The sequence below is a fragment of the Magnolia sinica genome, chromosome 18, assembly GCF_029962835.1.
Source record: "Magnolia sinica isolate HGM2019 chromosome 18, MsV1, whole genome shotgun sequence".
Taxonomy (NCBI): domain Eukaryota; kingdom Viridiplantae; phylum Streptophyta; class Magnoliopsida; order Magnoliales; family Magnoliaceae; genus Magnolia; species Magnolia sinica.
The window spans coordinates 66,544,168-66,616,256 of record NC_080590.1 but is presented as its reverse complement, the minus strand read 5'-3'; the positions used below and the strand labels follow the sequence as shown (position 1 = coordinate 66,616,256).

At 40.7% G+C, this 72,089-nt stretch overlaps 1 protein-coding gene across 1 annotated transcript; it reads left to right on the top strand.

Annotated features, from left to right (window-relative positions):
• Positions 1 to 25,844: 25,844 nt before the first annotated feature.
• LOC131232261 (uncharacterized) lies at positions 25,845 to 69,768 on the top strand. Its single transcript, XM_058228496.1, has 4 exons — positions 25,845 to 25,997; positions 53,284 to 53,509; positions 53,615 to 53,667; positions 69,431 to 69,768. Exons 1-4 carry the CDS (start codon positions 25,923 to 25,925, stop codon positions 69,608 to 69,610), a joined length of 534 nt encoding a protein of 177 aa, XP_058084479.1. The 5' UTR covers positions 25,845 to 25,922; the 3' UTR covers positions 69,611 to 69,768.
• The last annotated feature ends 2,321 nt before the right edge of the window (positions 69,769 to 72,089 follow it).

Below are 72,089 nucleotides of genomic sequence, written 5' to 3'. Positions count from 1 at the left end.
AAGTTCTTTTAATGTTGGTAAATTAAAATTTCAGCTTTATATCCTTCAATTTAGAATATGTAATAATGATTTAATTCCACCATTGAAACCTTTCCGTGCCCACTTGAGATTATTTCCCATTTCTGTCCAGGTCATGAGACTTACCTTGGGGAGTCCGGATGGCAACTTGTGTACTTGGTGGCCCTACACGTGGGACCCACCTTGATGAAAACCATACCAGCGTGGCACCTCGTGAAGGGTTGATGGTGTCCTACCAACCCAACGACAAAAATTATATTTTATATATATATATATATAATAATAATAATATTAATATTAATATATATATTTGCCCCCGTACCTACTTCTTTTCCCTTACTTGCCATTGTCAATGCAGCCTATCCGCCGTATTGGATAGGCTGTGAGACTGGACTCACCACTTCTCCTCCATTTATCCAACCATGGATGCATGCGTTGTATCAGTTCATGATTGGGGGGTGGGGTCCACCTTGAATTATGTATCCTATAGGGAGCCCACAGTGGTATATGTGTTTTATCTAGTTGGGCATACGTGGACCTCATTAAGTTGTTTTCTCCTTTAGGTCCCACGATGCCACCAAGTTCGTTGGGTCCCACTATGATGTATGTCGTTCCATTTGATGTATGTGATCCCCAAGCCATCCACCTGTTATGCTGCGTGGGCTACCACCGTGATGATGTTTTTATCCACATAATCAAGGATTCGTTGGCTATGAAAGAGTGATTTTGAGGTATATCCACACCATCAACCATCTCCTTTTGTGCAATCTATATCTCAGTGTTTGTATGGTTCATTTGGTGATTTGTTTAATGTTATAAGGAATTTTAAAAAAAAAAATGAAGATTCTGTATCGTGGAACATAGATGGTGGGGTACACTACCCTAAATCCCTTGGCAGAAGCTTGGCTTGTATTGTTTTCCACTAAATTCGGTAGTGACCTTTGATCATTGGGTGAAAATATGTTATGGTGGGCCCTACCTTGAATGTGTTGCATTCACACCGTCCATCGGGTTATTTGGGAACCACCTGATATTTGGTTTCAAATTCAGCCCTGCGGCGTGGCCCACACTTGGAAACCCCATGTTGAGAGTTGGGCTTGCCTTTAGGCCGTCTAGATTATATTCCATTTGTAGGTATGTACTATACCACACCATCATCCATTTGTGGTGTGAGCCCACCATGATTTTTATCTACCATTTGGGACGCGGATCCCACCATGATTCATGTGTTTTACCCACGCCGTGTGGGGTCACGTGTGGACCCACTTTTAATATATTATTTCATCCATCCATCAATCATCTGTAGCTACTGTAGTGACGTCAGTAAGTTTTGTGGGCCATCAATCCACGTCATCCATCTGCTTCCTTGTGTGGGGCCCTTTGATATATGTGTTGCATGAACCACTCCATATGTGCGTTACATCCATGCCGTCCATTTGTTGGGTGGGGCCCACTTTGAAGACATGTTATAAATTCACATCGTCCACCACATGATTGACGTGGCCCCACATGATGAATGTAGTGTATATCCACCATTGGATGGTGGGGCTCACCCCTTTGCATATGCGCTGTTTTCCCATTTTGTTGGCCCTGGGCTCACTGTTTTATTGAGGCCCACGATGTGGCCCACTTGTCGTATTTAAGGCCCAGGAGTGGCCCATATGATGTATTCGAGGCCTATGTGCAAGGCGGTTCGATTATTGGGGCCCATTTGATGAGGCCGATGTAACGTATTTGGAGCTCTTTGGTTGAGGGCCCGGTGCGATGTATGTGGCCCATTAATTGTGTATGAATCCCTTGAACTCCTTGGGGCGATGTTGGTTAAATGGCCACATTGGATGGGCATGATGGTTGGGAGTCAATTGTGATTCCCTAACCGATAGGCCCATTCCATCGTCCATGGGTTAACCAAGCGTTGGGCCCCATTGACATTGGCTTATCCTCATCGGGTGCCATCATGGAACCCCTTATGGAGCCGATTTGCGATTGATTATGATTCCCATTGTACGTTGGTGATTCCAATTTCGATTGGACGTGGACCCAATTACCGATTGATTATCATGTCCCGATCCGTTAAGGCCAATGATCGAGGTTTCCATTGTATTATGTATTTTAATTTGAACCTATATGGTGTATATGGACTCGTAAGTTGGGGCCCATATGTTGCATTTAGGCCGGGCGATGGAGCCCTTATGATGTATGTTGGCCCGGAGAAACCCATTGTGATGTATTCGCATTGGCCCATTTGTGATGGCCCATTTGATGTATTCGAGACCCATATGTAGGGCCCACATGTCGATGTCGGTTGTTGATACCAATTTGGTATGGTGACTGCATCACAATAATGATCACATCATTTCTGCATGTTTGTTTGGATGTGGTTGATCATTGCCCATTGTCATTTAAGCCTTGTTGTTTGGCTCCCTGATATGGAGGTTATTTCACCCATGGCGCGTATTTGGCGGATTGATGATGGGATTGTATGGACTCATGCTCCCGCATTATGATCTTGTTGCCCTACGACATCTGTAGCCTCCAAGGCTATGTTGGATGGCCAAATGGGCAAATGTTGGTCACATACGGGACCATAATTCCTGGGAAAACCCTTAAACCTCAGTGGCCGGGGGCCCCAACTTCGACCAATGGATACATGGCGCCGAGTGCCGAATTTGGACGCGTTCCCACTTGTCGTGGTCGGTTGGGAGGGTGTGGCCTTATCGGCCCGAGGGAGTAGGATAACTAGGTTGAGTTTGCCAGCTTGAATGGGTCCGTTATGACATGCGGATAGTATTGTGACTATTGGCCGGGGGATATGAGGTTTCTTACCGGGCTCACCTTGGGTGTTTTTGGGGGAGGCAGTGCCCATTTGGATGTATAAACCGGTGATGATCTCGAGAGATAACCCTTGATTGTGGAACTTATGAGTAGGAGTTGCACACCCATTCATTCATTCATCATTCACTCCACTCGGGGGGGTGGTGCGCAACTATTTGTTATGAGTACCTATGGCCAGGATTTCGTTGGGGCGCGCACTAATTAACTGAGATCCGAGTTTACCCACATTAGGGTCGACCATCCAAATTGGATGGGCTATTTGGATAGAAGTCCATTGTGATGGCCCCATAACGTGATAACTCCTTACCATACCGATTCAACCCGGCCATAGTCACCATTTGCCCTTTGATATGCCAATTACATCTGACATATGGTATGGTTGATGGGCTTATCCATTTTACTATCAGATGATTTGCATTGATCCCTTGCATCGGATATTTGGCTCTCTACGACTCTTCATTGTATATGATTTTAGTTGTATTTTAAATTGATGATTTATGCCTACTTGTATTCCGCTTACTTTGTTATCGTGTGATTTATGATTTTTCGGACATTATTTATTACGATTCTTTCCCTTGTTAATAATGTCAAGGTCTTAGGTAAGGGACCTTATACAACCCTTCATTATTGAATTGTTGATTTATTCAAGTACTTTCCGGTATTGTAGGATGATGGCATTGTATTGAATATTGGCACTTATCTTGTGCACCACACTTGCACACCTCAAGCTTCATAAGCTTATTGCAGTAGATCTGCAGGAGATGGTTAGTTGCCATTGTTAGCTTGGATGGCAACGGTCTTAGGAGTTGATTTTCGATTTATGTATTTTCCTTTCATTGTACTCAAATGATTATAGTAGTGGATATGTGAATGATGATGTTATCTTTATGATTTGGTATACTTGTGGTTATGCTTATTAAAGGATAAATGTACATTGGAAAAAAAAATCCTCCTTGTGGTCCCAGATCGGATCGCGTATGAGGCTAGGATCGAGATAGGGTACTAGGAGTTCGACCAGTTCGGCGATTGGGATTCCTTGAATTCGAATTTGGGTTTGGGCGTGACAGTTGGTATCACTAACTTGGATCAGAAGATAAGTCACATATCTGATATCTTTAATCTTAATTGTTGAGACTTTGAATGGTTAAACCCAGAGTTCGAATACTTAGTATTTTCGACATAGTCCTCCAATTGAGATTGTGGAAGTGCTTAGTATTCGAGTTCGATCATTTTTATATTATTCATTTTTTTCATTTTTTTTAATCAGATCCAAGATTAGTGGGGTCATATACATTTGAGGCATTACGAGAGGGAGGTTGATTTAGGGTTTTATTGTTTAATTTATAATAAGTCGATCTCTTATTCCCGTTTTCCCTTAGATAAATTTGAGGACGAAATTTTTATTAAGGGAAGTTTGAATATACCCTTACGTATTTTCGGACTTATGCTCCTCATTAAATTGGACTCGTATCTGATCGGTAGTTCGCTGACCACGATATTATTCCCATTTTTTTATCGGTCCAGAGCCTATACCTTAGCGGCACCGGCGCGCGCGTTGATGCGCGTCTGGTTTTAGGCGATCCTAGGCCGGGAGTTGTTGGGCACGAGAATAAATTAGGAAAACGCAACACACGTTGACCGTTTCCGGGAAGATTCGGTTGAGAGATGGAATCTCTACCCATAACCCTTTTTCCACCAAGAACCAAGACCTTACATTCCCATTCTTTTAGCCACAGGCAATGGCTACCTACCCATTCACAGAAAAGTCAATAGCCCCATCTTCACCCATAACTCCATGGTTCACAAATTTCTCTCCCGCTCTCTCTCTCTCATCGTCCTCCTCTCTCTCTTTCACTTCCCCATTTTCAAGGCAAGCACCCAACATTGAGACTCATGTGAGAGTTTGTTGGCCCACTTCTTACCTCTTCATATCCTCCTCCCCATCCCTCCTCTTCTCCCGTCAAAGTCGGCGGGCTTACTTGCCTTATCAAGAAGAAGCGAAAGGGGTTCATGAGATCTCCATTTGATATAAAATCCATTTGTGTGGACTTTCATTATTTGATTATAAATGAGGGACCTATAGTGGCAGGCCCTTACTACTTGTCTCTTCTTGAATGGGGTGCCCACTTGATCTCACCATATAAACCGTATTGGGTAGACGAGCTAGCTGTAGATGTGTAAGTAGACCACCATATGGCGAGGTCGTCAGTGGAGTCCGTCCGGTTGGCGGAGGCCCACGGGTGAGTGAAAAAACATAAAGCGTGATTTAATTCAAAAGCTTTAATTCAAAGGAGGGTCACACTCATATGGACCCTATCTTGATGTATACATCTGATCTACCATCCACCCTTTTTCCCATTTCATTTTAGGCATTGAGCAAAAAATAAAGCCAATCCGAATGTCTGGTGGGCCATATTGTAGAAAGCAGTGGTTTTGGTTGATTTAGATTGTTAAGGCCCGTGATGTTTTATATGCCCAAAAATATTTCATATTAAACTCGTTACATCGGTTACGAACTGGGGAGACTAGTAGCCGGTGTGGATTTTACTAACGCGGGCCCTACCTATCAAAATCCTTAAAAAAAAAAAAAAAAAATGAAAAGCTTAAGACGTTGTTACTGTCACGCTGCAGCAAGCAGCGTCAGAGGACGACGTGCTTGTGCTTGGGATGAATGGGCAGGATCAGTGGGCCCCACCTTAGGCCCCACCATGATGTGTGTTGAACATCAATACCGTGTATTTGATAGGTTCCTTTTAATCAATTGGTAAATTCAAAATTCAGCCGCATAAGGAACTCAGTTGGCCCACACTACTGGAAACAGTGGAGACATTAATGTCCACCATTGAAACCTTTCCAGGCCCATCTTGATGTTTATTTTCCATCTCATCTGTTCACAGGGTCATGTAGACTTACACGTGGGGAAATACAATGGCAACTTGATGCTATCTTGGTGGGCCCTACACGTGGGACCCACCTTGATGAAATACATATCCACGCCGTCTGGCGCGTACAGTGAAGGGTGATGGGTGTCCTAACCAACCAACGACAAAAATATATATATATATATATATAATAATAATAATAATATTAATATTAATATATATATGGTGGTGGCCCCACACGTGGGACCTACCTGTACCGTTTGCAGCAGCCCCTGGCTGCATCGTACAGCAGCTATACCGCTGTTGTACTGGCGTCAGTAGGGTCTGTGGGACCCGTATGATGCATGGACTCATCCACGTCGTCCGTCCATTTGGATGGCCACACCATGATGCATGCGTTGTATCCACCGTTCATCAGATTGGGACGGTGGGGCCCACCTTGAATGTATGCATTTCAGCACCGTCCAGCAGGTGCTGGACGGTGGGGCTGATATGTGTTTTATCTAGCTGTCCAATCACGTGGACCTCCATGAAGTGTGTGTTTCATCCTAGCTGTCCACTGATGCCACCAAGTTCCGTGGGTCCCACTGCATGAGATGCAGCTCTGTGGGTCCCATTTGATGTATGTGATCCCCAAGCCATCCACCTGTTATGCTGCGTGGGCTACCACCGTGATGTATGTTTTGTACTCCACGCCGTCCATTTAGACGGGCTGTGGGGACCCCATCATGATGTATGAGGTATATCCACACCATCCAGCCATCTCCAGTAGCTCCACCATGATGGACGTGTTCCATCCAAACCGTCCATTCATTTGGTGAGCTCGCTTTAAGGCTTAAAAAAAAATAATAATAAATAAAATGAGGCAGATCCTGGTATCAGGTGGACCACACTACAGTAAACAGTAGGGGCTGAATGACTACCCTTGAAACTCCCTTGGGCGCACAGAAGCTTCGGGTCAATATGATATTTGTTTTCCACTAAATTCAGGTATTTGTGACCTTATGATCAGATTGGGTGGAAAATAATGTTATGGTGGGCCCTACCTTGATAATGTGTTGCATTCACACCGTCCATCAGGTTAGGTGGTGTGGGACACCACCATGATATTTGTGTTTCATTCATGCTGCCCTGCAGCGTGGCCCCGCACACATGTGGAACCCCCCATGTTGTATGAGCCGTGTGGGGCCTGCCTTGATGGGCCGTCTAGATTATGGATTCCACTGTGATGTATGTACTATACTCACACCATCTGTCCATTTGTGGTGTGAGCCCACCATGATGTTTTATCTACTCCGTCCGTCCAGTAAGGGGACGCGGATCCCGCCATGATTCATGTGTTTTACCCACGCCGTGTGGGGTGGTCACGTGTGGACCCACCTTTTAATATATGTATTTCATCCATGCCATCCTGATGCGTGGGTCCCACCTGTAGTGACGTCCGTAAGTTCCGTGGGCCATCTGATGTGTGTATTCCACCTAGCTGTCCATCTGGATGTTTTGCTGGGTGGGGCCCTCCTTGATATATGTGTTGCATGAACCACTCCATGATGTATGCGTTACATCCATGCCTACTGTCCATTTGTTGGGTGGGGCCCACTTTGAAGACATGTTATAAATTCACATCGTCCACCACATGATTGACGTGGCCCCACATGATGAATGTAGTGTATATCCACACTGGATGGTGGGGCTCACCCCGATATATGTATTTCATATCCGCGCTGTCTACCCATTTTGTTGGCGTGGGGCTCACCTGTTGTGTATATGAGGCCCATTCGATGTGGCCCACTTGTCGTATTTAAGGCCCAGGAGTTGTGGCCCATATGATGTATCTGAGGCCTATGGTTACAACCCATTGGATGTATTTGGGGCCCATTTGATGAGGCCTGATGTAGCGTATTTGGAGCTCATGGTTGAGGCCCAGTGCGATGTATGTATGGCCCATTAAGTTGTGTATGAATCCTTTGTATGGGCCACTCCTTGGGAGCAATGTTGGTTAAATGGCCACATTGATGGGCAATGATGGTTGGACGTCCACATTGTGACCTTCCCTTAGACCCGGATAGGCCCATTCTCATCGTTCTCTAGTGGGTTAACCCAAACGTTGGGCCCCATTGACATTGCTTGATCCATCATCGGCCGTCCATCTATGGACCCTGCCTTATGACGAGGCCGATTTTCCGATTCTGATTATCGATTGACCCCGACTGTCGTGGTCGATTGCCAATTCCGATTGACGTGACCGAATTACCGATTCTGATTATTATCGAGGCCGATTCCGATTGTCAAGGCCGAGTTTGAGTGTCGATTTTAATTGTCGAGACCTATATGGTGTATATACAACTTGTAGTTGAGGCCCATTATGTTGCATTTGAGGGCGGGGCGATGGAGCCCATTATGATGTATGTTAGGCTCAGGAGAAAGGCCCATTGTGATGTATTCATGGCCCATGATGCATGGCCCATTTGATGTATTCGAGACCCATATGTAGGGCCCACATGTCGATGTCGGTTGTTGATACCAATTATGAGTATGTGACAGCATAGCATCACAATACATGCCCATATACATCATCTGCATGTTTGTTATGAGATGTGGTTGATCATTGCATATGTCATTAAGCTTGTTGTTATGAGACTCCCTGATATGCAGAGGTTATCTCACATGAGCGCGCGGTATGCGCGAGATGTTTGGATTGTATGACTCATGCATCTCGCATTATGATTACTGTATGCCCTAGCGACATCAGGGTCGTAGCCTCCACAGGCATATCGTGGATGGCCAAATGGGACACCGGAAATGTTTTGTTCTAGCATACGGGCACCATAGATGTCCCTGGGTGAAAATCCCTAAACCTCCGTGGCCAGGAGACGCCCCAACGTCGAGACCGAGTGGATACATGAGCGCCCGAGTGCCGAATACCAGGAGGCCGCGTCTCCCACTGTGTCGTGGTCGGTTGGGAGGGGGTGTGGCCTTATCCGCCCAAGGGTAGGGGGCAATACTAGGCTGAGTTTGACCAGCTCGTGAATGGGTCCGCTATCGACATGCCGGATAGGTATTGACAGACTATTGGCCAGGCGGATAGTGAGGTTTCTTACGCTCACTTGGACTGTGCTGCTGGGAGAGAGACAGTGCCATTTGGAGTGTACTAAACCCCGGTGATGATCCCAGAGATAAACCGTACTGATATGTGGACTTAGTGAGTAGGAGTTGCACACCCATTCATTCATTCATCATTCACTATCCACTCGGGCTGGTGGTGCGCAACTATTTATTACGTGTACCTTCGCAATGGCCAGGATTTCGGTTGGGGCGCGCGACTAACCTGAGATCAGGAGTTTACCACATTGGGTCTGACCATCCAAATTAGGTATGGGACTAGTTTGGATAGAAGTCCATTGTGATGGACCCCATAGCCTGTGATACTACGTACTACCATACCGACTTCACACTCCAGCATAGTCATTCCATTTGCACTGCATATTGCATTACATCCGCAGCATATGGTATGGTTGATGCTATCCATTTTACTTATCAAGAATGTATATTGCATTGCATCCTCTGCATCTGATATTTGGCTCTCTACGACTCTTCATTTGCATACTGATTTGTAGTGTGTATTTTAATATTGTATGACTTATGGACTTGTCCGTATTTTCGCTTACTCTGTTATCATATGATTTATGATCTTTTCAGTATTTCTGTTTACTCTGATAATTCCTGCTCTTGTCAGTATTTCTGCTTACTCTGATAATTCATGATCTTGTTCGTATATCTGTTTATTCTGATATTGTTCGATTTATGGATCACCAGTATTTTCGGTCTTATATGATGATGGCATTGTATTGAATACTTGGCACTTATCTTGTGCACACACTCACCACCCTCTAAGCTTTCTATAAAGCTTATGCACGATAGATGCGTGCGGGAGATGTTAGGTTGCGGCATTGTTGAGCTTGGAGTGTGCAGGTCTTCCGGAGCTTGATTTTCGATTTATGTATTTTTCCTTTCGACATTGTATTCAGATGATTATATTAGTGGATATGTGATGATGATGTTGCCTTTATGATTCGGGTATACTTGTGGTTATGCTTATTACAAGATAAATGTACAAAAAAAATAAATCCTCCTTGTAGGATCCCAGAATCGGAATCTGGCGTATGGACGCTAGGAGCCGAGAATGGGGTACTACGGAGGCTGTCAGCACTGGATTCGGCGATCGAACTCGATAATGTAACAAACTCCCATTGAGAGGGCATTTGATAATTTATTAAATTCTTTTACTCAAATGAAATAATAAATACAGTCGATTTTATTCTCGTGAATGGTTACCTTCATTAATGTAATTGGATGTGATCTAAATGAAAATATATATATATATATATATGGTGCGATTTTTAAAGCATCTAATTTATACATTATTAATACCTGGAATCTCGAGCATGAGTATGTACTCGGGCTATGAAAATTCATGATGTTATACAAACTATCTAAAGATGAATTAGGTAAAAGTGTTGACTCTTATCTTTACTATAGAATGATTGGTAGTCTATTGTATTTAACAGCCAGAAGACCTGATATTTCTTTAGTATAGGCATACGTGCTAGATATCAGTGTAACCCTAAATAATTTTATTTATCTGTTGTCAAAAGAATTATCAGATATCTTGCAAGTATTGCTAACTTAGGTTTATGGTATCCACATGATACGTCACTACAAATAGCTAGATACACTGATGTTGATTGGGTAGGTAATGTTAATGATAGAAAATCCACAAGTGATGGATGCTTTTATATTGGAAACTGTCTTGTTTCTTGGATGAGCAAGAAGCAAAATTTAGTATCATTATCCACCACAGAAGCTGAATATATTGCTGCAGGGAATGCATGCACACAACTTATGTGGATGAAAACATGTTAGCAAACTATAGTATTAATCAAGATACCATGAATCAATATTGTGATAATACCGGTACAATAAACATATCTAAAAATCTTATTCAATATTCTTGCACAAAGCACATCGATATACAATATCATTATATTTGAGAATTAGTTGAAAACAAGACTATCATGCTATAATACATTCAAACTGAGAAGCAGCTTGCAGATATTCTAACAAACTTCTAGACAGTGTCAGATTTTCTAATTTAAAACACGACATTGAATTATGTTACATTAATTGATTATGTTGTCTTTAAATAATCTTTCTTTATTGTATTTTTGTTAAAAATTTTATTAAAATTTGCATAAAAGATAAAATGGGAAAATTGTAAAAAAAAATAGATTTTTGGTCAGCCCATAGTTGACCGACTAGTTTGGCCAGCCGAGCACATGCTCGGGCTAGCCGAATTGCACGTTGATTGGATCAAAAGGGAGAAAAACTCCAAAATTTCTTCATTTCCACTTTTTCTTCTACGGCCCGCCGATGCTTCCATCGGCTAACCCATCACTATAACTTTCTTGTAAGTGGTTTGTTTGTATTTTTCTTTTAGATTTAAGTTCTTAGTTGCATTTTATTTGTGTATCTTACATTTTTCTTGAATCTAGATTCCTCTTTTTGGTGGGTTCGTTATAAAAAATTGATTCTCTCAAATCCATCCCCCATTTTGCTATTTCTTGCATACTTTTTCCATGGAACTTAAACATAAATGCACCATTCGTAAACCTCATTCTGGTTCATCATCCCGCTCCGCTCCTAGGGTTATGTGGTCCATACGTGCATCGGAGGATGATCCGGAGAATGTTCGGGAATTCCACTATCGAAGGATTATTATTGAGCGATCGGTTAACCTTGATCACATCACTCAATATGGTCTCTTTGAACTCTTCTCTATGGTAGGATAGGAAACAAATTTGAAATGGGGAGGGGCGACTTCCTGTCCATTGCACAAGGGATGTATGCATCCATTAATGAAGTTGCTTCAAAAAACTTATCATTTATTATTCAATTTATGGAAGAAACTATCACAGTAACACCCTCTATCATATCGTTTATTATGGACATTGAGATGGTGGATTATGGGGTACCAATTGCTACTCTTTTCTGAAGATATGAACAATTCAGAAAGAATCTCTATTACTCGAGTGTTATGTGAATTTAACGCTGAATGAAGGTCCGATAACTCTCTCCCCACTTATAATTTACTTCCAAAATACTGTGTTCTTCACCTCATCTTTACGTCTAATGTCTATCCCAGGGCACGGAATAAGACAGACCTTACTCCCTTCATGATGCAAGTTATACATGTTGTTGTATCCAATATACATATTTGTCTTCCATCTTTGATTTCTTTCCTGATTATTCAATATCACCTCCATCCACATCATGGCTCCATTCCTTTTGCATTTCCCATGACTTCTCTTGCTTTGCACTTTAATGTTCAAATTCCCGCGATCGAAGCACCGAAAATCGAACTCCCATTTGGAAATGCGAATCTGAATATGATGCGGTTAAATCTGCGACCTGAGCAACAAAGCGATTAGGAAGAAGCACATGAAGGCAATATTAACATGATGATTTTTTACTAATTTGAAAGAATTGGGAGATACAAATGATTCTGATTTCCAACCTTCTCAATTTTCTGATAGGTTAGATAGTTTAGAGAAGAAGGTGGACGCTTTACAAGTATTCCAGGACTTACTTCTTCAAACTCAAAAACAACACATGAAGTACGTTTAAAAATACTTTCATTACTTTAACAAGAGTTTGAAGATTAATGATCCCGAGGTGCCTGCACCCTCCTCTTCTTAATCAGAAGAACTATACATTTATGGTTTGTAATACCTTTAAAATACTCCTTGGATTTGTTGCACTCTTACTAGGTTTCACATTCAATCTATTCGGATAATTTTCTTTATACCCTTGGATAATTTTATATCATTAATATTTATGATGTTATCCTTGATATTTATGTCTTTTATTATGCATAGTTTTTATTTCTTTCTTCCTTTGTCAACTTCTAACAAAAAGGGGGGGAGATCAAATATCTGGAGATAGGATATATTGATATATATTTTTATGCATGATATGAGATATGGAGAAGTTCTTTTTTATTTATGCATGATATGAGATACAGAGAAATGAACTTATGAATTTTTTTCTGATGCATGATATGATATAGGATTATATTGGATTGGATATATATTTCTCTTTGACTAAGTGCTCAAAGAGAGCTACTGATGCTTGCTCTAAGGGGGAGCATCAAGTAAGATCTTCAAAATATGGAACTACAGGTGGTATACAGATGTTCTTTTGAACCGAAGCACATATTAGTATGATAAAGTCTATGAGATATTGTAATGTTGTATGATGAGTTGTGTGTAATAATGTTTTGTCACGAAAATGACAAAGGGGGAGATTGTAAGTGCTTATACTTAAAGCACAGTCAGGATTGTCAAATTTCGTAGTTCCAAATGGATCACAAGTACTCATGAAGATGTTCTTCAATGACTCATGAAGACTTCGTAAAGACTGGATCAACATCTCAAGGAAGACTCAATATTTGAAGTTTTAAATATACATGGTTCAAAGTTTGAAGCATTCTGTATGTGTCAACCATTAAATGATATAACCTTAGAATGACCCTAAGCTATGTGTATTTCACATGGTGAGATGATATATATAATTCTAAGTAAAATACACAGAAGTTAAACTAGCCTGACTTCTAATTCGGCCAGCCTAACTACCTTCGGCCAACCCAACAAATTTCGGGCAAGTATACAAAAAGATATGGTTTTTCCGTGTCAAGTTCGACCAGCCGAACCTGTCTATTCAGCTAGTCCGAATGTGTTTAGTCAAGTTTTCAGCAATGCATTTCTTCGGAATTCAGGAAAATTTAGCCAGTCGAACCGAACTAGAGGTTCGGCCAGACGAATTTTAGCTTAGGCCAGCCAAATTTTTGAAAGATCTTATCCCACGAAATCTGAATATCGTTGGAATGCAATCGTTGGAATTTGGTCAGTCAAACCGAAAATCAGGCCAGTTAAATTTCTAAGACCTTTGGCTATAAACAGAGACCTTCTCTCATTCATTTCAATAACGAAAAATTGTGAGCAATATACTCAAGCAATGAGAGAAAGCCAGGGCCTTCTTAAGCTATGTGCAATAAATCTGATATTTAATTTAGCTTATTATATTCTCTTTTTCAAGTTAATTTTAATTGTTTTCAAATGAGTAATCCACACTGTACTTGAGAATTAGATAATTGAATTTGCAGCATAGGGTTTATGTTTATTATTTGAAAATACATTAGATCCCTATATTCTTTTTGGGTTAAACACATATACGTCTTCATTAATATCTTAAAAAGAGATCCTTGCAATCAAAGCGATAGTTACGTCTTCGACTCGGCATCTAAAGATAAGTATTATATTTACTTTTATTTCATTTAGGTTTTTCTGAGATAGCCCAGAAATCTTAGCGAGTTGTTTTGTGGTGAGCCCATGAAAATCACAAATTGGGTTTTATTGTGATAGCCCGTGCAAATCACAAGAACTGTATATGGTTGTTAAGGTAAACATGTGAAAACCTAGAAATAGTGAAAGCCAAAATTACGAGGGTAGTAATTTTGAAAGTGGAGTAGGTTTGGGGTTACCGAACCACTATAACTCTTCGTGCATTAGTGGTTATTGTTTATTTCTTTATTTGCTTTCCTTATTATTGATTGTCTCTTGCTAAGTTTGATATTTTGATTTCAAAGACGTCGTGAAATAAGGTTGTCCTGCATAAATCTTTTAGGTGAAGGTTGTCCTATAAACTATTTGGAATCAAGATTTCAACACTCTAAGCAATTGAATATATTTGTTTTATTATTCTGTATTATATTTTGTATTATCCTATTCATCCCCCTTCTAGGACATCTGTAGCTCATCCTTTCATGTTTTAAATCAGGTTCGCTGCTAACCTTTACATCCCTACAGAAGGACCCTAGCGTACACTCCTGTCAGAGGCTCTCACAAAAGATTTGAGTTAGATTTTTATTAGTTAACTAACAACCTTAGTCCTAATCCTAGGACTTACGTTTACTCCCGCCGGAGGCTCCCTTTAAGACTAACATATACACACCCTTGTCTGGTGGCTACACAAGGACTTTGATTTAGGTCTTACATAAGAACCAATATCCTGCACTAGAACATAGTATACTTTAGTAATTCAAACTCTTACACTCAATCCTGCACAAGGAAAGAGTATACATAGACTTACAAAATTATAACTCACTTATTGGATTGAGGCCCGTTAATGCATCGTCTTGCGTTGTTTGATCAATTATCTTCCATGCTTCAATCAACTCCCCTTTGCTCCTTCAATCGTTGATATCGCATCATTGCATATATTTCATCTCCAACGTTAAATACCTTGCATGTGATGCTCCGATGCGATAACCAAGGTGAGGTAAGGTGAATCTCATATAAATAATGGAAAGTTGTAAAGTCTATGAAATTCACCTCGAAGGGTCCCCTAGAGAGTTTAGACAAAGAATTCGCCAATAAGGTTAGGTCTAATTTTTTAAAAATGGTGGAGATTGAGTTTATAGAAAATGGTGGAGATTGAGTTTATCTTCAACATTGAGGTTGAAATCATTATTAGAGTAGTAAAGATCAAGAAGATGAATCAAATCTAATGGAATTTGAGGCTTAGGGTCTGCGATATAATGAGGGATTCATTTAAGCTTTTATCGCACCAAAAATCATCTTTAATGACCAATGACTAAATCTTTATTATAAAGTAATCGAGTTCTAATGTCATAAAATGGGCAAAAATGACTAGTCTTTAATCATACCAAATTAAGGAATGGTCACACTGAATTAGACATGAATTAATATAAAAAAAATCATCATCATCATCATTTATGATTGTATGATCATTATATTACGTTTCATGCTATAAAAAAAGAATATATGCAATAGAAACATGAGTTGATAAAAGCTGTCACGCCCCAAATTTGGAAACCGGGCTCACAAAATTCTCGATCGCCGAATCCGGTGCCGACAGCCTCCGTAGAACCCCATTCTCGGCTCCCAGCGCCCATTCGCCAGGTTCCGATCCTGGGATGCTATGAGGAGGATTTTTTTTTCAACATCAATTTAATTCGTAATAAGCATAACCAAAGGCATAACCCACAAACAACAACCAAAAACTCCATTACATTTCCACTATGATCAAAAGTTTTACAAGTATAATGAGCATAAAAGGGAAATACAATAATAATGAATAAAAACCTCCAAGATGATCTGCAAAGCGCTCTTGTCTCAGCGCGCTGTGCTCCAACGTCACCTGCACGCAACGGTCATGCATAAGCTTATGGAAAGCTTAGAGGGTAGTGTAAGTATGTGCGCAAGGTAGTAGTTATGCAGTATCAGAGTAATGCGGAATATGCTGATGAATCCATGAATGCTATTAGCCGTACCAAGGCTATGCGGTGCAAGGCTTGAATGATGTCATCTGTATCAAGGCTATGCAGTGCGAAATGCAACTCAAGCATGTAAATCCTCATCTAAGTCCACATATCAATATACCTCAACTCTGGAATATCACCGGGGTCTAGTACACTCCAAACCAGATTGCCGCCCCATCACGCGCAATAAGGCGAGTGGAAGAGACCTCACTATTTGCCTGCCAATATCGAGCTCAGCTCGTCGATAGCGGACCCATTCCTTGAGCTGGTCAAACTCAGCCTAGCTTTGCCCCCTCCACTCGGGCGGGTAAGGCCGCACCCCCTTCCAACCGACCACGACACAGTGAAAAGCGCAACCGTCTGGTAATCGGCACTCGGCGCTCATGCACCTACTCGGTATAGACGTTGGAGCAACTTCTTGGTACCATAAGGGTTTAGGGACTTTCACCCAGGGATATGTATAGCACCCCATGTAGAACAAGATTTTCGGTATCCAATCCTGTCAACCACGATACGTCTGTGAAGGCTATGACCCTGATGTCGCTAGGGCGTACAGTAAACATATCATACAATGCGAATGCATGAATCACACTATCTAGTCATACAACAATCTTGCGCGTATCGTGCGCTCAGTAGGGCAACACCGCCTATCCGAGAGCCCCTAAATAATTTACCCGAAGACATATGCTATGAGCAGTCACTTCTCATATCAAGCATACATATGATGCGTATGATCATGAATCATAGAACTATACTAAACATGTTATATGGTGATGGACGCTGTTCATAACGAAGATGGGCCTAGACGGCCTACAAGTATGGGCCTAACAATGGGCCTTAGGGAGAATTATAATGCGGACATTTAACCAACATTATTCTTACAATGTGGACGTCAAATCAACATTGCTCCCAAGGTACGACCACCAAAAACATCATCACATACATCATGGTGGAATTTTAATCAGATGGGCCGATTCAAATGGGCCGAATCAAATGAATCACCATAGGCCTCACATGTGGGCCTCATATACAACAAATGGGCTACACAACTTAGGCCTCGTAAGTACAAATGGGCCATGAATCTGGGCCTAACAATACAAACAGGTGGGCCCCGCCCATGGGCCAGAATGCATCATGATGGACCTCATGAATGGGCCGTACCCATGGTCTTCAAGTGGCTTGGACCATACCAAAATCATTTCAATAGTTGTATGTGTAACTTATGTATCATTGTACACTATAAATCCATGGGGCCCATGGCCCATCAATGAGGACCAGCACTGCCCAAACTTTGTCCATATACACCAACACCATCCAAAATTTTGTTTAGGTGCATTAGCACCTTCAATACATTGCCCCATGTGCGTCAGCACCATCCCTACATTGACCAGGTGCGGGTCCCACCATTAGGACGGCTGGGGTATTCATACATCTCACGTGGGACCCATAGAACAGCTGACATCAGTCCAGCAGTGTGGTTCCCACCATCAAAACAGTGGGAGGTATATATACATCACGTGGGACCCAAGGAGCTTGCTGACATCAGTCCAGCAGTGGGTCCCACCATCATAACGGTTGGATGACTATATACATCATATGGGACCCATGGAATGTATTGACGTCAACAGCAAGTGGGTCCCCCATCAAAAACGGGTGGACGGCATAGATAATACCTGTGCATCTGGCTGGGATCCACCGTCAGGATGGATGAACGGCTTGCATAAAACACATGCGTCATGTGGGATCTACCACCTGCTGACCTAATGGACAGTGGGCCCCACCAGTTAAACGGTCTGGATATCACGTATACCTTACGTGGGGCCATACTTTTGCTGACGCCAAGAGGCAGCACCCTGCTGTTGGCCGTCCATACATGGACGGCCCAGATTTAAAAGAAATGGATGGATAGGGTGGGTATGACCCATACACCACGGTAGTTCCACAGCCAGAACGGCTGGATGGTGTGGGTATGATCCGCACGCTAGGTGGGTCCCACCGTCCAATCATTTGGATGGTGCATGGACACCAGCCAAACCACTTTCCAAAGCAGGTGGGTCCCCACGTGGGGCCACCATATATATGTATTAATGTATATATATATATATATTACATATAATACAAATATATATTATATTAATATTATTATCATTATTTTATTTTATTTTTTAAAAAAGTAACTGACATCCAGCGTCTAGATGAACGACTGGATGAAATGCATAAGCTAGAAGCCCACCGTCCCAGCAGATTTGGATGGACGGCTGGGATGGAAGGTGGGTCCCACGTACATGGACCTTGTACATTAGAGGTGGGTCCACACGTGTGGACCCACAAGCTGCAGAGGAAACTGATATTTCTGTTTTACCCACGTTCAGCAGCGACTACTGCTGGACGGTGGGCGTACCACCCATGTAAACAGTGGGGTCCATATCCATGGATGGCGTGGATAAGGTCATGTGGGCCACCAGCCATCACACAAAAGAGAGAGAGAGAGAGAGAGAGAGAGAGAGAGAGAGATCAGCGATGACGGAGGGGCCCCGCCACTATGGGCCCCTCTTGTATACAAACATACATCAAGGTGGGTCTCACTACATGTGGCCCTTTAATCACACAAAAAAAAAATGCAAATGTGGGACCAAGATCACCCACCATCTTCTGCTTCTTGGTTCGTCGGAAAGGTAGCCGCCTAAGCTTCGATTTCAATGGGGGATGATGAAGTTTAGATGGTTGAGATGGAAGTTAAGAGGGTAGGAAGTGGGCTACATACAAAGTTTTCTCATAGAGGTTTTTTGGGAGGGCTTTAGACGTGTGGTTTTTCTCTAGCTTGGGAAAGTGAGTTTGAGAATGAGAGAAAGAGTGTTGTAAAGAGAGGTGATGTGTGATGGAGTGATGGATGGGAGAGAGAGGGATGGGTGTGTACGGCCTTTTTTGACTTTTGTAGTTGCTTGGTGTAAGAAACGCATGGGTGGTGTAAGAACTTTTTGACTTTGGGGTTGCTTGGGGATGGGTGAGAGGTGATGGTGTACTTAGACATGTACTTGACATGATGGGATAGATTGATTGATTGATTGAGGTGACATCTCGTAGAGATTCTCTCGTAATTTGCATGCGCAGCATTTTCCTCGCTCCGAACGCTGGGCCACATCTCCTAGCCAGAGTATCGGATCGGCGCGTGAGACGCGGCGACGGCACGGTTGTAAGGGTACAAGTCTTGGGTTTAGTCAACTCGGGTTGACGGCATGTGAATCAGGGTCGTGCGCAAATGTCAGTTAAGGATCGAAGGTTGCTGGAATTCGACCGGAAAGACCGCGGAAGTCTACGGAATGGTATGGTATAGGATACGGGGCTTACAAAAGCGATGATTCATGATTATGTGATAAAAAGTATAGATAACTCAAGCCATCGATATTCAAAAATGCTTTAAGATATTGCTAAAATTCTTGTGTGTGTGTGTAGCCGAATGCTCAGCTGCGCACCAGTTCACACGAAACTTGTGCGAACTTTTTTGAGAACTCATCCTACGTGATGTGACTCCAAAAACTAAACGGTCTATGTGAATCAGCACCTCATGAAACCCCCCAGGCCCGAGGTTTACTTTGATCCAAAACTTAGGTGAGCCATGAAAAATGAAAACAGCAACCTACTCCACTCCCAAAATTACTACTCTCGCAATTTTGGCTTTCACTATCTCAAGGTTTTGCCAGGGTCACCTTAACAACCTAATACATTTATTATGATTTCACGGGCTATCACAACAAACCCACTTGGTGATTTTCACAGGATCACCACAAACAAACCCGCTGAGATTTTCGGGCTATCTCAGAAAAACCCAAACTAAAATGAAAGTAAAACAGTACTTATCTTCGATTAGTAAGTCAAAGTCGTAACTGTAGCTTGAATGTAGCGATCTTCTCTTGGGATATTGATGAAGTCGTGTATGAGTTCAACCCAAAAGAATATATGGATCTATAAAGCATTCAATATAAAACAAATACCCTAAGTGCTGCAAATTCAATTCTCTAGATCTCAAGTAGAGTTTAGATTACTCTATTAAAGACAGTTAAAATGTCTTGAGAAAGAGAATGAAAATAAGCTAAAACAAAAGATTAGAATTACGCTCAAAAAGCTTAAGAAGAGCCTGACTTTCTCTCTTGAAAAGATGAATTTTCTCACTAACTTTCGTTGTGTAAATAAATGATAGAAGCCCTCTATTTATAGTAAAGGATTTGGAAATTCAGCTAGCCCGAGTGTCAGTTCGGCTAGCCGGATTCTAACGATTTCATTCCAATGGCACTCAGATTTCGCAGGATAGAATCTTTCAAAAAATCGGTTGGCGCAAGCCCAAGTTCGGCTGGCCCAATATGCCTGCCGAACATGCCGCGGAAAATCTTATGTGATCTATAAATTTGCCCGAATCATGTAGGGTTAGCCGAAGACAGTTAGGTTGGCCGAACCAGATGTTGGGCTGGTCTAACTTGAGTGTATTTTTACATAAAAGATGAGCATTATAATGCTATGTGAAATACACCTAACCTAAGGTCAATCTAAGGTTATACCACCTGATGGTTGACTCATACGGAGTGTTCCGATCTTCAAACCATATAATTTCATGACTTGAGATGTTGAGTCTTCCCTTAAATGCTTAATCGAGTCAATGATATATCTTCATGAGTTGTTAAATAGAATCTTCATGAAAGCTTGCAATCCTTTCAGGACTACGAAATTTGACAACTAAATTGTGCTTGAGTATAAGCACTTACAAAATATATATATATATATATATATATATATATATATATATATATATATATATATATATGTATATATATAATGTCGATACATAACAATTGCCAAAATATTACATTTATTCCGAAATGTCCAAAGCAAGCATAAACTTTTGCAGATCTTGCTTGAACTGGATTGAGTTGCTGCCTTGTTAAGCTCGGTCTCAAATGATAAGTTTGGCTTGATCAGGGGCACTAGCAAGCTCCTATTCCCAGGAAGCAACAGTTGCCTTATCCTTCGATAGTTCTAAATTTTCAAGCTCAACTTCAATTCCTCAACATGCTTTTGGGCTTCAAGATAGGCCATCTGCTCATTAATAGCCACCAAAGTCTGCTTAGAAATCTTTACTTGTTTTTGAAGAGAATCGCACTCTTCGTTGTATCTAAAAATGATAGAGAAAGTCTTGGATATTTTATCTTTGAGGAGAAACAATTCCTTCTGGTGAAAAAGTATCTCTGGAGCAATGACTATATTGCGACCTGACTCTAACTGCTACAGTGAAGCGTAAAATTGAATCAAGGAGTCATGAAGCACTAAGACGTTAATCTTGACCGGCTTCGCAGAGTTGTCTAGAATTGTTAGAGCATCGCCAAGAAAAGGCCATTACTCGGGGTCTTGGAACATACATGCCATAGCAGAAAGAGCGTGCTTAACCCGGATGAGTTTATATGGTGGGACCTTCTCCAGAGAAAGGAGATTTCACACCATCGCCATTGAATTTGAACCCGCTGAGTAACTGAACAATGTAACAGCTGAAATGAGAAGAACAGTGTTATCAGAAGGGTGAAGTAAGAAAATGTTATCTGGAAAGGAAAACTGCAAATCATAAGTTATACCTACTGCCGAGACTAAGAATGAAGGATTTGATGAAGTTGAGGCCCTTATATTGACAGGGATAGATGAAGGGCCAGGCATCTCCACAACGGTAAGTGCGGCATTAAAAGATGGCTACCTCACCGCAGTACTCGAATCAAGTGTCATCGGAGTCGTCGCGTCAGTGGGATCTGACAGAAAAGGAATTTTGCGAGCAACTATGGTTGGGCCGATGGAAGATGCGATCATGGCTTCGTCTTGTTGAATATGCTCTACACTGATGATTGCCTCCCCAGTAGTTGGTGAAAAGACTGTCATGCCTTGATCCACCTCCACACTGTGCAGAGAAATCAACACCTCTGCTACTGTTGACATAGAGAGTTCCACTTCCCTTGATGAGGAGACCTCCATGATACGAGGAAGAATTTGAAGGTCAGGAAGTGGAATGTTGATTGGTGGAATGGCTAGCATTTCACGAGGAAAAGGGGAGTAGTTGGAACCAAAGGACATGAAGATGTTAGCTACTAGTGAGTAGCCAAACTCCCAATGATCGAGAGGCTCTTCTTCGGTAGGAGTGGCCACCTGGTCAATTGGAGTGGAGACGTTTAGTGGCACCTCCTGACTAGCTATGGCAGCCTCATCTGCAACATGACCCTCCTCGCCAATATCCACTTCCTCCTCTCCCCGATCGTCACCCTCAGAAGAGCTGCTCTTCCCAGTCGAACTACTTCTAGCAGATGACTCTTTGCTCTCACTTCCTTCAGGTGAAGTCTCCTCAACAGGTTCTTTAGTGATCACTTACCTGCCTTACAGAAAAGACCAGCTTCGCCTGTATGTGCCCTTGCTTCCGTAGGAATATAAGAGATCTCCTATTGACTTGAGCACATGTGAGGGGAATGGGATCGTGTTTGAGAATGGGTTACTAGAGAAGAAAAGCTCTTACGAGCTTACCTCAATAGGGGCGATGGAGCTAAAGAGGCGACTCTATTCTCAACATCCTCCACAGTCTCCTTGGTAGGAGTATAGAGAGTAGTTGCTGGTAATGATGGAATTGGCTCATTACCTCTCTACGACGAGCTTAGGGTTGCGACTGCAACAGATTGCTCGCCCAACCTCCTTAAAACATCTAAAGTAGTCACATAAGCAATCAAGCCTTCTAGAGTATTGGCCAACTTTACTTGTCAAATGGGATCTTCTAGGGATATCTTCAGGCACACATGGCCAAGAGCAGGGGCATGATCTCTCTCCATTATATAGTCGATCCCCTGTTTCGGCCTGTAATTCTTCAATCTTTGAGGAGACACCTAGACTAGGGTAATTTATTGAATGACAATGGCAGACAAGAAAGAATTGATGTGACCACCATCACATCCAGTAATATGATGCTCGAACAGAGTTATTGTAGCTAGGAAGGACAAAATGGGTGCATGTGCGCACAATCAGAAGTTGCTTCCATATGAGCGCCCAATCATAAGGGCCTACAAAGTAGCTCCTTATTATGCGGGTCACGACTCTACAATCTTCCGGGACCAAATGGTCATAACTAAACTGGCATACGAACCTACTGGGTAGTAGGGTTCACGCCAGAATTTACCACCCTCCCTCTGTGGAAGACTGCTTGACTTGACATAGATTAAAAAAAAAAAAAAACATGTGCTCGCTCGGAGACAACGAGTTTTCATCCACAACATCCCTGTCTTTGGTAACGTTGGAGAGCGAGAATTGGAAGAAGTCGGTAGACTCGGTCTTCTCAATTTTATTTACTACCCAGTTGTGGGTCTTCTTTATCATTTTGTACCCTTGATAGTGCCACAATGGGAGACAATCTGGGTTCACATATGCTTTCTCCAGCTCGTCATATGTCCAGGGAAAATACACGCCAAGCCAGCCCACGAAGTAGTGCCATGGCGTATAAGCGAAGGAATGCTCCGACTATTGAGCTTTTACAATGTGTAGCCACATCGCCAAAAGTGCGATATAAGGAGTAGATGACTGGAGGGGCCAGTGAGTACTTTTTGCCCTCTTTCACTGTTCCCGCGACCACAAATAGGATTGATCAGATGGTGTCAGCTTACTTAGAGCTCGGAAGCACTGCGTGACTGAGCCAATAAGTTAAGAAAGTGGTTAGCTCGCCAGATGCACCATACTCAGTAGGCCCCTTGATCTTATGTCGAAGGCCCTCGAATTCTTACGAATGGTTTACTGCAAAGTTGTAAAAACAAAAGAATAATACGGTTATTAACAAAGGGGGGAGGACAAAGAAATATGCGGAAAGTTTAGGCAAGGAAAAAAAGGAATAGAACACTTACCGCAAATCCCTAGTAAAATGAGCCAAGCCAGGTAAGGTGCTGGACTTTGACATTTCTCTGAACAACCCGATAGCTATGCTGCTAAAATTATTATTAAACTATTTTTCATTGTATCACTTAAATATACTTTGTTTTAAAATTAAGGGCAATGCGATGGATGTAATAATAATTCAAATTAATGAAATGAAATGATGATATTTGTTCTTTGATTTTCCTTTGTTCTTATTGAATGTGGATATTTCAATCCACAATACTTGTTTCTAGTCGAAATACTCAAGTAAAGGGAGAATAACTGATCGTTCAATATGGCATCTTTTCGTGTAACCAGCTGGGAAAGAACGATTACACCCTTTTCTTTTCTTTTTTTTGATCATGGTGTACCTTTGCCAAACGCATTCCACCTCTGACATGGTGATAACAGTCATCCATCCTCATCAGAGATAACTGCAATACTAAGGTAGCTTAAAGTTGTCGTCTTTTCGGCACGTACCTTAAATATCCCATATACCACATATCATGATATGCAGCATTGATCTAATTTGCAATATTTTGGTACAAACAGGTGCACAAATGGTGGTGCCAATGGTGAGCTCCAAGTTAGATGTATCAATTGAAAGTTGAAAAGTTACATTAATCTTAATATTGACCAACTTGCATGAACCAAAGGTTAAGATTGCTCAATCAACTATATTTTGGGACCATGAACCATCTAAAACAAACTGCATTTTGTATAATTTAAACTATATGAATGTATAATGTGCTTAGGGTGGCAATGCGCTAGGCAGCCGATAATACAGGGGTAGAACATGGTCCTTTGCTTAAAATCTACTACCCTGAGGACCAGGCCTGTGCTTAAAATGTAGCACCCGTGCTTGGGTTTGGGAGTGAGGATTCTCAAAACATTTCTTAGATTAAGATTATATTTTATACCTATTTTTGTCTTTCTACCTCGGTTAAGATAAAGGCTGGCCACATCCACAAACAGAGCTACACATCGGGCCAATCTGAGCCAAGCCATGCCAAGGTTGGCTCAGTTCAGCCAACAATTTACTTCGGCTCGAATTCAACTCTGCTCTCAAGTAGTATTAGACTCGATTCAGTTCACTTAGCAGCTCGGACCAAACTTGAGCCAAGCTCAAGTTCAAAGTCTTGAGCCTGTGAATAGGGCGAAAACTAAAATGGGCACTTTTAAAATATAAAAGGAAGCTATATATATTTAAAATTAATTAATTAATTAATTAAGATATATAAAACGAATGTAGTTGAGTCAAACTTGGGCCAGTTGGCGCTTGGCTCAAAAATTTTTTGAGTTCACAATTAAACAGCTCAGCTCATCTTGAACTCAGTTTTCAAGCCAAGCCAATAAAGCTTATCCGGGCTGAGTGGAGCGAGTTAACTGAGTTAGCTGGGTTCCAGTCATACGACAAATCCTGAGAGCCCCGTGCAGAAATTTCGCGCGTGTACAAGGCTAACCATCCATATGCCGCTACATGTGCTACCCTGGCATACGGGTGTAATTTCCAAGCCATCCATCAACTGGTTCTGATCGTTTGGATGGTGTCATCCACAAAACAAAAGCTGTTCCGCTTAGCAAGTGGACATTATTAACAGGTAGACGAATTAGAAAGCTTTTGTTAAGTTTTTCTCAGCCGTAAATTTCTTTCATTAATCGTGGCCCATCTGACCAAAGAAATAAGTTGATTCTTGGGAATTTTCATTTAAATAATGGCACGACTCTGATGGATGGATTAGATTTCTTTAACTATGTTCCATGCTGGCACATTTGTGGCACGTACAGGAGATTCATTGCACGCTTACCATAGACATGAATATGGTCTCTTGGAAAATTTTCAAAACCCCAAAATTCCTCGGCGCCGTTGATCAATGGCTGCAAAGGTTGAAGAAGAAGAATCTGTGAAGAGAGAGCTTCTAGAACCTTCTCATTCCACTCCTCCCCATGTAATTTTCTCTCTCCCTCTCGGGGTAGTTTATTGAAATTCTGTCATGCTTTGATTATCTTTTCTTCAATATATGTTTCTGTTTCTAGGATTCTGAAATTGGGTAGTTTTTTGTGATTTCTTACTTTTCGTTATGGATTCGAACTGTCTTCTTCTTCTTCTTCTTTTTTAAATTTCTTTTCGGGTGAAATTCCGAACATCTAACGTTTTTGAAGAGCAATAATCCAGTGATAATTCTTCTTACCTTATTACGGTGCAAATTCCTCTTTGGAATCAAGGTGGGCCCACCGCACTGTTGAGTTTACCTTTTCTCTTTCGACCAATTTTTAAAAGATCAGAAGAAGGCAAGCCGTTGGTTGGATCTGCTTCGAGGGGGATCGTGCCTCATATTTTCAACAGAGAAATGTTTTTGGGATGAAACCTCAGTGTAATTCTTTCATTAACATGGATATTTAATGCAACGCACCCCATAGGCTTATGCCACCTCACTGTAACTGAAAATGACTACTTACAATGGCTCATTTCTCCACTACTCACCATAACTGAACATAACTACGTACAATAACCCAATCTCCCCCCACTCACCCTAACTGACTCTACTACTCACCATAAACATGGGTTCTCATGCAGCCCCATTCACTTGGGCATGCATCACTCCTCCCCCCTTGCACCCACCTTGTCCTCAAGGTGAAGGTCTGAGAAACGATCAATGATGGACTGGTACTTCCCCCATGTTGCATCTTGTATGGGTGAACCCTGCCATTGAATCAGGACTTCAGTAACATCTTGGTTCCCACACTTAACCATCCTACCATTTGTACCAAAATCCATATGGAGCAGATAAATGTGACACATAAGATATTTGAGAAACATGCGTCAGGGATTCGGGGATCGGCTCACCTTTTTTTAGGGTGTTTTCAGCATTTTGGTTTTCTTTGGATAAAGGCGAGCAATTGTTCCAACCACGTCAGCCCTAAAGCTCGTTCTAAGCATACAACGAAGATAAGATCATGATTGATGAATGTAACTGCTCTTTTTTCAGCTGGTTGCACGCGAAGGTGCCACTTGGACTAGCGGTTCTTCTTCCGTCTCCCCTAGAAAGCTAGAAATAGCAAAAAGCAAACCCAGAGCAAAAGACCCCTCTCCGAATCCAAAACCCCAACTACAAATCCAACGCAACTCTGTGTATGTAGGTTTAGTTCTCCCCCACTCAGTAGCAACGGACCCTTAGTGTAGATCTAGTCTCAGTCTGTCCCTGCACATACGCTGGACCGACTCTTAGTCGTAGACATTGGCTGTAATTCCCTTCCATCTGCGTGTGCGTGCTAGATCTAAAGAAAGACCTTAGCTTAGGAATCCGTTCGCTTATGCTCATACACTGGGCTGACCGTAGTTGAATATTTAGAAGCGCTAAGGGTTATGAGTAAAGCCCATGACGGTATTTGTGGGGTTCATCGGGCTGGAACATGACAGATCTTTGTATTAGATATGATAATCCAATGATACGGGTATTATTGGCTGAACATGACAGATCTTTGTATCAGATATGCTCATGGTTGCCGACAGTGCTTGAATTGTCTCTAATATTATTGAAATATCTCCGATATTATCTTTATCTCCAACTCAGCGATACCGATAACACTGGTACCGATACCGATAGCGCTGACAGTATTAGAAATTCCAAGTATTAGAAATGTATCGCTAAGTATTGCCAACGTATCAATATCGCTAATGCAATCGTCAATATTTTTAACTTTGTAAATTCTAGGTGTCACTTGTATTGCCAATGCATCAATATTGCCAATGTATCGCCAATATTTTCGACTATGTAAATTCTAGGTAATGCTTGTATCATTAGTGTATTGACGATATTTCAATAATATCTCCAACATATTGATATCGAAATTTTGTTTATTAATAAAAAAATTATTTCAAATTTTTTTACATAGGCACATGGTTGTATGTAGTGTTCAATTTGTCATTAATAATATTGATAATATCTTGAGATTATCGATATCGCAACACGCGAGATATTAAGACCACAATATTTCGTTTTCTTTCCAATTGTTGATGATTTCTTGGTGAAATATCATGTGTTGTTGATATTTTGCAATATCGATGGATGTTTAGATGGGAGGTTGGATGGTTAAATAGGTCGGAGGGGATGGTTGGATTGATTTCTTACAACAGCACATGCTTTTAAGGCCCCGTTAAATGGAAACTTGTCATGTATGCATTCTTTTTACAATTTTTTAATTTCTAAATATACAAATATATACATTTTAACATCTTCTGAAGCTTCGCTGAAAATTCCACCATTTTTCCTACGTTTCCCCGCATTTCCGGTTATCAATGATATTATCGACGATATCGATATTGTTTCTATATTCCTGGCCCAGCGAAACTTGTAGTGATATCGATACTTCGAACATTAGTTGCTGACCTTGCCAACAACATGGTCCTGTGCAACAATCACCCGCTACAGTATTGCATCTGATAGTAAAGCCATGGCCATTCTGAGGCTGGGCTATGGATTTAATAGGTATGGTGAAACCTCCATCTTCCAAGGGACATAAATTCATCATTGTGGTGATTGACTATTTCACCTAGTGGGTAGAAGCGAAACTTATGAGAGAGGTCAAACACACCGACATGATTGAGTTCAGTCAAGAACACATCATTCATAAGTTTGGCATCCAAGAATCGATAACGATTGATAATGGGATAGCATTTAATGCTGCCCAAGTCAAAACAGTTGTTGAGGAATACAAAATTAAAATCATGAACTCTTCACCATATTATGCGCAAGCAAATGGCCAAGCAGAGTCCACAAATAAAATCCTCAAAAATATCATTAGCAAAATGATAGAAGATAACCCGAGAACATGGCATCTGAAGTTGTCAGAGGCACTTTGGGCTTGTCATAATGCCCCAAGGATGGGTACGAATATAATCCCTTTTGCCTTGACATATGACTATGATGTTGTGTTATCAATGGAAATAACGGTCCCACCATTAAGGATAGCCTATTAGAATCAACTAACTCCTGAAGAATTTACTAAGGCCATGCTCATTGAATTAGATGAGTTAGATGAAATTCGGCTCAAGGTTTTAGATGCTTTAGAACGACATAAGTATCGTGTATCGGAAGTTTATAACAGGAAAGTTCGAAGCAAGTCTTTTGCCGAAGGCCAATTAGTCTGGAAAGCGGTTTTGACATTTGGCGGTAAAGACAACAGTGAATTGGGCAAATGGTCACCTACATGGGACGGCATATTTGTTGTTCACAAAGTCCTTAAAGGAGGTGCTTACATATTAGAAGATTTAGATGACAATATTATAAAATCGGGTATCAATGGCCAATATTTAAATAATTTTATTGTCGACATGTAGGAGACATTAATGAAAAACACAAAAAGAATAAAAAGATAGCAATGCCGTTTGCTATCCAAGAAGCAGAGAGATTGACGCGTGGCTAGCCCATTAATGCAAGATCACATTGCTAGCCATTCTTTGTCGAATAGCCAGAAATGTGAGGGGACAATGTGTGTACCAAAATCCGTATGGACCAGATAAACGGTGCAGATTTAGCCACGTGGCATAGAAGATATTTGAGAAGCATGTGCCAGGGATTTGGAGATTGGCTCACCTTTTCGAGAGTGTTTTCGGCATTTTGGTTTTCTCTAGATAAAGTTAAGTAATTGTTCCAGCCACATCAACCTCAAAGCACATTCTAAGCATACAATGAAGATAATATTATGATCGATGAAATGTAACCGCTCTTTTCTCAGTTGGTTGCACGCGAAGGCGCCATGTGGACTGGTGGTTGTTCTTCCGTCTCCTCCAGAAAGCTATAAATAGCAGAAGCAGATCCGTAGTAAAAGATCCCTCTCCAAATCCAAAAACCCAATACAAATCTAGCACAACGCTGTGTATCTAGGTTTAATTCTCCCCTACTCAGTAGCAGCGGACCCTTAGTACAGATCTAGTCAGTCTGTCGTTGCACATATGTCGGATTGATTCTTAGTCGTATACATTAGCTGTAATTCCCTTCCATTTGTGCCTGCGTGCTGGATTTGAAGAAAGACCTTAGCTTAGGAATCTGTTTGCCTACGCTTATACGCTATAATCTTTGGTATTGCCTTTGCCTCGCTCATTAGCCTGCTACTCTAGGAAGCACCCTGCTGCTCTCAGCTAGGCCAGTGATCCTAGTGTAGTAGTAAGTCATGCCTTTTCCTACATTCATGTCTCTCCAATCTTTTCCGTTTCGACCATACAATTGCTGCACCTTCGAAAGTTCTTGAATTTTCAAGGCAAAAAAGAGCTCATTGGAGGAAGAGCCCCAACCTCTACCAATCACCCGAGTAACGAGCACACGACAGTTGGATGAATAGACGAACGGTCGAGCCCACAACTGAACCTCGCTCTATCTCGACGCTAGGGGTTGGTGGTCATGGTTTGAATCGGACCCTATCGATTCTGGCACGTCCACAATCCACACGTGTTCTGCGTGGCCGAATTCGAGACTAGCACCTACAATCAAGGATTGCTTGTGGTAGGGGTTGTAGGATGCATTTTTTAGTAAGAGGTGGCAACACATCGAATGCCTGAATTTGCTTCCCTAACTTTTTCTTAAGGCACGAGACGTGGAACATGGGATGGATCTTGGAACTAAGGGAAAAGGTCGAGTTTGTATGTGATTGGTCCAATTCACTGAAAGACCAGATATTATTCAAATAACGGGCAATATTTTGAGAGACCGTCTTATCGCTAAGGAAGTTTGATGTTAAGGCTGTAATATGAGATAGACCAAATCTCCAACTAAAAATTCTTGCTCTATCTGGTGGTGATCGACGTACGTCTTCATACGTTCTTGTGTTGACTCCAAATGCTCCTTGAATAGTTTTAAAACCTAGTTCTTGTCCCATAACTCTGTCTCTACAACTTGTACCTTTGTGGTTCCAGGAGTGTAGGTGGCTAGGTTTGGTGATGGTACCCTGTACACTGCCTCTTAACGAGTCATCTGTGTTGCTGAATGATAGGTGGTGTTGTACCACCATTTGGCCCAAGGAAGCCATATGGCTCACTTTGGGCCTCACACTTGTGAAGCATCGGAGGTAGTTCTTAAGAGCTTAGACATTGGTTTATGACTTTTGTTTGGCCATCGGATTAGGGATGATATGATGAACTCATTTGAAGCCGAGTTTCCTTGTAATCAAAGCAATTCTTTCTAGAATTGACTGGTGAATGCTAGATCCCGATCATTGACAATGAAGATTGGCATCCCATGGAGCTTAAATGTGTTTGCTACAACAAGTGCTGTGTATAAGTGAGCCATTGCTAGAAGTTTGCATACTTTATCGATCTACAACTACAAAGATGACTGTCTTGCCATGGGATGGAGACAAAACATTAATGATGTCCCTGGCGATTTCTATCCATACTTGCTTTGCGATCTATAACGGTTGGAGATGACTAGGTGGAGCCACATTTTTCAGCCTTGGGCCTTTGACAAGTGTCACACTCTTTCACGAACCTTTGCACGTCTTTGCACATCTTTGTACGTCTTTGCACAACCTCGGCCAATAGAATATATCTATGATCCTTTTAAGGATTTTGTGATAATCCGAGTGACCCGAGGATGGGGTTTCATGCATCTCCATGAGAATAAGATTCTATAGTTGTGAGGTGGGCCCTACTACCACTATCCCTTTTCTAAAGAGGAGTCCCTCTGAATGCATATCTTTGTTGATTAAGAGTCTTGCCTTCCAACTCCTTGTTTTGGACTTGTAAATAAGGATTGGTTGAAGTCTCCAATCACACCTTGTCTAGTTAAGTGGCCACTGGTATAGAAATGGCCAAGATCTCAGCTTCCTCATCATGTCGGGATAAGGCATCAGAGGCTCGATTTTCTTGGCCCCTTTTGAATTCGATTATAAAATCATAACCCCAACAGTTTAGACAACCACTTATGTTGTGCCAGGGTAGTCATTGTTCCAATAAGAGCTTATGACTCCTTTGATCGGTCTGTACTATGAATCTCTAGCCTAAGAGATAGAACCTTCATTTGTGAATGGTTGTGATAAGTGTAAGTAGCTCCTTTTCATAGGTCGACAGAACTAAGTTCTGGCCATGCAATTCTTAACTCAGAAATGCTATTGGACGCCCCTCTTGCATTAACTCACCACACATCCCTGTTCCTAATGCATTACACTCAATAGTAAATGGTTTAGAGAAGTCAGGGGCCGCCAGTACGGGAGCTTGTGTCATGGCATGCTTTAAGTGCGTTGAAGGCTCAATCAACTTCATTAGACCACAACCAAGTATCCTTTTTGAGCAATGCGGATAACAAGGATGTGATTTTACCCTAGTCATTGATGAATTTATGGTAATACCCTACGCGGCCTAGAAACCCACACATAGTATTAAAGGTATGTGGTCGTGGCCATTCCGACATGTTGTGATTTTTGTGGGGTCCTATGAAACCCCTTTGGCCAAATTTATATGGCCAATATAATCTTATCTCCCGACGACCAAACTTACAGTTTGCTTCCTTAGCATAGAGTTGGTGTTGCCTTAAAACCTCTAATGTCTAACGAAGATGGTGGAGATGCTCTTCCCAAGTCTGACTATATACGAAAATGTCATTGAAAAAGACTAAAGCAAAACGTCAAAGGTATGGCTTAAACACCTCGATCAATTGACTTTGGAAAGTCGATGGGGCATTGGTGAGCCCAAATGGCATCACTAGGAATTTGTAATGGCCATTGTGAGTGTGAAATGCTATTTTGGGGATATCATCTTCATGGACTCGGATTTGGTGGTATCCAGATATTAGGTTAAGCTTTGAGTAGAACATGGACCCATACAACTCATCAAATACCTCAATTGTAACTAGAATTGCGAATTTATCCTTAATTGTAACTTGGTTAAGAGCACGGTAGGCAATTCAAAAGTGCTAACTTTTGTCATGTTTACGAACCAAGAGCACGAGCGGCGTGTATGGACTCATGCTTGGCCTTATAATCTCTGGAGACTACATGTCTTTCACTATTCACTCTATTTCTTCTTCTTCTTTTCTTTTTTTTTCCAAATAAAATAGGTACTTGTATGGGCGGACGCTCACGGGCTTGGCTTCTTCAATGAGGGGTATGCCATGATCATGAAATCGTAGTGGGGGCCGGCCAAATGGTTCATGAAACACATCCTGGAATTCGGCCATAAATTTTGCAATCCTTTGTCCTCGATCATGGCTAATGTGGGTGGTGTGATACTATATAGTTGTAGCACCATAACCCTTCCCCCCTACGAACCTCCTTCTTAAACGTCCCTTGATTCATGGCCTTTATGTGTGAGGGTTGTACCCCCTTAAGCTTATGTAGTTGACTGTTGTCCGTGTAAGTCATGGTGAGTTGAGAAAAATCCTAAATGACTGGTTTGAGGGCCCGTATTCATTATGCCCCCCAAAACCGCATCGTAACCACCCGGTTGAGGAAGAAGAAATTTTCTATGATCATAACACCTTAAACTCGAAAGGTTAGATCAACACACCTTCCCTTGTTGGCCAAGCAATCTCTGTTGACCAAGCAATCTCTGTTGGCTACCATCAGTGTTCGAAATATCGGTATCGCACAATGTATCGCACCCTTGGGATACAGATACGTATTGGTTATCGCACGGGATATATCGTTTGTATCGCATAGTTTATCGCACTTTTTGGGAAACATGGGGAAACGTTGGGAAAATGGTTGAATTTTTTAATGAAACTTTGGGGATTATTAAAAAGGCCCTTAATACACACTTTTAAATCATAACATCTCAAAAAAAAGATGCACATATTAAAGGTATGTGGTCGTGGCCATTCCAAAATGTTGTGATTTTTGTGGGGTCCTATGAAACCCCTAGTAGAAAAAGATTTGATGAGGATAATGTGAAGAAGAGATGAGAATATTGAGAGAGAAGGAGGAGGAGAGTTTGGGAGAGATGATATGTGTTTTGGCTTGCATGCCCTAACAAATAATATTTTATTATGAAAAAAACATATAGTACACTGCAGGGGAATAGGGAAGTGTGCACATGCACTTACACTAAAAGGACACACTATAAATATAATACACTAGCATTCTCTATACTCCCCCTCAAGTTGGAGCATAGATGTTGATCATGCCCAACTTGTCACGAACACGATGAAGAGCATCTCGACTCAAGGATTTTGTAAGAACATCAGCAAGTTGATCCCCAGATCGAACAAAAGGAGTGACAATTTCCTTAGAAGCAACTTTCTCCCGAATAAAGTGACAGTCAACCTCAATATGCTTGGTTCGCTCGTGGAAAACTGGGTTACGAGCAATATGGATAGCCGCTTGATTGTCACAGTGAAGAGGAATAGGACCCGAAGGAGGATAGCCAAGTTCTTCAAGAAGATTGCGAAGCCACACAAGTTCACATGTCGCATGAGCCATAACACGATATTCAGCTTCAGCCGAGGACCGGGCAACAACTGGCTGCTTTTTGCTCTTCCAGGTTATAAGATTGCCACCTAGGAAGGTACAGAAGCCGGATGTAGAGCGGCGATCAAAAGTACTACCTGCACAATCAGCATCGGAATAGCCAGAAAGATGAAGATGACCATGCAACTGAAAGTAGAGGCCAAGACCCGGGGCTGATTTTAAATACCGAAGTATGCGGTAGACAGCCGTGAGATGAGAAGTATAGGGAGCTTGCATGAATTGGCTAACAACCCCCACTGCAAATGAGAGATCTGGGCGAGTAATAGTCAGGTAAATAAGCCGGCCTACAAGTCGTCGATACATCTCGGGATCAGTAAGGAGAGGACCATCATCTGGTCGAAGCTTCTGTGAAGTATCCATGGGAGTGGTAGCAGGCTTGCACCCTAACATGCCGGTCTCCATGAGAAGATCAAGCGCATATTTTCGTTGTGACAAGACCAATTTGGATGATGAGCGAGCAACTTCAATTCCGAGGAAGTAACGAAGAGGACCAAGATCCTTGATTTCAAACTTGGTTTTCAAAAAATCTTTGACCTCCCTCATTCCAGCAGAATCACTACCGGATAAAACAATATCATCCACATAGACAATGAGAACCATGATGCCCGTCAATCGACGACATATAAAGAGAGAATGATCAGCATGACTACGAACAAAGCCAAACTCCAAGAGAGCCTGACTAAAATTTTCGAACCATGCACGTGGAGATTGTTTGAGTCCATAAAGAGCCTTCTTCAACCGACATACAAGTGCAGGGTTGTGAGGAGCAACAAAGCCAGGAGGTTGATGCATATAAACTTCCTCTGTAAGATCCCCATGGAGAAATGCATTCTTAACATCAAGCTGAAACAAGGGCCATGATAAATTAACGGCCAAGGAGAGCACAACACGAATTGAATTAAGCTTAGCCACTGGAGAAAATGTCTCGAAGTAATCCACACCATGAGTCTGGGTGTAACCTTTAGCAACAAGACGGGCTTTATAGCGATCAATTGAGCCATCTGGAAGAAACTTGATTGTATAAACCCATTGACAGCCAACAGGCTTATGGCCTACAGGAAGTGGCACAAGATCCCAAGTATGATTCTTCTCAAGAGCAGACATTTCTTCCATCATCGCCTTTGTCCAATCAGGACTCTGAAGAGCATGTGAGAGAGATCTAGGAATAGTCTGTGATGAAAGGGAAGCTGCAAACGACTAAAAAGACGGTGAAAGATGATCATATGAAACGAAATTACTAATGGGGTGTTGAGTACAAGATCGTGACCCTTTGCCCAAGGCAATGGGAAGATCTAAACTCGAGTTAGGAGAGTCACCTGAACCAACATCCAAAGTAAGCGGAAGGGTAGATGACTGAGCTTGTGAAGATTTATCTCGACGCTGATACACCCGCAGAGGCTTAGGCTCAACCATATCACCAACAGGATGCTGAATAGAGGGGAGAGGAGTTTTCCCACGATCATTAGTGGAAAGAGGATAACAGTTATACTCCCCCTGACGCGCAAGAGGATCACAGAGGGATCTGCCTGGAGAGGAGAAAAAAGAAAGATCCTCAAAGAAGGTGACATCGGCAGAGACATATTTCTTACGAGTCAATGGGTCAAAGCATTTATAATCTTTCTGACTCCGAGTATACCCTATAAAGACACATTTAATCGCCTTGAGACTAAGTTTATCATTACTCCCATCCAAAATTTGAACAAAGCATGTACAACCAAAAACTTTAGGTGGTAGAGGAAATGGGTTATCATGAGGATACAAAATAGTAAATGAAGATTTATAAGACAGAATACGTGAGGGTATATGATTAATAAGAAAAGTAGCAGTTAAAAGAGCATCACCCCAAAAATGTTTGGGTAGATGCATACCAAGTAGAAGGGTGCGAGCAACTTTAAGAAGATGACGATTCTTTCGTTCTGCAATACCATTTTGTTGAGGAGTGCGAGCACATGACGTCCTAGATAAAATACCACGTTCCTGCAAGAAGGACAGAAAGGCAGTAGACATGTATTCTCCCCCATTATCAGAATGGAGGGATTTGATGGAACAATGAAATTGAGTGCACACTTCATGATAAAACACTTTAAATGCATCAAATACTTCACTTTTAGATTTCAAAAGATAAATCCAAGTCATGCGGGAATAATCATCAATAAAGGTAACAAAATATCTAAATCCAAAAGTCGAGGTAACCGGAGCTGGTCCCCAAACATCCGAGTGAACCAGAAGAAAAGGTTGAGATTTCCTCCCAGAAGAGCTAGGAGGAAACGTAGCACGATGATGTTTAGACAATTCACAAATATCACAGCATAATGGTTTAGTGACAGGTAAGGAGGGAAATAAAAGTCTCAATCTAGCAATGGATGGGTGGCCTAAGCGGCAATGCCACCGAGTCATGGACTCTTGATCTAGAGAAAGGGTACTGGAAGCGGCAACAGGTGTATCATCGAGAAGATAAACGCCTCCTCGCTCATGCCCCCCACCAATCACTCTCTTCGTCTGTAGGTCCTGAAACAAACAATAAGAAGGAAAGAAGGTGATGGAACAATTGAGTGATTTAGTAAGAGAGCTAACAGACAATAAGTTTAATGGAAAACGAGGCACATGCAATACGGAGGACAAAGACAAGGAAGAAGAGAGAGGGATGGAACCAATCCCAGAGATGGGAGATTGGGTTCCATCTGCGACTGTGACATATTGAGTGGGAGAAGAATAAGAAGAATAAGAAGAAAAGAATTGCAACTTACCAGTCATATGGGAGGAAGCTCCAGAGTCAATGACCCAGGAGGTAGGAGAGGATGACGCAAGAAGGGCGGTACCTGACTGGGCCGAAGCTGCGTGAGAAGGCTCAGGAATATCTCGAATGTGAAGCCGCATAAGGGCATCATATGCCGCCCGAGAAATAATAAGAGACTCCCCTGAAGTAGACTGCTCAGCTGTCGGGGTGGAAGACTGTCTCAGAAGCAACAGTGGAAGCAACAGAAGCAGCGGCATACGTAGGACGACCATGTAGCTGCCAGCAATAATCAATAGTGTGATTAGTTCCACCGCAATGTGAACAAATGCGGGAACCATCACGTCCTCGTCCACGTCCACCACGACCACGAAGACTACGGCCGCCGCGACTGCGATCTAGATCGCGGCCTCTACCACGACCACCAAAACCAGAAATGCGCCCTGAGCTCAAGTATGGTACCCTAAAACCAAGGGAGTACTGATCGCCAACAAGATGTGCCGAACGCTCGGGTGGCACAAATGAATGAGAAGGAAGAGTAGAGATCATAGCACGCTGACACATGGCATAGACTGTCGTCAATGGGGGAAGAGGATCCTGCATAACAACCTGATCGCGAACGTGAAGATAATCAGAACTCAACCTAGCGAGGAACTGCATGATACGAGTATCATCCCGTTGCTTATGAGCATGTTCATGATCCTCTTTACATTTGGAAGGAAGAGGCTGATACATATCCAACTCATCCCACATACCCCGAAGGATCGAATAGTAGTCTTTTAAGGATCTGGAGTTTTGTTGAAACCGACCAATTTCTTGAATAAGCTGGAATACCCGTGAAAAATTCTGAGATTCCGAGAACATATCATGAAGCGTATCCCAAATGCCTTTAGCCGAGGATAAAAATATCACTGAGTGGCTAATCGAGGAATCCATGCTATTCAACAACCATGCAATAACTTGATAATTCTCCTTTGTCCAAGACTTGTAGGTAACATCTGTAGAGCTTGGGGAATCATCCAAAATATACGACAACTTGTCACGGGCTCCTAAAAATACTTTTACAGATTGTGCCCATTGAAGATAGTTGTCACCATTCAACTTAATGGAGGTAATATGCAAGGGGTTAGATTCAAGAGACCCTATATCAAGAGATGAGGGCCCTTTGTCAGCCATAATAGAGTCCAAGAGAAATAAACCTATGCCAAGAGACCCCCTATGCCAAGAAAGATTGATTCAAACAACTCTATCTCACTCAATCCTTCAACATAACAAGAGATAAACCTCAAACAAATGTCAATCATCCAAAATACCATGAAACGCAGTCAAATAGGGCCTGACCGAGTGAAAAACGGCCCAGCCGCACGCCCATTTGAGGTTAAAAACCTCTCAAACATTGATCTTAAGTAAAAAATCCACCATGGATAGCTTGGGAGGAAGATTTCGGTCCATCTTGAGCAAAGAAACCGAAGAAAAGCTTACCGATTTGAGGTAGATTGAAGAAAAACGGAATCTGGAACCGATTTTCGAATTTCTCTATTTCGCCCAAAATACCATGAAATGAGGTCCAATAAATTCTGAAAAAATCATGACAAATCTTCTAAAATCAAGATCTATCAAACCCCTAAACTTTTAGCTCAAACAGAGCCCATGCGTCCGTACAACGCTGACGTCAGCCGTACGGCTGCTGACGTCAGCAAGGTGACGTGTCGCCTCTCAACCTGTTGGATGCGGAATGCCTTGAACTTGCTCTGATACCAAGTAGAAAAAGATTTGATGAGGATAATGTGAAGAAGAGATGAGAATATTGAGAGAGAAGGAGGAGGAGAGTTTGGGAGAGATGATATGTGTTTTGGCTTGCATGCCCTAACACATAATATTTTATTATGAAAAAAACATATAGTACACTGCAGGGGAATAGGGAAGTGTGCACATGCACTTACACTAAAAGGACACACTATAAATATAATACACTAGCATTCTCTATACCCCTTTGGCCAAATTTATATGGCCAATATAATCTGTCTCCCGACGACCAAACTTACAGTTTGCTTCCTTAGCATAGAGTTGGTGTTGCCTTAAAACCTCTAATGTCTAACGAAGATAGTGGAGATGCTCTTCCCAAGTCTGACTATATACGAAAATGTCATTGAAAAAGACTAAAGCAAAACGTCAAAGGTATGGCTTAAACACCTCGATCAATTGACCGATGGGGCATTGGTGAGCCCAAATGGCATCACTAGGAATTTGTAATGGCCATTGTGAGTGTGAAATGCTATTTTGGGGATATCATCTTCATGGACTTGGATTTGGTGGTATTCAGATATTAGGTTAAGCTTTGAGTAGAACATGGACCCATACAACTCATCAAATACCTCAATTGTAACTAGAATTGGGAATTTATCCTTAATTGTAACTTGGTTAAGAGAACGGTAGGCAATTCAAAAGCGCTAACTTTTGTCACCTTTACGAACCAAGAGCACGAGTGGCGTGTATGGACTCATGCTTGGCCTTATAATCTCTGGAGAATACATGTCTTTCACTATTCACTCTATTTCTTCTTCTTCTTCTTCTTTTTTTTTTTTTTTTTTTTTCTTTTTCCAAATAAAATAGGTACTTGTATAGGCAGACGCTCACGGGCTTGGCTTCTTCAATGAGGGGTATGCCATGATCATGAAATCGTAGTGGGGGCTGGCCAAATTGATCATGAAACACATCCTGGAATTCGGCCATAAATTTTGCAATCCTTTGTCCTCGATCATGGCTGATGTGGGTGGTGTGATACTATATAGTTGTAGCACCATAACCCTTCCCCCCTACGAACCTCCTTCTTAAACGTCCCTTGATTGATGGCCTTTATGTGTGAGGGTTGTACCACCTTGAGCTTATGTAGTTGACTGTTGTCCGTGTAAGTCATGGTGAGTTGAGAAAAATCCTAAATGACTGGTTTGAGGGCCTGTATTCATTAAGCCCCCCAAAACCGCATCGTAGCCACCCAGTTGAGGAAGAAGAAATTTGCTATGATCATAACACCTTAAACTCGAATGGTTAGATCAACACACCTTCCCTTATTGGCCAAGCAATCTCTATTGACCAAGCAATCTCTGTTGACTACCATTACCCCAAATGGAGCACCACTCTGAACCGGTACCCGGGCCTTACAAACGGCCCTAGGGTCTTTGAAATTGTTTTTTCTGCTGCTTTCAATTAACACCATAATTAGTCGTCATTGTAGAAGTCTTTCAACCCGCATTGTCTGCAAAGTAGCTAAACCAGCTATAGCGTGAAGTGATATCTTTGGTGAGGCCTCTTCTGACTCAATCGGATCATCTTCGATCACTTGAGTATCTTCCATCGATTCCTCCCTTCTAGACATGACCCTTCTATAAAACATAACTTTTAATTTTTATACCCGTGGTTGGGTAGAAATTTTCATCATAGTTAGCAGAGTCCTTTATCTCTCCTTTCCTTCACTTCAATGGGTGGCAGCTGCTTGATGGGAGGCAATAACAATTAGAACCATTGGCTTGATTAGTTGGGCTAGACTTGCTTCAAACTAGGTTTGCCCACGTCGCATTGCTAACTTCTCCTCTTAGAGCTGGGCCAATCTTATGACAATAGTCAACGATGTAGGATGAAACATTTGAATGATGAGGCATATCTTGTACTTCAACCCACAGACGAAACAACTCACTAGAAAGGCCTCATTGAGTCCATCCGTATGGTTTGCAAGCCTTTCAAATTGGGTTTGATAATCTTGGACAGTACATCTAATGCATATTGGCAAGGGATCCAACATAATCCTCATACTCCATAGGTCCAAACCTCATGTTTAACGTTGTGACAAACTTTGCCCACCCCAAATGAGGTTGGAACTTCTCATACCAACTAAACCATTGCAGAGCCTTCCCCTCATGTGGAAGGAGGCGATGGCAAGTCGTCGTTTCGTAGCAGTGTTATGGTAAGCAAAGAACTATTCTACACGATATACTTAAGCAGACAGGTTGGTTCCATTGAATTACAAGAAATCAAGGCGAATAGCTCGTGTTCATATAGCTTCGCCTATACAACTAACGGTCCCAACTTGGTGATTAATTGATTGACCCCGTACATCCTTTTTTTGAGCTCATCTTAGGACTTGAGACCAAAAGTGAGAAGGATCCAAGACTCAAGTGGGTCGCACTAGAGTAAAAAGTGGGTAGGAAAATTCCTACCGTTGAAAACTTTCTAGGGTAGAAAGTGATGTTTACATGACATCCATACCGTTAATAACGTCATTCCTACTTGGATGAGCTGAAAACAGAAATATTAGCCTGATCCATATAATTTGTGGCCCACGAATATTTCAACTGTGTATGTTCAATACTCACATTTTAGGTCCACTTGAGTATTGGATACGGCTCATTTTAGGCCTACCATATTAAAAATATCTCAGAAAACGGATAGACGGGGAAAATTTCTCAAAAACATCACGTTGGGCCCCACCCATGTTTCTAGCGCAGGAAATGGTTGTCCGCACGACACGCGGATTGTGTCCTTCCCCTGCCCGTCTCTAGCCCCGAACGGGCAGTTCTGTGGGTGGGCCCACCGTGCAGTATCTGTACATCCAAGCTGTCAATCCCTTTTCTCGTATCATTTTAAGGCTTGAACACAAAAATTAGGTAGATCCAATGATCAAGTGGACCACACCAAATACCAAATAATAAGCTTAGTTGCATTTAATAACCATGTGTGTGGTCCATTTTAGCGTTGAATCTACCTGATTTTTGTTTTCATGCTTAAAATAATCTGAGAAAAAGGGATGGACAGCTTAGATGAAGGGAACAAACAAAAATCAGCTTGATCCAAAACTTTAATGGCCCCCAAAATGTTTTTAATGGTCGACGCTCATTCAACACTGTTTCCTCTAATGTGGTCCACTTGAGATTTGGATATACCTCATTTTTAGTTTCACACTGTAAAATGATCTATAAAAAATAGATGGAAGGCATGGATGAAACACACACATCATGGTGGGGCCCACAGAGCACTGACCACCAGCGAAAGGCCGGTGTTGCGTGGAGTAGCCAATCCGTTTCCGCGCGCGTATCATCGCTATTGAAGTGACGTCACCAAGTTACGTGGGTCCCACCATGATGTATTTTTTCTATCCACACCGTCCATCCATTTGAATAGATCATTTTAGGGCGTGAGCCAAAAAATGAGTCAGATCCAGAGCTCGAGTGGACCCCACCACAGAAAATAGTGGAGAGGGTGACGTTCACCGTTAAAAATTTCTTGAGGGCCACAAGAGATGGATGGTTAAGATGATATTTGTGTTTTCCATTATTCCATATCTTACTGAACTTATGAACATTTTAGATCACAAATAAACATTATGATGGGCCCTCAACAATGCTACGAGTTTCAATGGTGGGCGTCACTCTCTCCGCTTTTTTCTGTGGCAGGGTCCACTAAAGATTTAGATCTACATCATTGTTTGTGTCATGCCCTAAAAAATTATTTCCAAATTAATGGACTGTGTGGATACGACACACACATTACCGTGGGACCCACGGAACACGGACACGGCTTTATGCGAGTGTACAGTGAGTAACTCGCTACGCTTAGCGTACTGTGTAAACTCATGTGAGGTTCACCACGATTTATGTATTTTATCCTCTCCATCCATCCATTTTACCAGATAATTTCAGGGCTTTAGCCCAAAAATAAACCATATACAATGTTTAAATGGGCCACGCCTTACAAAACAGTTGAATTGAACATCCACCGTTAAAACACCCTTTTTGGCCACAGAAGTCTTGGATGATTGGATCAATCTTAAATTCATATTTTCCCTTCATCCACGTCTATATGATCTTATTAACGGTTTGGATGACTGATAAACATCACTGTAGGGCCCAGAAAGGTTTCAACGGTGGAAATCAGTATCACCACTGTTTCCTGTGGGATGATCCACTGCCCACCTCTAAGTTTTGGGATCAACCCCTTAATTTAGATGGGAAAATAGATGGACGGCGTGGATAGACCACATACATTACAGGTGGGCCCAACTGAGTTTACTGAGTACGATAAGAGCGTGCTCAGTAAACCACTCATGCGCCGATCCCTATTTCACCCCTCCCGCGCATCTCCTTCATTTTCCCTATCCGTCACGAGAGCTTTCCCTCTCCTTCACGCAACGAGGGTTCCGAAGGAGGATTTCTCGTTCCGTTTCCTCAAATCCGGCCTGATTTCTCGCCGAATCTCCGAGAAATCCGCACAGACACGCTCCAATCAGCGAAGGAACAGAGAAATTGAAGAAAACAGCAAGAAAAATTCGAAGAAAGAGGGATTCAGATACTTACCTGTCGAATGGCCCACCTCCGATCACCGCTACAGCCTACGGCTACAGGTAGTATCCGATTTCTCTAGTATCCGATTTCTCTCTCTCTCTCTCTCTCTCTCTCTCTCTCTCTTTTTTCTAATTCAATTTTTTTTTTATTCTCCACAACTTACGGCATCGGCTTTTTATCGCTGTGGGTTGTTGGCTATAGTGGGACTCATGAGTCCCCTGCAAATGCACCCGTGAGTGTCCGTGACTTTGTTTGTCAATTTCCGACAATAATGGAGGCGGAAATACCGCGATATCTAAATCGGGGTGGGTTGTATCGGCGATATCGACGATGTATTGCACGATATCGACGATAATATTGTGCGATATCTAAAGTTTTGGATTTTTGGTATCTTCCGGGTGTTATCGAGGGAATTTCGTCTCACAGTATTACCCCAAATGGAGCGCCACTTTGAACCGGTACCCAGGCCCTACAAACGGCCCTAGGGTCTTTGAAATTCTTTGTGCTGCTGCTTTCAATTAACACCATAATTAGTCGTCATTGTGGAAGTCTTCCAACCTGCATTGTCTGCAAAGTAGCCAAACTAGCTATAGCATGAAGTGATATCTCTGGTGAGGCCTCTTCTGACTCAATCGGATCATCTTCGATCACTTGAGTATCTTCCATCGATTCCTCCCTTCTAGACATGACCCTTCTATAAAACATAACTTTTAATTTTTATACCCGTGGCTGGGGTAGAAATTTTCATCATAGTTAGCAGTCCCTTATCTCTCCTTTCCTTCACCTCAACGGGTGGTAGCTGCTTGATGGGAGGCAATAACAATTAGAACCATTGGCTTGATTAGTTGGGCTAGACTTGCTTCAAATTGGGTTTGCCGACGTCGCATTGCTAACTTCTCCTCTTAGAGCTGGGCCAATCCTTTGACAATAGTCAACGATTTAGGATGAAACATTTGAATGATGAGGCGTATCTTGTACTTCAACCCACAGACGAAACAACTCACTAGAAAGGCCTCATTGAGTCCATCCGTATGGTTTGCAAGCCTTTCAAACTGGGTTTGATAATCTTGGACAGTACATCTAATGCAAATTGGCAAAGGATCCACCATAATCCTCATACTCGATAGGTCCAAACCTCATGTTGAATGTTGTGACAAACTTTTCCCACGCCAAATGAGGTTGGAACTTCTCATACCAACTAAACCATTGCAGAGCCTCCCCCTCATGTGGAAGGAGGCGATGGCAAGTTGTCGTTTCGTAGCAGTGTTATGGTAAGCAAAGAACTATTCTACACGATATACCCAACCAGACAGGTTGGTTCCATCGAATTGTAGGAAATCAAAGTGAATAGCTCGTGTTCATATAGCTTCGCCTATATAACTAACGGTCCCAACTTGGTGATTAATTGATTGCCACCTGATGCCTTTACCTAATCTCGCATCAGGTTTTGGGATATTTGGTCATACTTGAGACCGATTGCTGTTAGCAATTAAAGGATATCCCCAAGTTGTTGCCCATGCTGCTTAGTGGTATCTTGAAGTTGCTTCACTGCTTCCTCTACTTTTGTTGTTCTCATACTATTACCCATTCCTCGGGTTGATGGCTCTGATATCGGAATGTTGAGTCTACCTTTTCTCCTTCGACCAATTTTTGGAAGATCAGAAGAAGACGTTGGTTGGATATGCTTTGAGGCGAATCGTGCCTCCTATTTTCAAGAGAGAATTGTTTTTGGGAAGAAAACTCATCACGAGTGTTTCATTAACAAGGATACTTAACACAACACAACCTATAGGCTTGCGCCACCTCACCATAGTTAAACACAACTACTTACAATGACCCTCATTTTCCCACTACTCACCATAACTGAACCTAACTACTTACAATGACCCATTTTCCCACTACTCACCATAATTGATTCCACTACTTATGACCAGTGTTCGAAATATTGGTATCGCACCATGTATCGCACCCTTGGGATACAGATACATATCGGTTATCGCATGGGATATATCGTTTGTATCACGTAATTTATCGCACTTTTTGGGAAACATGGGGAAACATTGGAAAAATTGCTGAATTTTTCAATGAAATTTCAGGGATTATTAAAAAAGACCTTAATACACACTTTTAAATCATAAAATCTCAAAAAAGAAGTGTACGTAATAGGTTTCCTTTGTAAAGGGTCATAAGCTATGCACTAGCAGGATCCTATGCACTGTCAGTAGGCAACCTGTATCCAACGAAATTTTTGTTTGCCATCCAACAGACTATTTAATAGGGCCCACTTTGACGTATGTGTATTACATCCACACCATCCATACATTTTTATGGCTCATTTTAGGGCTTGATTCCAAAAATGAAGTAGTGACATGGTCTTAGGTGGACCATACCACAAGAAACACTTGTGATTGAATCCTCACCATTAAAAACTTCATGGGCGCAATGGAATGTTTATTTTCCATCCAAGTTGTTGATAATGTCACAAAGACCTGGATGAAGAGACCACAAAAATATCAGCTTGATCCAAAACTTTTGCGGCCCGTGAGAAGTTTTCAATGATTGATTACCATTGTTTCTTTTATTATGGCCCACTTGAGATTTGGATCTGCTTCATTTTTTTTGGATCATGCCATAAAATGAATTTTCCAAAACCGATGGATGGCGTGGATATAAGGAACATATATCAAGGTGGGTCCTATGGTTAGTGATCCCACCCACCTTGGTGAATTAGGGGTTCCACTGAAGTCACGCTTGTCTTGTGGGAGTAGTACCCAATCTACGCACAAAACGAAACATGGAATGTGAGTGGGACCTAACTATGGGCCCTACCATGATGTTTGTGTTGTATCCACACCATCCATTTTTTTGGAGAGATCATGCAAATGATCCAAATAATGATGCTGATCTAGAGCTCAAGTAGACCCTACCACAGAAAACAATGGGGACAGTGATGCCTACCGTTTAAACTTAAAACCATTTTTAGGGGCTCACCATGATATTTATTTGATATCCAACCTGTTCATAAGTTCAGCCAGATATGGAAGAAAGGAAAATTAGAATATCAGCTTGTTCAAAAACTTTTTTGGCTCCATGAAGTTTTTAAAGGTAGGAGTTCAATCCCCACTATTTCTTGTTGTGGGGTGTACTTGAGCTTTCGATTTGTCTCAGGACCTAAATTGATCTTTAAAAATGGATGGACGGAATGGATTACAATATATACATGAAGGTGGGCCCCAATGGAAGGGTCGTACCAACTTTAGTGCAATCGAGTCACACCGAACCCACTCTCAGGAGCGGATCAGGTGTCATGGGTAATAGCTTAGTAGGTCCCTTATTGTAGGGCCCGTCTTGATGATATGTTGTGAATCCACTCCATCCATTCGTTTTTACAACCCATTTTAGGACTTGGTCGTAAACATTAAGCACATCCAAATCTCAAGTGGACCACACCACGTGAAATAGTGATGATTGAATGCTTACCATTAAAACCTTTCCAAGGCCTATTTTAAGGATATCGGTAATGTTTATTTATCATCCAACCTGTTTATAAGGTCAAACAGAACTCGATGAAAGAAAAATACAAATATTAGCTTGACCCAAAATTGTTTTGGCCTACAAAATTCTTTTAATGGTCATTCACCATTTTTTCCAGTGGTATGGTTCACCTGAGATTTGGATCTGCTTAAGTTTCGGCACAGAGTCCTCGAATGATATGAAAAAACGGATGAGTGGCATGGATTTGAACCACACTCATCAAGATGGGCCCCACACGGTAAGGTTAACACCCAATAAGTTGTTACCCGCGTAACACCTAATCCGTTCCCTAATTTAAGAGACCAAGAGAGAGAGAGAGCTTGAAAGACTCTTCTCGTAACCGTGAACCGAAATCCTCGCTGGAAATCTGTAGTTCCCAACCCAAAATTACTAAAATTCTATCCCAAAATTCCCCCTTTTTTCAAATCCTAACTCGAATCCCTGTAATTCCTGGCAAAAATTCGGTTTCCTTCCAAAACAATTATCCTCAAAGAAAAAAAAGGGGGATTAGGGTTTTTCTTACCTGATCTGGCGATTTCGACTGTGGCCCACCAAATCCAGTTGAAAGGGACTACAATGTAAGAGAATTTTTTTCTATATTTTTGGAATTTCTGGATAGGAAGACGGAATTTCTAATATCGTGCGATGTATCGTCAATCTTAGCCATATTTGACGATATTATGCGATATCTGGTGATATATCTCACGAGACAAAGAATTCTGGGATTTTCTTTTAATTTTTGAGGGGTTTCGTATCGCTGGCTCGCGATAACGATAAATATCGGCCGATAGTATCGATATTACGAACAATGCTTATGACCATAACTACTTACAATGACCCATTTTCCCACTACTCACCATAACCGACTCCATTGCTTATGACCATAACTAATTACAATGACCCATTCTCCTACTTAACACACATTACTTCACTACTCATGACCAACATAGGTTCTCATGCAGCCCCATGCGCTTAGGCACACATCTCCTACAATCATGTGAGCCATCAGATACTAGTGGTTCACCACGAGTTATCATTCAGCTTGACTCATGCCCCAACGCCCCCCAATTGTTGATTGCAACTAGAAGAAGATAGACTAATTTTGATAGAGTAACAAGAAATTGAGGCATCAGAGGTAAAAAGGAGCTGATAACTGCATGGAATCACTCTACGCATACCTAGAGCATCACTATTAAGAACCTAACCAATATGTCAAAAAGCCACAGGACTGATGGAACGCGTGAAGTTAGGCTATTAAACCCTTGGAATCGTAACATTCCACTACGCTCCGCAGCCAACGCGGACGACCCACCCTATAGCGTCGTTCACTCTAGCCTCTTTTCTAGGTAGCCCTTTCCACTCATGGCATCTACATTGGTTGTCCAGGTAGCCTTCACGTTGTGGTTGCTTTCACTCTAGTCTAGGTTCCATGCCCCTTCCGTGATTTGAGCACAAAGCCCTAGGCTTGATGGAACGTGTCAAGTTAGGCTATTAAACCCTTCAGATCGTAACAATCACGCTGATGGATGAAGAAATCCCATTGCAAGAAATCCATAAAGATGTTAGTTTTCATTAAAAAGAAAGAAAAAAAAAAATCAATATAACATGGTTCATATGCATTGGCGATTCCATATGTAAAAACCTGCACACATAAGTTTAATCTTTGGATGTCTCCATGGTCTTTTCTTTTTTGGGATTTATTGTCTTTCTTGAATTCCTGTTCAATCAAGACTTAACAAGCTATGTAAAGAAATAAATTAAGAAACTTCCTAAAAATGCTACTACTACTAGAACTAAATAAACATGTGTCATATGTTTTTATGCATAGCTATATGGTTCTGTGTACATGCAATTTATTTATTTATTTATTATTATTATTTTGGAGGAAGCAAGCGAGGAATATTCTCTTATTACTTACCCAGGGCTAAAGCCTGAAAAGGTACAACAGGAGAGACAAGCCCCAAAAAAAGAAAAGAAGAGAAAAAAAGAGAAGAGGGGCCCACACCCTGGGCTCGAGGGAGAGAGGAAGGAGAAAAAATAAAAGAGCAAGAAGAGAAGGAAAAAAAAGAAAGAAATAACGGGAAGGAAAAAGGAGGAAGAGGAGGAAACCTCCGTGAGGCGGTGAGAGAGGAACAAAACAGCCCACAGCTCGGGCTAGGCATCAAAGTGACAAGGCAATCTCTATCTCAAAGATTAGCTAGGAAGAAGAGTGCAATGAGATAGTAGCGAGCTTTAAGAGGTGCCGGTTGAAATGTCGCAAAATAATGCTAACATGGCTGCTGGACGCTGCAACATAGGAATGCTCTCCACGAGCAAAAAGGCGCATCTCCCTGGAGGAGGAAGGGTCCGCTATTGTTGCAAGCTTTCTCTATTCTGGACCTGAATGCTAGCACCTGCAAGATTAATAGAATCAAATTAAGATATGCCTTGGAACAAAGTCTAGAGACACTCATTCGAAGGCCCTTGCATGCCAGTTTTAGAGATAATCCCCCAAATTAGGCGGGGTCTGAAGGGATGACATGTGCATGATTGTTCCTATTCATAGGGTTGTATTGAAGTCCAAAATGATGAGTTGGTTTATGGTCTTTTCTGGTTTTAGTAGTTCTAAATAGTCTTTTTACAAAAGGTGTGTGCTAGTGTAATGTGCTGTCATTCTTGCTATAGTACGTACGACAACGATTGCCATAGCATGCATTACAAGCCTATAGTACCTAACGAGGTTTGGGCGAGCGGCCAGTACCGTGGTTTTGCTCCCTATAGGCATGGGTTTGACTCCCCTCCCCGGCATTACCCTATGCACGTGGTTGCGGGTGATTGCATGCATCGGCAGGGAATAGTCTCGCCTTAAAAGGGGTGGGGACACCCTTTGTTGTCAAAAAAAGAAGAAGCCTATAGTACAACTGATGGGGACATCACGCGCGCACGCGCACTCACGCCGCCCCCCCTACGCACGTACGTACATATAAGGAGGACCCCACCATCGATCCGGCTCAATGATGACGTCCAGGGAGGGCCTCCAAGCTAGAAGTCAAGTTTTGGTTCAGAAAAGTGACCCGATAGTCAAGAAAAGCCCACGATGGGATCTCATGATCGTGGCCCACTCGTCGGATTGGTTTTATATTTTAGGTTTTGCTTATTGTTATTATTTAGAACATCGTGAACGCTTTAGATTTTTTTGTTTAGTTTTTATTTTAGTTTACTTCATCACCAAGTAATAGGTGTCCCACATGGTGCGAGTTTTTGGGTATAGGGTTCTCCCTATAAATAGGCACCCCTTGTAGTTCTTTTTATGCATTGAAGTTAATAAAAAATTCCTGCTTTATTTTTCTGCTCTCTTCATGAGTTGTGAAAGTATTCAAAAGTGGGTGCGAAGCCCTCCCTTTTCGAAGGGCTAACTACCGTGGTGCGAAGCCACATCGATCCCAATTCACCCCCATCTTCCATCATCTTTTTTTTTCCATCTTCCCCCACCATCCGTTCTTCGAATTTGTCTTTTTGTTGCATCAGATTTCTTCATTACAGCAGGTTTCCAGATTTCGGCCCGCAGGCGAGCTGAAGCTTCGGCGGAGCACCACGCACAAACCGTACATTGGATCGAACTGAGATTTGGGGGTTTTGGAGTCCATCCCTGGCCGACCAAGGCCAAGGTGGCCTTTTTCTGAATAGTGAGACCCACACACGTGCGGCCGAGATCACACGCACGTCCGTCTGGGCCATTGTTGCTGTCCACACGCGGGATCATCTTTTGGCTCAGGTTTTTATCTTCTTTTATCCTCTCATAGCCGTTTTTCATGAATCCTAACCCTAGATTACATGATCTCTAATTGATTTGCCCCTTTTTATTACCTTAGGGTTCCTTGAATTGAAATTAGGGAATCCCTTGGATTAGGGACTGATTTTTATGCATGAGTAGTTGATTTTATTTCCCTTTGACATCGTTTGGTTTATAATTTTTATTGGTCCAGTCCTAGCCTGTGTCGGCTTGGACCCGCTTAGATTCCCTTTTTTAATTGAATGTTTGGATTTTCATGTGGGACGTGGAATTTGTGTGATTGTTTCTGAATTGGTAGGATATAAGCCTGAAATCTTGCATATCATATTTAATTTTCCATGTCCTGTATCAACAACTATAGCACCTTTTGTTTTTTTGGGGATAGAAATCAAGGGTTAGGATGAGGAAATGTTTGGTGATTGAGATTAGTTATAGGTTAGGGTTTCATTTTTATATGCATACAAGGTTTTGAAAAGGACTTATAATGAGTGATCGAATAAAAGAAAAATATTCTTTTTAGGAACACATTGTTTTATAGAGGAGAAAACCCTAGAAATCAATTCCTTTGAATCTTGGTTGAAATCTTGTTCTTCTCTTCTTCTTCCTATAAAATCCACCACAAAACGAACCTTTTCATCTGATAGCCTCTTTCAATGACTGCAGTTTCTTCCAAATTCCATAAAATTCTCCCATTTCGTGATAGCCAGGTGGACTATTGCTGCATTCTTTTTTTTTTCTTGACTATCTGTAGGTACCATTCAGGGGGGGGGGTGGCTGGGATGCGGCTAAGAAATAAAATAATATGTGTAGGCTGTCAGTTGAAGGTTCAGAATTATCATATAGGAACCAATTTTGTCGGCCATTGTCTATCCATTATGGTGGTCGTCAGATCATCGGTCTGGATCACCACCAGGTTCCCAGTTGTATAAAGTAGGGATCAGAGGATGCTATGCCTACCCTTGATCGAGGATCAATCTCAATACATAACCAATGGCACATTAAATACAAACAAAGTGTGTCATTCCTTGCCTAGAGGCCAACTAGATTAGATCCATAATCTTGGAAAGCCTCTAGATAAAAAAACTAACTTGTGATGCTCAAGTCTCAAACTAACATCAGCCTCCTCAAAATCCAGTCTCCTCCATCTCCTCCAGCAGAACCATTGACTGAATTTCAATCTCAACATATAACCAATGGCACATTAAATACAAACAAAGTGCATCGCTCCTTGCCTAGAAGCCAAGTAGACTAGATCCATAATATTGGAAAGCCTCTAGATGAAAAACTAACTTGTGATGCTCAAGTCTCAAACTAACATCAGCCTCCTCAAAATCCAGTCTCCATCTCCTCCAGCAGAACCATTGACTGAATTAAGTGTTATTGTGGATTGCGATGATCTTTGATTGTATTAGTCTATATGGTTTTTTTTAGTGGAAATCATAAGACCTCTCGTGCTATTTGTGGGTGAGGAATTAATTATGACACGTGGCCTGCATCTTTCAGTCTACATATATGGCTTTTCACTTCTGTCAAATAGGGGCCATGGTTCAGTATTCCAGAGGATTGGTTTGTTGTCCTCACCAATGCCTCAAGAATCTCCTCTGTAGGACTACTAAACTTTCTATTTGTAGCCTACAGATAAACAGTTAATAAGAGACATCCTAACTCCTAATATTGGTTCCTGGGATCCTATTCCTGAATATTTTTGGGACATGTTCCATACATTGTGAAACTCAGTGTACCAATGGTCCCGAATTGATTACCAAAACACGGGCGCATGTTTGTCGGAATTGAAAATCTACATATCCTGTGGATCAATGAGCGCCAATATGGTATAATTCCTCTTTTTGGACCATGGTACTAATTTTATTCCTTTTGGATTTTGGTGCTGATAGATGCCTTGAATTTTTATCTGAATATCATCATTTATTACCCTGCTGTTTCTGAAAATTGGATGATTTTCAAGCATTCACGGTATCATGGTTCCTAAATTGGGTGAAGATTGATTTTAATGTATGCATTGTATCATGGTTCCTACATGGGTGAAGATTAAAAAAAAGTACTGTTTTATAATCAGCTATCATCCCATTGTTTATCAAACAGGACAATGCCTATATATATTGGTTTGAACTTTGGGCTATTTTTCTCTTTCGAGGTAGTTCTGTTTTTATCGCGAGCCACTAATATTTTACACCCATCTTGATTGATTTGTTTACATAATGGGTACATTAAATCAATTAAGGGTGAGTGTAGATATCGATTGCCTCCTCGTCCCATAATTTAGCGGGTCCTTCTTAAGTACAATTTCTGAACAAAATAATAACTGAACTACTTTAAATGGGTCTCAAAGATTTTGTATTTGATATGGATTTGAATTTGATATCTTTTTATTTCCGGATTAGTTTTTAGAGGTTGTGTGCAGAAGTTCTGGAAAAGTAAGACGCTTTGCTGCTGGTACAAAGGCTGGATTTGCATTGTATATAATAAATCGAAAGCTAGGTTATGGGGTCCGACCTGCATTGCATATTGAGGCTATTAAAGATGGGGAGGAACCTGTCAATTTTGGTCCGAATTCAGTTCTAGTAAGCTATGGAGAGGGTTGGAACTTGCAGACAGTTCCAGAAGAAGGTTTATTTTCAATGGTTTTTATTGGATTTTTCATTGCTTTCTCTTAAGCTTTGTGAAAGTTGGAAGAAGAATTCAACTGATGGGAATCTCTTTTCTTTATGAAAGCCAACTATGAAGAAGCGACGATACCTCCAGTGAAGCAGTCCCCTCCAGTAATGGTAAGCTCTTCCATTGTCTGTACTAATGTTGTCATAATCGTTATGGTATCGTAGATCGTAATTGGGTTGAATTGTATCATATTGCGAATCATATCATAAATCGTAATATTTTCTGATTTTCTTAAAAGTATCATAAAAAAATAAAAATAGTTTAATCATGACATAAATCATCTGTAACTGTACTGTGTATAAATGTGTCATTGTGTCATGTCATAATCAAAGTTCAAAATATCAACCTTTGCCCACTTACATATTTTTTTCTGTATAATTCAAAAAATTTAACCCTTTCCCCATTTACATGTATAGTGTATTCACTATTCATTTATGTATATAAAAAAGAAAACAAAAAGTTTGCCCATTTACATATATTTTTCTGTATAATTCAAAAAATTTAACCCTTTCCCCAGTTATATGTATAGTGTATTCACTATTCATTTCCATATATAAAAAAGAAAACAAAAAGTCCAAATAAATCTATTCTTGGCGGCCCTCTCTTTGTCCATCTTAGTCGGCGCCATATTATCATCCTCATCACTCATCAATAATATCAACATCAGCAACATCATCTTCATCTTCAGAATTTGATGTCGAAATAAATTCATCTTCTTCCTCGTCTCCCACTTTCACTTTTCCTTTTGCTTCCCTTCTAATTGCAAGTTTTTTAAGACTTACAAAATAGTTTATGCTTATCAGTTTATCATAATTAAATGAAACTGTTAATTGTAAGACTACAAGTTTACAAGACTATACTACAAGTCTACAACATGTAATCAAGACCTACGAAATAGTTTATGCTTATCAGTTTATCATAATTAAATGAATCTATTAATTGTAAGACTACAAGAGTACAAGACTATACTACAAGCCTAGACATTGATCATCCACTGACATATTGACAAAGCATTCACTTATGTTCATCTATTCATCATCTATAGGAAGGGCAAGATCCTCTTTCTCGGTGATCCACTCATCATCGGATTCCATGTCCGATAAGCAGATATAATCAAGCTCTCTCTCTCTCTCTCTCTCTCTCTCTCTCTCTCTCTCTCTCTCTCTCTCTTTGTATGACAGATTTCAAGTTGAAGACTGTATTTTTTTTTTTTTTAAATGACACATTCAATCTTTGTTGCTCAAGTCTATTTATCTTTTTAGAATGTATTTACATGAGCATATAGTTCCACAACTATTAGTCTATTAGTATATAATTATTAATTAGGTATACAAAGTTATAAACAAATCAATTAATAATAAAATGCATGAGGTGACTAATGAATTTAATAATTTTTTACTTGCTCAAAAGTACTCCAGTTGTGCTCACAACTAGTAGCACTACATGTTAAACTCATAATATGAATGACTAGCTTTTGTAATTTTAGACACTTATTTCCATAACTCTCCCACTATAAACCTATGAATCAATCATATAATATAAATATAAAAAAATTAAATAATAAACTAAATGACTTAAATATGAAAACATACATTTATGATTTAACTACTTAAAGAAGTCAAACAAGTAAAATTATTGAACAATTACCCTATTGCTTTGTCATTCTTGTTAATTTTGCTGTTTCACTTCCAAACAAATTATAGGCCCTTTTGAACTTGTCCTTATGTTAATCAATGATGACCTTTTACCTTGAACCTAAGATCATTCTTTCAATACAACATACAGGCCTGTTTTGATTTCTAAACTGCATAGAACTTCTCGTCATACTAAAATTATGGATTTAGAAAGTAAGCCATGTCATTCCACATCACAAGAATGAGGAACAACAATCTACAATGGAGGGAGAAAGATTAAGCAATTGGTCTACAAGGTAGAATCGATGTAGGAAATGGTGTCGAAACTGGTTCTGGTGATTTACGACTAAATGGTTAATGCCAATCTACACAAGCAGCTAGGTCGGAGATACAGGAGGCAGATGGTTGGACTAAAGTAAGAGGAAAGGATTTAAGGACAGAAAAATTGAAACCCGCCAACAAGAAGTTGGCGGAGTACCCAACACTCTTCGTCACTGGATATCCTGAAGGTTGGCTCCCAATCAACTTCTCTAGGGTTTTCGACAAGGTGAGCATTGTGATGGAAGTGGTAATTCTGCCCAACAAGTTCACTGGAGAATATAGGGGCTTCGCTTTGTTCGTATGCGCAAGCAAGAAGAGATTGAAGCAGCAATAGAGCTTCTAGATGGCAAGAGGTTTGGGGGGAAAAGAATGTCGGTGTAGGCAGCTCACTATGGGCCAGATGTAAAAATAGGAAGGGGGATAGGGAGTCGAAGCCCAACGGGGGGCCGTATGGTAGCAGTGTGATGGGTAGGGCAATAGACAAGGCTGGAGCTGGAAAGCGGGTGGTTCTCAACGAGGGGTTGGCCATATAAAAGGGGAATGCTTCATACAAGGAAGTTGTGGAAGGGGAGAAGAGGGGCGTGGATATGGTTCAGGAAGCGGGAGTAGGGACTGATGAGTCAACGCCAATATAAAAGGGAGGGAGGTGGGTCTAGACTGAAGGTGAAGGAACAAACCGGGTGGTTAAAGTAAAACCGAAATTTGTACAAAATGTGAGGAACTCACTGTAGTGGTGTGTCGTTGTGGTTACGATGGAAGGTGTCACGATTCCTCAAATCAAGAGCTGGTTGTCAGAATCCTACAACCTGGAACCGCATAACTATAGTATAATATCAAACCTGTAAAAGAAAGGAAAGTTTGGATCAATGTGCGACATTGGGTTAATGTAGAGCAAGTTCTCTTTGTTGGGGCCTTGTGGAGAGATGGACCGATTGTATCGATGTCTAAATGGATGGATGCGTCGGGTTTGAAGAATCTTGGTTCTTGTTGTGGGATATCCCTCTTGAGCTTTGGTTCAGAGAGGTGTTCATTGCTTTAGGTTCTTACATCGGAGAAGTCATTCAGATCGATGAAGCAACAGAGAAAGGTGAGCAGATGGGGGTTGCATGGCTCTGCAGTAGGAAGAAGAGATCTGTGGAAGATCCAAAGATGGTGAAGATCTTGATAGGTTGGATGTTATGGAGGTTAAGATCGGAAGGGAGGAGGGGAGAAAACTTCCCTTGCTGGGGGGAGATGGAGAAACTGTGAATGTCAGAGGTCAATCAGGACTCTTCCTCGCCGAAAGGAGAGAGATGATGGATCACTAGAAGTTTGGTTTGCTGGAGTACCATATCTTCATTTAGAGACATGTCAAAAGCCCATTGGTACGCAAGAGGTAGGTGAGGGACTCTCCAATCAAAAGGGCTTTGGTAGGATCAATGCTCCAAGGGCATTTCGAATGTTGGATGCATCAGCCTGAACCTTAATTTGGAATTAGGCTCGGTAAACAAACCTCCTCCGGATCCTTGAAGCTCTCCATGTGTACAACAAGTGCAGGTTTGGAAAGTAGTTCAGGATATGTGTCGCTTGGAGAAACAGTCTCTCTTGATTCGTTTGGGGGTGACGTGGCCAGTGAAGGATTTGGCTAGTGGTTGAGCAATGAAAGCCGGTCCGAAATCGTGTCCTCTATAGAATCCTCACATGTTCTTGGGATCGGGCATGTGTCCAGTGAATTAGTGCTTTCTTCGGCATGTGCGGAGCTTTCTGTATCTCCAGCTTGTGTGTTAAGTGGCCACACATGGGAATCTAACCCCTTTATTTTCTGAACTAGAAGGCTGAGTGTTTCATTCCAGGGCTACGACTTTGCGGATTTTGTGGGAGTTAATGGCGGGTCGATCATCATTCCTTCCCTAGAAGCATCTTGCCTGCAGATTCTATTAGAAGATGAGGATGTGAGCATGACGGAGATAGCTAGCAAAGGGAGCTTCGACTATGAAGATCATTGGGAAGTAAGAGGTCTCAGAAGAAAATCAAACAGAGCAGATAATGGTGGTGGAAGATCATTTAGAAGGCCACGTCCCTAGGATTTCGTTAGAAAAGGCCGTTATTATTGCGCCACTCAAGGTCGCAGAGTGATGGGGACATCACGCGCACACGCACGCCCCCTACGCACGTACGCAAGGAGGACCCCACCGTCGATTTAGATCGATGACGACGTCCAGGGAGGACCTCTTAGCAAGAGGACTGCGTTTTAGTCCCTTGGAGTGGACCCGATCGTCATGTGAATCCCACCATCGGTTCTCATGATCGTGGCCCACTATTCTAAACAATCTAGTAATTTGAGTTTTGGTTGTTTTTGTTATTAGGAACATCATGGACGGTTTAGATTGTTTTGATTAGTTGTTATTTGTGGTTACTTCATCTCTAAGTAATAGGTTGTGCACATGACGCGAGTTTTGTGGTATAGGGTTTTATTATAAATAGACACCCCTTGTAGGTTTTTTTTTTCGTTGAATATTATGAATAAATTTCTGCGTTTTCCTGCTCCTCTCTGAGTTGTGAAGCCTAATTGGGTGCGAAACCCTCCCTTCTTTGAAGGGCTAATTACCGTGGTGCGAAGTCACATTTATCTCGATTCGCTTCCACCTTCTTTCATCCATATTTCTCTTCTCCTACAATCATCTACACTTCAAATCCATCTTCTATTGCAGCCGTTTTTATCTCTACAGCAGATTTCCAGAATCCGGCCATGTAGGAGGGTTGAAACTTTGGTGGAGGACCATGCACAAACCGTGCATCGGATCGAGTTAATATTTGGGGGTTTTGGAGTCCACCCCCGGCTGACCAAGGCCAAGCTGGCCCTTTTCTGAATAGTGGGCCCCACACACGTGCGGCTAGGATCACACGCACATGCGTTTGGGCCACTGCTGTTGTCCAGACGTGCTGTATTTCTCTGGTTCGTCTCTCTCCTCTCTTTCACTCCTCTTTTCACCCAAAATCCCTAAACCTAACCCTAAATTATTCAAATCCCCGATTTTATGCCCTTTCTTCAACCTTAGGGTTCCCTGAATTGAAATTTCTGAATCCCTTGGATTGGGAGAATTATTTATGTGCATGTGTGGATGAATTTTGATTGATCCAGCCCTAGCATGTTTAGGCCTGAATCCGCATAAGATTCTCCTTGATTGAGTGTTTGAAGTTTTGTGTGGGATGTGGAATTTTGTGTAATTGTTTCTGAACTAGTGTGATCTACAGCCTGAAAATCTTGCACCTCATATTTGAATTTCATGTCCTGCATCACAGAGCCTTTAAAAGGTAGGGAATTGAATGCATTGGTGGAACATGTTGCGCCTTCGAACAGTCAGGAAGCACAACTTGATTGCGAAGCGATAGCAAAGGAGCAGGTTTAGTGGTTAAAAGACGCGCTGAAAGGGTCGAGGCGTTACTTGGGATGTCGTTCGGAGCGCGCAATGAGGATATCGTTGATTTCTTCTATTTGTCAAAAGTAAGGCAGTTCAGGTAGAGATGGAATAAGATGCGGCTTGATCGTTTCCTATTCAACAAGCTTTTGGAGGAAGAAGCCTCATCCCTTGAACTTCCATTATCCATTGAGGAAGTCAAAGTTGCGATTGATTCCATGTGTGGTGAGAAGTCTCCAGGCCCTGACGGATTTCCTATTGCCTTTTTTCATATTTTTTTTATATAGTTTCTTCATAAAGACGTCATGAATTCATTTGCGAGTTCAATGAGCGGAGTAGATTGTTTCCAAGCATGGGTGCTACATTTATTGCACTCATCCCTAAGACCAAAGGTGCGGAGCAGTTAAAAGATTTTCGGCCAATAAGCTTAATAGGTAGCCTGTACAAGATTCTTACTAAAATGTTGGCTCTACGGTTTTGGGGAGTGTTATGTGAGGTTATAACCGACAATCAAGGGGCATTCATCTTGGGTAGACAGATTCTTGATAGTGCGCTTATTGCCTATAAATGCATTGATTTGAGGTACAAGGAGAAGAAAAGTGGTGTAGTTTGCAACTTGGACCTAGAAAAGGTCTATGATCACGTGGACTGGGACTTTTTGGACTACATGCTGGATCGGGTGGGTTGCGGGCATAGATGGAGGGGTTGGATGAGGTCTTGTGTTCAGGTTGCCTTTTTTCCTATTCTAGTCAACGGTTCTCCTAAAAGATATTTTAAGGTCTAAGAATCTTTTTGTGGTCGTTGGCGAGGCCCTTAGCAAAATGCTCCGTAGGGGCGAAGAATACATCCTAGTTAATGGTTTCAGAATTTCCGAAGGTGGAGTCCAAATTAGTAATCTTCAATATCATATGACACTATTAGAGGAAGTCAATGTGGCCATTGATAAATAGCAAAATACAAGTGTGGTCTACTCGATAAGTTGAGGTTATAGATTTGTGTGCAACATGATCCTCATGGTGAGGCCAACCTATTGGATGGGTTGGATGTCGTACACACATGAAAGGTTTGAAGTTACCCACTAGGTAGGTAGTAACTTTAGTCCAACTGTTTGGACTTTCGTCTTTAAAAGAGAGTAATAGATATAATACTCTGGCAGCATATGACGCATTATACACCTGCATACACGTGGCACATATCAAAGAAAATTAAATCAGTTAAAATGTGGGGTCCACTATTACAAAGTCGTAGTATTAAAATCAGATTGTTTGAATGACTATAACTATTGATTTGGGGATGTTTATTGAAGTAGGACTATTGGATATTTTTCATTCTTCACTATCCAGTAAATGTTCATCGATATATTAATTAGGTGATGAAATAATCATAATTTTGGGCCGATTGCATTAGTGGGATGAGCGCTATAGCCTTATGGATTGCATGAATCTGGGACCGATTGCTTTTAAGTGGACCCCATTGTTTGAATTATTTCCAATATTATCGAAATATCTCTGTTATTATCGTTATCTTTAGCTTGGCGATACTGCTAACACTGGTAGCGATACTGATAACATCGGTAGTATTTGTAATTCCAGGCATTAGCAATGTATTGTTAAGTATGGCCAACACAATATTTTCAATTATGTAACTTCCAGGTGTCGCTTGTATTGCCAATGTATCGCCAATATTTTCGACTGTGTAAATTCTAGGTGACGCTTGTATCACAAGAGTATCGATGATATTTCAATAATATCGCTAATGTAGAGATATCACAAAAAATTTGTTTATTAAAAAAAATTCTATTTAAAATTTTTTATGAGCACATTGTTGTATGCAATTTTCAATTTGTCATTGCTAATATTTGATAATATCTCAATATTATCATTATCACAACATGCGCGATATCAAGACCATAATCTTTTGTTTCTTTTCTAGTTGTTGATGATTTCTTGGCAAAATATCATGAGTTATCGATTCTACAATATCGATGTATATTTGGATGGAAGGTTTGATGGATGATTGGATGGTTAGATGGGATGGATGGGATGGTTAGACTGTTTCTTACGGTGACATGCTTTTAAGCCCCCATTAAATGGAAATGTATTGTATATACATTCTTTTTGTAAATTTTTTATTCCTTAATATGCAAATATGTGTATTTAGCATATCCTGAAGTTTCACTGAAAATTCTACTGTTTTCCTCATGTTTTCATGCATTTCCAAGTATCAGCGATATTGATATTGTTTCCGTATCCCCGGCTAGCGAAACTTGTAGCGATATCGATATTTTAGTTTTATTTTTTTCTTAATATGAATTGGGGGAATGATGTCAAATAGTTGGCGATATGCATTAGTCGAAATAGTGTCATTGCATGCATGAATTTGTGGTGAATTTGGGCCAATATAAACTTGTTAGGTTCGTAAAATCATTAGACAGACCGAGACAATATTCTCACCAAAGAGTGGACCATTATGCCATCATAAACATGGTAAAAGCAAAAAAAGAATGTCTTCGGAATCTTCTAAATATTTGGGAAATTTTCACATTTTTTTTTCCAGATTTTTTTTACAAAAAGAAAAAAAAGAAAAAAAAGAAAAAAAAAAAAAAGAGTTGTTATAGGGGATCGGATGTTACAACCGATACGCATAGCTGTTCCAATGGGCATCGTTATGCGCAACAAAATCTATATGGCACAACTTACTGAAGATTCCGCCACTCTCCGATTATTTCCCAAATTGCTGAATAACATTTCTTTACTTCTTCCAAATTATTTGTTATTGCCTCTTTTGTCCAATTGGTTGCTTTGTAAATGTATCCCATGGTCAACCTCTCATCTAAATTAATTAATTAATCTTAGTACCTTAACCAATGGGAAAGTAGTCTTCAAATAAAACTTGATGGATGGCAAAAAATCTATATCGGCTAAGACTATATCCTGTACTTGTTTTCACTTTGCGGTAATTTTTTTTTAATTTCTTATTCCCATTCCTTTGACATAAACATCGACTCTAAGCCAATCATATTTTTATGTATGCCCCTCAATGTCAAGTAACACGTAGCAAATCGCATTACGACCACTCTTGTCAACTTGCCTTTTATATGCTTTCTCATAAAGTTTAAGACCCAATAATGCCTGTAATGTAGACAGCTATAGCCCTTGTCTTCGACATGGTCCCTGCATGAGCTTTCCAATATCTTCAAGCACAAGGTCTATACAATGGGTTGTACTTAGAGACCAAAATAACTTCTTTCTCTTCTCCATTAACATTTGACCCACTTTTAGCTAAGCAGAAGTTCTATTCGTAAAAACTTGCACGACATTCTTCTCACTTACCCCATTAATAACGACCGTAAGTAAAGCTAACAATTTATCCGCATTCTTCGAAATATTAGATGTATCAATAGATTTAAAAAGAAGCACTAGTCAGACTATTAACAAAAAAGTTGGTAATAAACCAATTCACTCTATCCGTCCACGCATTCGATATGATTGTGCATCTTGTTTTCCCCTTTCGCAAGATTATCATTGATGTAATCATAAAAGGCTAAATTTTTGGGGAATTTTAGACTGAGCTTCCGACAGTTCATACCATCCATACATAGTGTTTTGATCGAAGATTTCAATTCTTCCATGTTTCACCAGTGAGTGGACCATTTTGCCATTATAAACATGGTTTAAAAAAAAAGAAGAAGAAGAAGAATACATATTCAAAATCTTCTAAATATTTAGGAAATTAACACATTTTCCAGATTTTTTTTTAACCAAAAAAAAAATTTGACCATAATAGATGTGCAACAGTCATTGCACCTCCCATATTGGACGTTACAACTGATACATGTATTTGTTTCAATGGGCACCATTATGCCCATCGTAATTGATACGGCGCACCTTACTGAAGATTCTACCGCTCACATATGATTTTCCAAATTGCCAAATACTGTTTCTTTACTTCTTCCAAATTCTTTGTTATTGTCACTTTTGCCCAATCAGTTGCTTTGTAAATGTATCCCATGGCTGGCTTCTCATCTGAATCAACTAATCCTAACCTTAACCAATGGGGGAGTAGTCTTCAAATAAAATTTGATAGATGGCAAAAAATCTTCATCGGCTAAGACTATCTTTTACTTATTTTCCCTGTGGTTTTTGAAAAAGCTTTCTTCCCATTCATTTGAGGTAAACGTCAAACCCAAGCTAATCCTATTTTTATGTATGCCCTTCATTATCAAGTAACGCGTAGTAAATCACATTATGATCAATCTTGTCAACTTGCCTTTTGCATTCTGTCTCATAAAGTTTAAGACCTAATAATGCTTGTAGTGTAGACCGTTATAGCCCTTGCCTTCGCCATGGTCTCCACATGAACTTTTTAATATCCACAATCATAAGGTCTATGCAATGGGTTGCACTTAGAGACCAAAATAACTTCTTTCTCTTCTCTATTAACATTTGACCCACTTTTACCTAAGTGGATGTGCTATTTGTAAAAACTTGCATGACATTCTCCTTGCCTATCTCATCAATAACGGGTTCAAGTAAAGCCAAAAATTGCCCATATTCTTTGAAATACTGGATGTATCAGTAGATTTTTATTTATTATTTTTTTATTTTTTATTATTTTTTTTAAAATGCACTAGTCGGGCTATTAACTAAAAAGGTGGTAATAGACCGATTCAATCCATCCGTCCACTCATTCAACATGATTGTGCATCTTGTTTCTCTCTTTCACCAAGATTATTACCGATGTAATCCTAAAAAGCTAATTTTTCGAGAGTTGTAGACCGAGCTTTCGACAGTTCATACTATCTATACATAGTGTTTTGATCTAAGATTTCAATTATTCCATGTTTCAGCAGGAACATATTGTCCCATGGAAAGGTCCAAAATATGGAATAAACAAGTGTTTCCACGACTTTGCCACCCAGTCAGTTCTGTTCCACTTAATCTCTAATAAACTATTCCTAGCAAAAGTTTTATATCCATTGACAAGTTGTGAAGAGTTTAATCATAGATAATCTCTTAACCATCCATCAAATAAGTGGAAGATTCATTAAATTGTGAAACATTACCTTGCCATAATGTGATGTGCTTCCATTGTAGTACATGTATTGCCTAGGGCATAAAGGGCATGATGACTTAATGTCATCCTCACCTCCCTCTGGCTTATCACTAGCAGCCTGTTCAGGGTTCCAAACTTAATGGTGGCAACTAAACACAAGGTTTGCACTCGTTGCAGGACAATTTAATGGAAACCTCTTTTGACTTTTAGGAAGTGTTGCAACAAACGAGGCATTTCGCTATCAACATGAAATTGGGGACCTAATATTGGGAATTGAAACTATAAATTATTCTTTTTTGTTAACGTGATCGGGACTAACAAGAATGGTTGGGACAACAAACATCCATCTCGTTCGTACTTTGGATACCCACATAACCATCAAAGATCGTTAAAGTGACTAATTCATGGAAATAGAGGGCGCTGGGGACAAAGAAATTGTTGGAGTTACCATTTCTATCTAGCACCAACATGCTTGGTGTCAAGCAAAGATAGACCTCTTGCCGGTAGGCCGGCTAGAGATTTCTTGTAAAAACATGTACTTTTTCTGTTGGGTTATAGGTGGGTATTTTACCAAAGGTTTCTATTATATCAATTTACCCTTGTGTGAATCTTGTTGAAGCATATACTCGGGGGGTGCGTGTAGGGCGGATGATTACAAAACGGACTCCTTGGTCATTAGATAGAGAAGATCACTCTCCAATCCGGAATACGAACCGTCAAAGAAATTACCCATTGAATTGATCATAGGAATACCAGTTATAGTACCTATCAACCAAAGAGGAATCCTTCCAATAATTAGCCTATTGCTTCGTGTAAACTTCAAATGATTTCTCTATGTTGTCAACCTTTGACTTTGAAAATGTGTTTCTTACTTTATGATATGTCGGAAGCTTCAACGCTAGCCTAAGTGCGGCAACTGCTTCCATTATAAGTGTGAAGTAGGGGCTCTTCACAAGATTAAATGATAGTGCATTCGTGTACAAGAAGCGAGCAATAGCAAGGCATACATCATCTCTATTTACTTTCTTCCAAGTTTTGTTTAGAGTGGCTTGTTACTTTTCTTTTGCCCCACTCTTTCTTCCAACAAAGTCATCCATAGACGTCCTTTTCTTTTATATCTACCACTCGTCCATATCATGTATTATTGGAACTCTTCCTACATGGTGCATTGCTTCTTCCTGTTGTTTCTTTTCACTCAAATATTGTCCAAAAACTTCCTAAACTTCTTCACTACATCATCACCTACTTGGGAACACACCGCTATATTTTTCTTTATTCAGGCAAGGTAATGTTTCATTTGAAACACACTTCCCCAATAACTCCTACAAAAATTGCATTTGAGGTGAAGGCTATTGTTTTTATCCATTGTATAGCAATAGTTCCACATGGGGCTTTGATCCTTATTCCTTGGACTTCGACTTATTTCCCACTTCAATAACAATCAACACAGCCCCACCGATTAAGAGAAAACAATTATTTAGCTTAAAGTAAACATATAAATCATTAAGATTGAAACAATTTTGAACTAAATAAAAACCAAAGGAAAAAGACATAAGCAGTATCCTAAAAGGGAAGAAGGAAAAAAGAAAGCTTATAAAAGTATTTCATGTTTGGAAAAAGCAGTGTTCTATTTCATTGACTGACGAAAAGGATTTGTGCAATTCTTTCTCTATGTTTTTTAAGCTCCAAAATTTCTAAAACTCTTCAATATGTATAATGTTTTAGTGTGGGTGACAGGTTTTAAAAACAAGAACCCTAAAAAAATTGGAAAAAACTGATAAAATTTTGGTTTTTTTCACTGATTTTTTGGTGATTTACACACTTGACCAAATCATATGATTCATGATTTGATCATATGAGTCAGATTTGCAATTTGGGTGTAAAATCCAAATCGTACACCCGTGCGATACGATCCGAATCATATGATTCAGATAACACTGGTCTGTACTTCTATAGGTAAAATATGCTCCCTGATAGAAGGATATGTATAGGATCATTAAGCTATGAGTTTGTACAAGTGAGGCCCATGCTTTCGTTATCCAAAGCCGTTAATCTGATGGCTGTTTCCCCCCAAAATCTCCCAGATTGGAAGATCTTATCCACCTAATCATGGACCTTTTCTCCTTTGAATATGGATATCTGCTTTATCATTTTTGTAGACAGTCTATTTGTAGCTTATCAACTGGAGGATAGATAAGGAGACTTTTCAGAAATTGTCCATCCACTGCCATTAGATCAATCACCTGTATCACAGAAATTGTGGGCCGTGCTTGTAGAAACTCAGACATTGAGGATGCCATGGATATCTATAGGTCAACATTTGTATAATTCCTCCTTAATTGGGTAGTCAATAAGGCTCTTTTTGGGAATATTTGTGGGTCAGCAACGGAGGTCTTAAGAAGACAATGGCTGATTTGGAATGGGCTGATTAATTGTTAGGGTGTCGTTGGGTGTTGTCTTCCCTTTTGCTTGGGTAGTGCTTCTTTGTATGGTTGCCTTTTGGGCTTTTCTTTTTTAATAAAATTTCATTATAAAGCTCTTTTTGGATAAAGGAAGTTGAATTGGTATTTTGTAAAACCTTGAGGTTGACATTTTAATGAATGTTCTGGAATTTGGATTAGGCAAATCCTGAAATCTTCTGTTTGGTAATCAAGCTGAAAATCCATGGAAAGCCTGGATTCTTGCAGTATTTTCCCCTCAACTGTCAATAGGTGTGAATCAGTGCAGTCCGTAGCCCTGATGGTCTCATCTATATATTTTTTGAACCATGGTCTATCCACTGCAGGACCTGTTATTTCAATTATCTTGATCACCAAACTTACCTGTCTTCAGAAGCTTTCCTTATGTAAAAGAAAAGCGTAAAATAGTAGTATGTTAAGGGTGGGTAGGAGGGAGGGACATGAATTAAGTTGGACCTGTTTTCATTTCATTTGCAAATTGAGTGGAAATGAATTAGGCCATTTGCAAGCTCAAAGTGAGTGCAAACACGGTTACAGGTTTCCACTCGATGGAGTTCTGTAACTTGGGTCTTCAGTGATTCCATGGGAAATTGAAATCCAAAGTCAAGTTTACATTAAAATGGTAAGTGTTAACTCCTATGTAAGATCAACCCCTAAATCCCCACATTTTTTTCCCCATTTGTATTAAAGAAAGTATTCTCATGCTCATTAATTTGTATTAAAAAAAATAATAATAAATAAATAAAACGTTCTCCTCAAAACCTTGCAGATGTTGATGGCTTCATCTCATTCCTGTCCCAGAAATGTGTTAAAGAACTGATGCGCCCCACTGAATTATCTTGAATACCCATCATATCATGTTTACTCTCCTCTATTCAATTAAATTTTTCATAAAAATTATTTAAGGGCTCGTTTGGCATTGCTAATCTAATAAGAGCTTTTCAAATAAGAGCTACTCTAATAAGCTCTGTGTTCTGGCTCTTGTTTTAAATAAGCTCATTTGGTAAAATCACTTTTTCAAAAATAAATAAATCTCTTATTTGAAATAATAAATAAGAGTTTTTTTAAGGGGTTGTTGATGCCATTCTTAAAAAGTACAATAACTCCATTATAAGAGCAATCCAAACAGTTGTATTGGTGGATCTCACCATAGATGGATCATGCCCCAAATGGCAAAAGAATGGATGGCTACAATCTTCATGTTTCAAGACATTTGGGTCATCCATTATGTCGGACATTGGATGTGGATCGTCCATCATATGGAGCCCACCACCATTGATGTAGATCATCCATCGTGTGGGCCAAACCTTCAAAGTGAACCATCCATCATGTCAGGTCTGTCTTGGATGTGCACCATTCATCATTAGGGGCTGACCTTTGACGTGGGCTGTCCATTATGTGGGGCCCACTTTGATGTAAGTCATCCATCATGTGGGTGTGGGGCCCACTATCAATGTTAATTGCCCTTTGTGGGGCTCGTCAATGTCCACTACCCATCACGTGGAGTTCACATTTGATGTGTCCATCATGTGGGCCCCACCTTCGAAGTGGGTTGTCCATCATGTGGGGTCCAATTTTGATGTCCACCATCCATCGTGTGGGAGTGCACTTTCTATATGGATCATCCATCATGTTGGGCCACTTTGAATATGGGCCGTCCATCATGCGAAACCTTGGATGTGGACTGTCCATTAGGTGGGGCCCACTTGATGTCAACTATCCATCATGAGGGGCCACACTTTGATGTGGGTCATCCACCATGTGAGGCCCACTCTGTCCATTATGTGGGCCCACCTTGATGTGGACCATTCATTATGTGGGGCCCCACCTTCAATATGGATCATTCATCGTGTGGGCCTACGTTTGATGTCAGCCATCCTTCGTGTGGGTCCCACCTTTGATGTGGACTGTCCATCAAGTGGGGCCCACTTGATGTGGATGGTCCATCATGTGGGGCCACACTTTGCTGTGGACCATGTGGAGCCCACCTTTGATGCGACTGTGCATCACATGTTTTTTAAGAGTTTTTTTACTAGTTTCTGAAAAGTTTAGTGGTGAAATTAGAGCTTTACCACTCTTAAAAAAATAATAATAATAAAAAATAAGCTTTACCAACCATCTTATTTTCAAAATAAGAGGTTTGCTTCTTTTTTTTCTTTTTTTTAAAAGAAAAAGCAAGTAAGCTCTTATAATTAGAGATGCCAAATGGCCCCTAAGTTACAATACTGTTTTGTAAGTCTCTATAGGTTTCCAGAATTCATGCACCTCAAATATTTACTTGCTGTTATCTGCATAATTTGTCTGCTGTTTGGTTTCTTCTTGCAAGCTGTGGAGAACATGTTCATACCAGAATGCAACCATCTAAAATTTCCTTTACCCTTCAATATTGTCCAACTCCGCCCAGAGTTCCAGCCGCTGCCCCAGATTGTTAGGGCTGTACACTGCTAATATGCCCTAACAAACTGCTGCCTCGACTAGAACTTCACTGAAAGTGACTATGATTCTTCCGTTACCTCCATCTTCAACAAATCTGTGAATTCCAAATTACTAGGATGCCCTTCGATCTCCCTGCTGCTACTAGTTACCAGAACTGTTGATTGGCTGGGCTCCACTATTGATTGAGGATGCTAAAAAATCTCCCACTTTGAGAGATCCAACCAATGACCTACAAATAGATAGTTTGGTTAAAATACAGCAGCAGCCCATATTGAATGAAAATAGTTAAACCAGAAAACATTTGGGTCTTCAAATATGGGTTTCATCTGAATATACAGAGACATTGACTGATGAAGTCTGTAATTCCTCTCGAAGTGCAATGGGGTTGGGAGTAAATGTCCATGTACTTGTAAGGGGCTCGTCTCTTGTATTTCATTTATTTGTTCTCCTGGAATACTGATGATTCCATCTTGGTAATGCATCTTCTGTAGACCTTTTTAACATGCAATCTTTTGGTTTTGTGTTGGAAATTTTCCTTATAATGATCAGGCTTTCTTGTGATGGTTGTAGAAATCAGCAAGTGTTCATCCCAAAGGAAAAACCATTAGTGGGCTGCGATCAAATATCAGTTTCATGTATATCGGAAAGATATTGTTAGCCTTTGGTTTCATTTTCTTGCTTGGCGGGACGTTCACCTTGATTCTAGAAAATCTTCCCACGTTAATCTTGTTTCTGACAGCATCATTGTAATACACGTAATTTTGGCAGTTTGTAATTGATAAAAAGAAAAGGACTGATTCCGTTTGGCCTGGGCTATTGGATGTTTGATGGCCATGGACACAGCCTTCTGGTTGGTAATAACACTTAAAGAAAAAGACAAGAAAAGAAAAAAAGACCCATCTATTTCAGTTTTTTTTTTTACCTTTCCCTTTAAATGTATTTCTATTTGATTAAAACCCAGCGGTGTCTGAATAGCGCTTGCAGTGTAGCAGTAGACGGTGCTGTGTAGCACAACCATATTGTGCAAGTCTCATGTTGTGACGCTGTTTGTAGTGTAGTGTACACTGTGCAGCATGTCACGTATAGCGTATGTAGTGTATGCAACAGTTGAAGCTCCAAAAATTTTAAGATTTCAAATGTACAAGCATGACAAGCATGCAGCTGAAGAGTCATAAGCATATTTAAATAGTGTAGAATAAACACAAAAGCCTAGCTTTTATAAAAGAAAAGACTTACGACTGTAAAGTCCTGCCCCTTACCGCACTTCACCTATGGCCCCTAAAACCCCAGTTCAATTCTAGAAATCCACGAAGTCATTGGAGAGAAGGTTTTTGGCCAATCATTCCACCCTACTAGAAGTCCTTTTGCAGTATTTTCAAGAGCATTGGAACCCAAATGAAAGGGGGGAATCAAAATTTCCCCTTTTCACGTCTGTACAGCTGTGAAGCTTAAAAATTCAGTTTTTGGGTTGATTGAATCGCTCCTTCAGCTTAACAGAGAAATGTTCTTATCCCTTGATATCTCTTAGCAGGTTCTTTCTCATTTCGGATGAAGATATATGGTTTCTTTTTGGATTTTTCAATTTTTGTTGTTCTTTTTCTTAGGAGGCTGGTTCCTACAGAATGTTGTAGGATAAGATTGTTATGGAACACTTGTCTGCATGGGCCTTGTTGCGGTGTGTATGGCATGGCATGCAAACGCTCTTTGGGTGGCTGTACTTTTACTTCTATGGAACGCTTTTTGTTGTTGCTTTTTTTTTTTTTTTTTTTAAATTACTTATTTTACCATTTATTATATTATCTTATTATTTTAATTAAAAAATATTAGTATTATATAGCTTACTTTACATGTATATGTAGCCTACACTACATGCCATAGAGAGCTAAACACTACACTATCATGCTATTTAAAACACTACACTACATGCCATAGAGGGCTAAACACTACACTATCATGCTATTTAAAACACTGAAAGCTACCAACTTAGCTTTTTTTTTTTTTTAAACCATATACTGATAGATAACGGTCTTTTCGTTAGCCTTTTGCACAATCAGTGTGATGAATATTGCAGAGGTTTTGAAAATCTTATCATAATATTTCAAGGAATACACTAAATTATATTAATGTGATATTATTATGAGATTTTGGCACATTATGGGGGTGACCTATCATCAATCAAAACCATTCATTCATACAACTAAGAGCAAGCCATGGTGTAAACATCCCACCAATAGGTTGCATGGAAAATGGACAACCAAGATTAAGTGGAGAAATAAAATGGCTCTAATCATCATATTCAAACATCTACAAGATAAATCCCACTTTGTATTGCTTACGATTCCAAAATAGCATTTTGGTTTAATGATTCTAACAATGTGATCTATAGCTCGGCCCCATTCAAAGGTGGGCCACACCATGAGGAGAAGGCTGGTCCACTTATCAGTCAGAGGCCATACATGTACATTGAATCATAATCTGGGCAGGTCTGATTTTAAACGTCGATTGTATTGGTACTCTGTTAGGCAGAGGCCACTCGGTAAACAAGGGACGGTTTTAAATCAGCTCTCTGCTGAGAGTCTTTCATTCGATTTACAAACTCACCTGATTATTTATTGCACCAGATGGTCATCATGGTGGGGCCCACCGTTTGCAATGGTCAGTTGGAGCGTAATCAACAGCTTTCTTATGAAAGATCCCATCAATAAAGAAATAAGAAAACAGAAAATGAAAGTTGTCTGGACATCATGCATTGTGCTTGTGTGTGAATGTTTACGAGTATGGGATGATACTTGGGTTTTCAGTTGGTAAAAGTGGGGCCCATGGTTCAGTGATCCAGACCATACCATGGGCTTGTTGCTCCACCTCCAGACGGATGGTGCCCCAAAATTTTAATTTTAATTAATTAATTAATTATTATTATTATTATTATTATTTTTTTTTGCATTTGTGGCATGCAAAGAAACTTGACAGAGTTCAATGTTGGTGGCTAGTATCTTTCTAGTTGAAGGAATTTCAGGTGATGGTTTGTACAGCATTAGGCTGAACAATTCAATCGTTTGGATTACACTGTGAACAATCTGGACAGTCATGGCCCATTTTTTAATTGATCACAATTAGAAAGATACACACGCGAACGGTCTTCATAATCAGCTAGGATGGATGCATGTATAGAGTAGACATGTCATCCATATTGTTCACAATGGGTTAAAGAGACCAGACAATGTACACC

Coding starts and splice junctions, on each gene's coding strand:
- LOC131232261 (XM_058228496.1), top strand. CDS start 25,923: ATGGCTGCAAAGGTTGAAGAAGAAGAATCTGTGAAGAGAGAGCTTCTA. Junction 25,998..53,283: donor CTCATTCCACTCCTCCCCAT/GTAATTTTCTCT, acceptor TTTCCGGATTAG/TTTTTAGAGGTTGTGTGCAG. Junction 53,510..53,614: donor GCAGACAGTTCCAGAAGAAG/GTTTATTTTCAA, acceptor TCTTTATGAAAG/CCAACTATGAAGAAGCGACG.